Source organism: Ranitomeya imitator, chromosome 1 (assembly GCF_032444005.1).
Source record: "Ranitomeya imitator isolate aRanImi1 chromosome 1, aRanImi1.pri, whole genome shotgun sequence".
Lineage (NCBI taxonomy): Eukaryota > Metazoa > Chordata > Amphibia > Anura > Dendrobatidae > Ranitomeya > Ranitomeya imitator.
This window is the reverse complement of record NC_091282.1, coordinates 1198728808-1198800896: the sequence shown is the minus strand read 5'-3', so window position 1 is coordinate 1198800896 and position 72089 is coordinate 1198728808. Positions and strand designations below refer to the sequence as shown.

The 72089-nt window shown below is 47.2% G+C and overlaps 1 protein-coding gene across 2 annotated transcripts; it reads right to left on the bottom strand.

The window, feature by feature from the left end:
• Window positions 1–30343: 30343 nt before the first annotated feature.
• On the bottom strand, window positions 30344–59489 carry LETM1 (leucine zipper and EF-hand containing transmembrane protein 1). 2 transcript variants are annotated; one of them, XM_069744889.1, is made up of 14 exons: window positions 59273–59489; window positions 57771–57828; window positions 55911–56367; window positions 53952–54095; window positions 53701–53838; window positions 50857–51060; window positions 45920–46039; window positions 44964–45095; window positions 44338–44499; window positions 43336–43476; window positions 40416–40550; window positions 38169–38356; window positions 37459–37597; window positions 30344–34972 (listed from the first exon to the last, which is right to left on the bottom strand). In XM_069744889.1, exons 1-14 carry the CDS (start codon window positions 59361–59363, stop codon window positions 34820–34822), a joined length of 2262 nt encoding a protein of 753 aa, XP_069600990.1. In that variant the 5' UTR covers window positions 59364–59489; the 3' UTR covers window positions 30344–34819. The 2 variants fall into 2 exon arrangements, with proteins under 2 accessions (XP_069600990.1, XP_069600989.1); XM_069744888.1 differs by having other exon boundaries at window positions 37459–37615; window positions 59273–59483.
• Window positions 59490–72089: the final 12600 nt, after the last annotated feature.

Here is a 72089-nt window from a genome sequence, read left to right as displayed (position 1 = left end):
GTTGGAGCTCACTGATGCCAATGGTATGGAGACAGGTTGGAGTTCACTGGTCGCCAGGGTATGGAGACAGGTTGGAGTTCACTAATGGCCAGGGCATGGAGACAGGTTGGAGTTCACTGATGGCCAGGGTATGGAGACAGGTTGGAGCTCACTGATGGCCAGGGTATGGAGACAGATTGGAGTTCACTGATGGCCAGGGTAAGGAAACAGGTTGGAGATCACTGAACGTCAGGGTATGGGGACACATTGGAGTTCACTGATGGCCAGGGTATGGAGACGGGTTGGAGCTCACTGATGGCCAGGGTATGGAGACAGGTTGGAGTTCACTGATGGCTAGGGTATGGAGACAGGTTGGAGATCACTGATCGCCAGGGTATGGAGACACATTGGAGTTCACTGATGGCCAGGGTACGGAGACGGGTTGGAGCTCACTGATGGCCAGGGTATGGAGACAGGTTGGAGTTCACTGATGGCCAGGGTATGGAGACAGGTTGGAGTTCACTGATGGCCAGGGTATGGCGACAGGTTGGAGTTCACTATTGGCCAGGGTATGGAGACAGGTTGGAGTTCACTGATGGCCAGGGTATGGAGACATGTTAGAGTTCACTGATCGCCAGGGTATGGAGAAAGGTTGGAGTTCACTGATGGCCAGGGTATGGAGACACATTGGAGTTCACTGATGGCCAGGGTATGGAGACAGGTTGGAGTTCACTGATGGCCATGGTATGGAGACAGGTTGGAGATCACTGATGGCCAGGGTATGGAGACAGGTTGGAGCTCACTGATGGCCAGGGTATGGAGACAGGTTGGAGTTCACTGATGGCCAGGGTATGGAGACACATTGGAGTTCACTTATGGCCAGGGTATGGAGACGGGTTGGAGCTCACTGATGGCCAGGGTATGGAGACAGGTTGGAGTTCACTGATGGCCATGGTATGGAGACAGGTTGGAGATCACTGATGGCCAGGGTATGGAGACAGGTTGGAGCTCACTGATCGCCAGGGTATGGAGACAGGTTGGAGTTCACTGATGGCCAGGGTATGGAGACAGGTTGGAGTTCACTGTTGGCCAGGGTATGGAGACAGATTGGAGTTCACTGATGGCCAGGGTATGGAGAGACGTTGGAGTTCACTGATGGCCAGGGTATGGAGACGGGTTGGAGCTCACTGATGGCCAGGGTATGGAGACAGGTTGGAGTTCACTGATGGCCATGGTATGGAGACAGGTTGGAGATCACTGATGGCCAGGATATGGAGACAGGTTGGAGCTCACTGATGGCCAGGGTATGGAGACAGGTTGGAGTTCACTGATGGCCAGGGTATGGAGACAGTTTGGAGCTCACTGATGGCCAGAGCATGGAGACAGGTTGGAGTTCACTAATGGCCAGGGCATGCAGACAGGTTGGAGTTCACTGATGGCCAGGGTATGGACACAGGTTGGAGTTCACTGATGGCCAGGGTATGGAGACAGGTTGGAGTTCACTGATGGCCAGGGTATGGAGACAGGTTGGAGTTCACTGGTCGCCAGGGTATGGAGACAGGTTGGAGTTCACTGATGGCCAGGGTATGGAGACAGGTTGGAGTTCACTGATGGCCAGGGTATGGAGACGGGTTGGAGTTCACTGGTCGCCAGGGTATGGAGACAGGTTGGAGTTCACTGATGGCCAGGGTATGGAGACAGGTTGGAGTTCACTGATGGCCAGGGTATGGAGACAGGTTGGAGTTCACTGATGGCCAGGGTATGGAGACAGGTTGGAGTTCACTGATGGCCAGAGTATGGAGACGAGTTGGAGTTCACTTATGGCCAGGGAATGGAGACAGGTTAGATTTCACTGATGGCCATCGTATGGAGACAGGTTGGAGTTCACTGGTCGCCAGGGTATGGAGACAGGTTGGAGTTCACTAATGGCCAGGGCATGGAGACAGGTTGGAGTTCACTGATGGCCTGGGTATGGAGACAGGTTGGAGTTCACTGTTGGCCAGGGAATGGAGACAGGTTGGAGCTCACTGATGGCCAGGGTATGGAGACAGGTTGGAGTTCACTGATGGCCAGGGTATGGAGACAGGTTGGAGCTCACTGATGGCCACGGTAGGTAGACAGGTTGGAGTTCACTGGTCGCCAGGGTATGGAGACAGGTTGGAGCTCACTGATGGCCACGGTAGGGAGACAGGTTGGAGTTCACTGGTCGCCAGGGTATGGAGACAGGTTGGAGTTCACTAATGGCCAGGGCATGGAGACAGGTTGGAGTTCACTGATGGCCAGGGTATGGAGACAGGTTGGAGCTCACTGATGGCCAGGGTATGGAGACAGATTGGAGTTCACTGATGGCCAGGGTAAGGAAACAGGTTGGAGATCACTGAACGTCAGGGTATGGAGACACATTGGAGTTCACTGATGGCCAGGGTATGGAGACGGGTTGGAGCTCACTGATGGCCAGGGTATGGAGACAGGTTGGAGTTCACTGATGGCCAGGGTATGGAGACAGGTTGGAGATCACTGATCGCCAGGGTATGGAGACACATTGGAGTTCACTGATGGCCAGGGTACGGAGACGGGTTGGAGCTCACTGATGGCCAGGGTATGGAGACAGGTTGGAGTTCACTGATGGCCAGGGTATGGAGACAGGTTGGAGTTCACTGATGGCCAGGGTATGGCGACAGGTTGGAGTTCACTATTGGCCAGGGTATGGAGACAGGTTGGAGTTCACTGATGGCCAGGGTATGGAGACATGTTAGAGTTCACTGATCGCCAGGGTATGGAGAAAGGTTGGAGTTCACTGATGGCCAGGGTATGGAGACACATTGGAGTTCACTGATGGCCAGGGTATGGAGACAGGTTGGAGTTCACTGATGGCCATGGTATGGAGACAGGTTGGAGATCACTGATGGCCAGGGTATGGAGACAGGTTGGAGCTCACTGATGGCCAGGGTATGGAGACAGGTTGGAGTTCACTGATGGCCAGGGTATGGAGACACATTGGAGTTCACTTATGGCCAGGGTATGGAGACGGGTTGGAGCTCACTGATGGCCAGGGTATGGAGACAGGTTGGAGTTCACTGATGGCCATGGTATGGAGACAGGTTGGAGATCACTGATGGCCAGGGTATGGAGACAGGTTGGAGCTCACTGATCGCCAGGGTATGGAGACAGGTTGGAGTTCACTGATGGCCAGGGTATGGAGACAGGTTGGAGTTCACTGTTGGCCAGGGTATGGAGACAGATTGGAGTTCACTGATGGCCAGGGTATGGAGAGACGTTGGAGTTCACTGATGGCCAGGGTATGGAGACGGGTTGGAGCTCACTGATGGCCAGGGTATGGAGACAGGTTGGAGTTCACTGATGGCCATGTTATGGAGACAGGTTGGAGATCACTGATGGCCAGGATATGGAGACAGGTTGGAGCTCACTGATGGCCAGGGTATGGAGACAGGTTGGAGTTCACTGATGGCCAGGGTATGGAGACAGTTTGGAGCTCACTGATGGCCAGAGCATGGAGACAGGTTGGAGTTCACTAATGGCCAGGGCATGCAGACAGGTTGGAGTTCACTGATGGCCAGGGTATGGACACAGGTTGGAGTTCACTGATGGCCAGGGTATGGAGACAGGTTGGAGTTCACTGATGGCCAGGGTATGGAGACAGGTTGGAGTTCACTGGTCGCCAGGGTATGGAGACAGGTTGGAGTTCACTGATGGCCAGGGTATGGAGACAGGTTGGAGTTCACTGATGGCCAGGGTATGGAGACGGGTTGGAGTTCACTGGTCGCCAGGGTATGGAGACAGGTTGGAGTTCACTGATGGCCAGGGTATGGAGACAGGTTGGAGTTCACTGATGGCCAGGGTATGGAGACAGGTTGGAGTTCACTGATGGCCAGGGTATGGAGACAGGTTGGAGTTCACTGATGGCCAGAGTATGGAGACGAGTTGGAGTTCACTTATGGCCAGGGAATGGAGACAGGTTAGATTTCACTGATGGCCATCGTATGGAGACAGGTTGGAGTTCACTGGTCGCCAGGGTATGGAGACAGGTTGGAGTTCACTAATGGCCAGGGCATGGAGACAGGTTGGAGTTCACTGATGGCCTGGGTATGGAGACAGGTTGGAGTTCACTGTTGGCCAGGGAATGGAGACAGGTTGGAGCTCACTGATGGCCAGGGTATGGAGACAGGTTGGAGTTCACTGATGGCCAGGGTATGGAGACAGGTTGGAGCTCACTGATGGCCACGGTAGGGAGACAGGTTGGAGTTCACTGGTCGCCAGGGTATGGAGACAGGTTGGAATTCACTGATGGCCACGGTATGGAGACGGGTTGGAGCTCACTGATGGCCAGGGTATGGAGACAGGTTGGAGTTCACTGATGGCCATGGTATGGATACAGGTTGGAGATCACTGATGGCCAGGGTATAGAGACAGGTTGGAGCTCACTGATCGCCAGAGTATGGAGACAGGTTGGAGTTCACTGATGGCCAGGGTATGGAGACAGGTTGGAGTTCACTGTTGGCCAGGGTATGGAGACAGATTGGAGTTCACTGATGGCCAGGGTATGGAGACACGTTGGAGTTCACTGATGGCCAGGGTATGGAGACGGGTTAAAGCTCACTGATGGCCAGGGTATGGAGACAGGTTGGAGTTCACTGATGGCCATGGTATGGAGACAGGTTGGAGATCACTGATGGCCAGGGTATGGAGACAGGTTGGAGCTCACTGATGGCCAGGGTATGGAGACAGGTTGGAGTTCACTGATGGCCAGGGTATGAAGACAGGTTGGAGCTCACTGATCGCCAGGGTATGGAGACAGGTTGGAGTTCACTGATGGCCAGGGTATGGAGACAGGTTGGAGCTCACTGATGGCCAGGGTATGGAGACAGGTTGGAGTGCACTATTGGCCAGGGTATGGAGACAGGTTGGAGCTCACTGATGGCCAGGGTATGGAGACAGGTTGGAGTGCACTATTGGCCAGGGTATGGAGACAGGTTGGAGCTCACTGATGGCCAGGGTATGGAGACAGGTTGGAGTTCACTGATGGCCATGGTATGGAGACAGGTTGGAGATCACTGATGGCCAGGGTATGGAGACAGGTTGGAGTTCACTGATGGCCAGGGTATGGAGACAGGTTGGAGTTCACTGATGGCCAGGGCATGGAGACAGGTTGGAGCTCACTGATGGCCAGAGCATGGAGACAGGTTGGAGTTCACTGATGGCCAGGGCATGGAGACAGGTTGGAGCTCACTGATGGCCTGGGTATGGAGACAGGTTGGAGTTCACTGTTGGCCAGGGAATGGAGACAGGTTGGAGCTCACTGATGGCCATGGTATGGAGACAGGTTGGAGTTCACTGGTCGCCAGGGTATGGAGACAGGTTGGAGTTCACTAATGGCCAGGGCATGGAGACAGGTTGGAGTTCACTGATGGCCAGGGTATGGAGACAGGTTGGAGCTCACTGATGGCCAGGGTATGGAGACAGATTGGAGTTCACTGATGGCCAGGGTATGGAAACAGGTTGGAGATCACTGAACGTCAGGGTATGGAGACACATTGGAGTTCACTGATGGCCAGGGTATGGAGACGGGTTGGAGCTCACTGATCGCCAGGGTATGGAGACAGGTTGGAGTTCACTGATGGCCAGGGTATGGAGACAGGCTGGAGATCACTGATCGCCAGGGTATGGAGACACATTGGAGTTCACTGATGGCCAGGGTACGGAGACGGGTTGGAGCTCACTGATGGCCAGGGTATGGAGACAGGTTGGAGTTCACTGATAGCCAGGGTATGGAGACAGGTTGGAGTTCACTGATGGCCAGGGTATGGCGACAGGTTGGAGTTCACTATTGGCCAGGGTATGGAGACAGGTTGGAGTTCACTGATGGCCAGGGTATGGAGACATGTTAGAGTTCACTGATCGCCAGGGTATGGAGAAAGGTTGGAGTTCACTGATGGCCAGGGTATGGAGACAGGTTGGAGTTCACTGATGGCCAGGGTATGGAGACAGGTTGGAGTTCACTGATGGCCATGGTATGGAGACAGGTTGGAGATCACTGATGGCCAGGGTATGGAGACAGGTTGGAGCACACTGATGGCCAGGGTATGGAGACAGGTTGGAGTTCACTGATGGCCAGGGTATGGAGACACATTGGAGTTCACTTATGGCCAGGGTATGGAGACGGGTTGGAGCTCACTGATGGCCAGGGTATGGAGACAGGTTGGAGTTCACTGATGGCCATGGTATGGAGACAGGTTGGAGATCACTGATGGCCAGGGTATGGAGACAGGTTGGAGCTCACTGATCGCCAGGGTATGGAGACAGGTTGGAGTTCACTGATGGCCAGGGTATGGAGACAGGTTGGAGTTCACTGTTGGCCAGGGTATGGAGACAGATTGGAGTTCACTGATGGCCAGGGTATGGAGACACGTTGGAGTTCACTGATGGCCAGGGTATGGAGACGGGTTGGAGCTCACTGATGGCCAGGGTATGGAGACAGGTTGGAGTTCACTGATGGCCATGGTATGGAGACAGGTTGGAGATCACTGATGGCCAGGATATGGAGACAGGTTGGAGCTCACTGATGGCCAGGGTAAGGAGACAGGTTGGAGTTCACTGATGGCCAGGGTATGGAGACAGGTTGGAACTCACTGATCGCCAGGGTATGGAGACAGGTTGGAGTTCACTGATGGCCAAGGTATGGAGACAGATTGAAGTTCACTGATGCCCAGGGTATGGACACAGGTTGGAGTTCACTGTTGGCCAGGGTATGGAGACAGGTTGGAGCTCACTGATGGCCAGGGTATGGAGACAGGTTGGAGCTCACTAATGGCCAGGGCATGGAGACAGGTTGGAGTTCACTGATGGCCTGGGTATGGAGACAGGTTGGAGTTCACTGTTGGCCAGGGAATGGAGACAGGTTGGAGCTCACTGATGGCCAGGGTATGGAGACAGGTTGGAGTTCACTGATGGCCAGGGTATGGAGACAGGTTGGAGCTCACTGATGGCCACGGTAGGGAGACAGGTTGGAGTTCACTGGTCGCCAGGGTATGGAGACAGGTTGGAATTCACTGATGGCCAGGGTATGGAGACGGGTTGGAGCTCACTGATGGCCAGGGTATGGAGACAGGTTGGAGTTCACTGATGGCCATGGTATGGAGACAGGTTGGAGATCACTGATGGCCAGGGTATGGAGACAGGTTGGAGCTCACTGATCGCCAGGGTATGGAGACAGGTTGGAGTTCACTGATGGCCAGGGTATGGAGACAGGTTGGAGTTCACTGCTGGCCAGGGTATGCAGACAGATTGGAGTTCACTGATGGCCAGGGTATGGAGACACGTTGGAGTTCACTGATGGCCAGGGTATGGAGACGGGTTGGAGCTCACTGATGGCCAGGGTATGGAGACAGGTTGGAGTTCACTGATGGCCATGGTATGGAGACAGGTTGGAGATCACTGATGGCCAGGGTATGGAGACAGGTTGGAGCTCACTGATGGCCAGGGTATGGAGACAGGTTGGAGTTCACTGATGGCCAGGGTATGGAGACAGGTTGGAGCTCACTGATCGCCAGGGTATGGAGACAGGTTGGAGCTCACTGATCTCCAGGGTATGGAGACACGTTGGAGTGCACTATTGGCCAGGGTATGGAGACAGGTTGGAGCTCACTGATCGCCAGGGTATGGAGACAGGTTGGAGTTCACTGATGGCCAGGGTATGGAGACAGGTTGGAGTTCACTGTTGGCCAGGGTATGGAGACAGATTGGAGTTCACTGATGGCCAGGGTATGGAGACACGTTGGAGTTCACTGATGGCCAGGGTATGGAGACGGGTTGGAGCTCACTGATGGCCAGGGTATGGAGACAGGTTGGAGTTCACTGATGGCCATGGTATGGAGACAGGTTGGAGATCACTGATGGCCAGGATATGGAGACAGGTTGGAGCTCACTGATGGCCAGGGTATGGAGACAGGTTGGAGTTCACTGATGGCCAGGGTATGGAGACAGGTTGGAGCTCACTGATCGCCAGGGTATGGAGACAGGTTGGAGTTCACTGATGGCCAGGGTATGGAGACAGATTGAAGTTCACTGATGCCCAGGGTATGGACACAGGTTGGAGTTCACTGTTGGCCAGGGTATGGAGACAGGTTGGAGCTCACTGATGGCCAGGGTATGGAGACAGGTTGGAGCTCACTAATGGCCAGGGCATGGAGACAGGTTGGAGTTCAATGATGGCCTGGGTATGGAGACAGGTTGGAGTTCACTGTTGGCCAGGGAATGGAGACAGGTTGGAGCTCACTGATGGCCAGGGTATGGAGACAGGTTGGAGTTCACTGATGGCCAGGGTATGGAGACAGGTTGGAGCTCACTGATGGCCACGGTAGGGAGACAGGTTGGAGTTCACTGGTCGCCAGGGTATGGAGACAGGTTGGAATTCACTGATGGCCAGGGTATGGAGACGGGTTGGAGCTCACTTATGGCCAGGGTATGGAGACAGGTTGGAGTTCACTGATGGCCATGGTATGGAGACAGGTTGGAGATCACTGATGGCCAGGGTATGGAGACAGGTTGGAGCTCACTGATCGCCAGGGTATGGAGACAGGTTGGAGTTCACTGATGGCCAGGGTATGGAGACAGGTTGGAGTTCACTGTTGGCCAGGGTATGCAGACAGATTGGAGTTCACTGATGGCCAGGGTATGGAGACACGTTGGAGTTCACTGATGGCCAGGGTATGGAGACGGGTTGGAGCTCACTGATGGCCAGGGTATGGAGACAGGTTGGAGTTCACTGATGGCCATGGTATGGAGACAGGTTGGAGATCACTGATGGCCAGGGTATGGAGACAGGTTGGAGCTCACTGATGGCCAGGGTATGGAGACAGGTTGGAGTTCACTGATGGCCAGGGTATGGAGACAGGTTGGAGCTCACTGATCGCCAGGGTATGGAGACAGGTTGGAGCTCACTGATCTCCAGGGTATGGAGACAGGTTGGAGTGCACTATTGGCCAGGGTATGGAGACAGGTTGGAGTTTACTGATTGCCAGGGTATGGAGACAGGTTGGAGTTCACTAATGGCCATGGTATGGAGACAGGTTGGAGATCACTGATGGCCAGGATATGGAGACAGGTTGGAGCTCACTGATGGCCAGGGTATGGAGACAGGTTGGAGTTCACTGATGGCCAGGGTATGGAGACAGGTTGGAGCTCACTGATCGCCAGGGTATGGAGACAGGTTGGAGCTCACTGATCTCCAGGGTATGGAGACAGGTTGGAGTGCACTATTGGCCAGGGTATGGAGACAGGTTGGAGTTTACTGATTGCCAGGGTATGGAGACAGGTTGGAGTTCACTGATGGCCATGGTATGGAGACAGGTTGGAGATCACTGATGGCCAGGATATGGAGACAGGTTGGAGCTCACTGATGGCCAGGGTATGGAGACAGGTTGGAGTTCACTGATGGCCAGGGTATGGAGACAGGTTGGAGCTCACTGATCGCCAGGGTATGGAGACAGGTTGGAGTTCACTGATGGCCATGGTATGGAGACAGATTGAAGTTCACTGATGCCCAGGGTATGGACACAGGTTGGAGTTCACTGTTGGCCAGGGTATGGAGACAGGTTGGAGCTCACTGATGGCCAGGGTATGGAGACAGGTTGGAGCTCACTGATCGCCAGGGTATGGAGACAGTTTGGAGCTCACTGATCGCCAGGGTATGGAGACAGGTTGGAGTTCACTATTGGCCAGGGTATGGAGACAGGTTGGAGTTCACTGATGGCCAGGGTATGGAGACAGGTTGGAGTTCACTGATGGCCAGGGTATGGACACAGATTGGAGTTCACTGATGGCCATGGTATGGAGACAGGTTGGAGTTCACTGGTCGCCAGGGTATGGAGACAGGTTGGATTTCACTAATGGCCAGGGCATGGAGACAGGTTGGAGTTCACTGATGGCCAGGGTTTGGAGACAGGTTGGAGTTCACTGATGGCCAGGGTATGGACACAGGTTGGAGTTCACTGATGGCCAGGGTATGGAGACAGGTTGGAGTTCACTGATGGCCAGGGTATGGAGACAGGTTGGAGTTCACTGGTCGCCAGGGTATGGAGACAGGTTGGAGTTCACTGATGGCCAGGGTATGGAGACAGGTTGGAGTTCACTGATGGCCAGGGTATGGAGACGGGTTGGAGTTCACTGGTCGCCAGGGTATGGAGACAGGTTGGAGTTCACTGATGGCCAGGGTATGGAGACAGGTTGGAGTTTACTGATTGCCAGGGTATGGAGACAGGTTGGAGTTCACTGATGGCCATGGTATGGAGACAGGTTGGAGATCACTGATGGCCAGGATATGGAGACAGGTTGGAGCTCACTGATGGCCAGGGTATGGAGACAGGTTGGAGTTCACTGATGGCCAGGGTATGGAGACAGGTTGGAGCTCACTGATCGCCAGGGTATGGAGACAGGTTGGAGCTCACTGATCTCCAGGGTATGGAGACAGGTTGGAGTGCACTATTGGCCAGGGTATGGAGACAGGTTGGAGTTTACTGATTGCCAGGGTATGGAGACAGGTTGGAGTTCACTGATGGCCATGGTATGGAGACAGGTTGGAGATCACTGATGGCCAGGATATGGAGACAGGTTGGAGCTCACTGATGGCCAGGGTATGGAGACAGGTTGGAGTTCACTGATGGCCAGGGTATGGAGACAGGTTGGAGCTCACTGATCGCCAGGGTATGGAGACAGGTTGGAGTTCACTGATGGCCATGGTATGGAGACAGATTGAAGTTCACTGATGCCCAGGGTATGGACACAGGTTGGAGTTCACTGTTGGCCAGGGTATGGAGACAGGTTGGAGCTCACTGATGGCCAGGGTATGGAGACAGGTTGGAGCTCACTGATCGCCAGGGTATGGAGACAGTTTGGAGCTCACTGATCGCCAGGGTATGGAGACAGGTTGGAGTTCACTATTGGCCAGGGTATGGAGACAGGTTGGAGTTCACTGATGGCCAGGGTATGGAGACAGGTTGGAGTTCACTGATGGCCAGGGTATGGACACAGATTGGAGTTCACTGATGGCCATGGTATGGAGACAGGTTGGAGTTCACTGGTCGCCAGGGTATGGAGACAGGTTGGATTTCACTAATGGCCAGGGCATGGAGACAGGTTGGAGTTCACTGATGGCCAGGGTTTGGAGACAGGTTGGAGTTCACTGATGGCCAGGGTATGGACACAGGTTGGAGTTCACTGATGGCCAGGGTATGGAGACAGGTTGGAGTTCACTGATGGCCAGGGTATGGAGACAGGTTGGAGTTCACTGGTCGCCAGGGTATGGAGACAGGTTGGAGTTCACTGATGGCCAGGGTATGGAGACAGGTTGGAGTTCACTGATGGCCAGGGTATGGAGACGGGTTGGAGTTCACTGGTCGCCAGGGTATGGAGACAGGTTGGAGTTCACTGATGGCCAGGGTATGGAGACAGGTTGGAGTTCACTGATGGCCAGGGTATGGAGACAGGTTGGAGTTCACTGATGGCCAGGGTATGGAGACAGGTTGGAGTTCACTGATGGCCAGAGTATGGAGACGAGTTGGAGTTCACTTATGGCCAGGGAATGGAGACAGGTTAGAGTTCACTGATGGCCATCGTATGGAGACAGGTTGGAGTTCACTGGTCGCCAGGGTATGGAGACAGGTTGGAGTTCACTAATGGCCAGGGCATGGAGACAGGTTGGAGTTCACTGATGGCCTGGGTATGGAGACAGGTTGGAGTTCACTGTTGGTCAGGGAATGGAGACAGGTTGGAGCTCACTGATGGCCAGGGTATGGAGACAGGTTGGAGTTCACTGATGGCCAGGGTATGGAGACAGGTTGGAGCTCACTGATGGCCACGGTAGGGAGACAGGTTGGAGTTCACTGGTCGCCAGGGTATGGAGACAGGTTGGAGCTCACTGATGGCCACGGTAGGGAGACAGGTTGGAGTTCACTGGTCGCCAGGGTATGGAGACAGGTTGGAATTCACTGGTCGCCAGGTTATGGAGACAGGTTGGAATTCACTGATGGCCAGGTTATGGAGACAGGTTGGAGTTCACTGGTCGCCAGGGTATGGAGACAGGTTGGAGTTCACTGATGGCCAGGGTATGGAGACGGGTTGGAGCTCACTGATTTCCAGGGTATGGATATGGGTTGGAGCTCACTGATGGCCAGGGTATGGAGACAGGTTGGAGTTCCCTGATGGCCAGGGTATGGAGATGGGTTGGAGCTCAGTGATGGCCAGGGTATGGAGACAGGTTGGAGTTCACTGGCCAGGGTATGGAGACAGGTTTGAGCTCACTGATGGCCAGGGTATGGAGATGATGGGTGAGATATAGGACCACAGGTGCAACTGAAGGTGGCCAGATGCCTATTCAGCCAACAACTATTCCTCTCCAACCACACGCACGCTCGCCCCGACCGAGCATCCATATGTCCTAAAATGGGAGAAGAGGGTCTTTCACACTCAATTCAGAAGCCCATTATTTTTCTTGTAAGGGTATATTCACACTTTTCACAATTTGCACGCAAATTGGCAAAAATGCAGCAAAGCTCAAAATAGGCGGCATAATGTACCCAGGAAAAACATCGTGTGATACTCTAAGACAGGGGTTTTCTTTTTATCAGCATGCCGGTTCAGATTTCCCTCCATTTTTGCTCTGCGCATTCGTTTTTATTGGATGGAAAAATAAAATGTTTCCAAAACATCTGTAAATCATGAGACAATAAAAAACGGACACAGATAACAGCACTCAGATGATACACGGGTGGCGTCTGTGCACTCGCTGGTTTTTTTTTTTCACGAACCAATTGACTTGCATTGGTGAGATTGTCCCGTCATTTAGTTCAGAAACGGCAAGTCTCCAGGTATTTTGTTTTTTTTTACAGACACTGTAAAAAAAAATAAAGAAAAAATACAGACATCCTCCATATTTCAGAATATCTCTAAAAGGCACCAAGTTGACAACACAGTCACTATCTATATCTAAATCATAAGTTCCACCAGGAGCCTCTCAGTTATATGTCCATAATGATATGTTGTTTAAGATGATGATGGTCAAATAATGGTCCTCAGTAGAGTTGAGCGACCTTGACCTTTTTAGAGTCGAGCCGGGTTTTGCGAAACCCGACTATGTCCAAAGTCGGGTCGAGTGAAATCGGCCGATTATGACGTAAAGTCGGGATCGACCGAAACACGAAACCCAATGCAAGTCAATGGGGCAGCATAGTCGGCAGTGAGTGGGGGCCAGGAAAACACCTAGAGTGCCCATTTTAATGTCAAAACCATCCATTCTTCTTAATGAAGCTTGTCAAGCGTAATTTACCTTATAATAATTGGAAGGCATTTGAAATTGGGGGTCATTTGGCTAAAGTTGTGGGGGGTAGGGCTGGTTCAAGTAATTAGTGGGCCCAGGAAATCTGGACCACGTCACGGCAGTGGAGCAGGGAGAGGTAAGTATTTCAACTTTGCAAGTGCTGTGAACCTGAGCAAGCAGGGGGGGCCCACTCGTTGGCATTGGCACTGGCACAGGGCCCCTCAAAGTACAGCGGTGTGTTTGCACGGCGGGGGCGCCTCCCACCGGCAGCAACACTTTTGCGTACTATGAGAGGCCCTGTGCCAGTGACGTCGCCAACTAGTATTCCTCCCCCCACCTGATGAAGGAACCTGCACTTTCATCTGCACCTTCCTCTTTGTCCCCGTGTAAGGTGGTATGGTATGCGGGAAGAGCAACCTGACTTTCAGCAGGGTCACAATGTTGTTGTGTAGCGTGCACGGGGAATGTTGCGTTATGGGTCAATGTACCAGCAGACTCATCTATCACTGGCTGGGCAATGGGCACGATGAAGTGGAAACACAGATATAGGCCCAAAGAAGAAAGTGGGCTAAATGCAGTTCAAAATTGGTAACACAGGAATAACCAGGGGGCATTGCAGTGGAGGACAACTGGAATGAGAGGCTGACACAGAGAGTAGGCCCAAATCAGTAAGTAGTCGAAATGCAGTTCAAAATTGGCAACCGTAGTAAACAGGCGGCACAGCTTTGTTCAGTGGAGGAGAACAGCAAGGAGTGGCAGACACCGATAGTAGGCCCCAAACCAACTAGTACGCCAAATGCAGTTGTTCCATTTAACCACAATTTAATGAGAGCCTGAAGATAGAAGCTCAGGAAAGGCAACCTGGGGAACACCTTGGAGTGTAACACACCATCTCTCTCCACCCCATACCCATTTTGTATGGCCTAATGCAGTGTACTTTTCTACAACTACTAAACGAGAGTCGGAAGACCGAAGCAATGGCAAGGAAACCTGGGGAACACCTTAGAGTGTAACACACCCTCTCTCTACACCCCATACCCAATTTGAAGGTCTAATGCAGTGTAGTTTCCAAGAACTACTAAACGAGAGCCGGAAGATCGAAGCTCAGGAAAGGCAACCTGGGGAACACCTTGGAGTGTAACACACCCTCTCGCTACACCCCATACCCAATTTGAAGGCCTAATGCAGCGTAGTTTCCAACAACTACTAAACGAGAGCCGGAAGATCGAAGCTCAGGAAAGGCAACCTGGGGAACACCTTGGAGTGTAACAAACCCTCTCTCTACACCCCATACCCAATTTGTAGGCCTAATGCAGCGTAGTTTCCGACAACTACTAAACGAGAGCATGAAGATCGAAGCTCAGGAAAGGCAACCTGGGGAACACCTTGGAGTGTAACACACCCTCTCTCTACACCCCATACCCAATTTGTAGGCCTAATGCAGCGTAGTTTCCGACAACTACTAAACGAGAGCCGGAATATCGAAGCTCAGGAAAGGCAACCTGGGGAACACCTTGGAGTGTAACACACCCTCTCTCTACACCCCATACCCAATTTGAAGGCCTAATGCAGTGTAGTTTCCAAGAACTACTAAACGAGAGCCGGAAGATCGAAGCTCAGGAAAGGCAACCTGGGGAACACCTTGGAGTGGAACACACCATCTCTCTACACCCCATACCCAATTTGAAGGCCTAATGCAGCGTAGTTTCCAACAACTACTAAACGAGAGCCGGTAGATCGAAGCTCAGGAAAGGCAACCTGGGGAACACCTTGGAGTGTAACACAACGTCTCTCTACACCACGGAAGGGATGATTCTTAGGAAGGAAGGCTGTTGGAAATAAGCATTGCGCGTCCGAGGGTGATTAGATTCTTATTAGGTATATACTCACCCTCGGACGCGCCCTGCTTCTTTATTTGGAATGAATGTTTATTTGCAATGTGGTGTTGACTTTCTCTATTATTTTGGTAATTAATGATTTTATTATTTTCATTATTTTGCATCTTCTCGGCAATAATATAAAGAAGACGCGACAGGACAACACTCGGTGGATGCCATATGTGTGTTTTCAATTTAAAAAAACTTTCAGTTAACTACTTGCAGGAGAAAGTAATTGTAGCTGGTGGCCATTTTTAGTACTGTACCAGATTTTAGTTGTGTGTTTGTTTTTAATGTTAAAATGTCTGCATTTGATATCTCACCAGTATTTTCTTTTTTATAAGCAAAATACTTATTTTTATATTTTCTGATGTTGGTTCCAGGGGTACACGGCCAGCAGTGCCCTGGTCAGTGTAGTAGTAGTTGAAAGAATGGACCGCAGACAGGCATCGAAGGCCTAAAATAAAAACACATGGCTGTAGGCAATTTTAAATTGGTTCCAGGGGTACACGGACAGCAGTGGTGTGGTCAGTGGAGGCCTAGTGGAAGGAGTGACCGCAGACAGGCATCGAAGGCCTAAAATAATAACACATGGCTGTAGGCAATTTTAAATTGGTTCCAGGGGTACACGGGCAGCAGTGACCTGGTCAGTGTAGTAGTAGTTGAAAGAATGGACCGCAGACAGGCATCGAAGGCCTAAAATAAAAAAATTGGGCTGGCTGTAGGCAATTTTAAATTGGTTCCAGGGGTACACGGACAGCAGTGGTGTGGTCAGTGGAGGCCTAGTGGAAGGAGTGACCGCAGACAGGCATCGAAGGCCTAAAATAATAACACATGGCTGTAGGCAATTTTAAATTGGTTCCAGGGGTACACGGACAGCAGTGGTGTGGTCAGTGGAGGCCTAGTGGAAGGAGTGACCGCAGACAGGCATCGAAGGCCTAAAATAATAACACATGGCTGTAGGCAATTTTAAATTGGTTCCAGGGGTAGACGGGCAGCAGTGACCTGGTCAGTGTAGTAGTAGTTGAAAGAATGGACCGCAGACAGGCATCGAAGGCCTAAAATAAAAAAATTGGGCTGGCTGTAGGCAATTTTAAATTGGTTCCAGGGGTACACGGGCAGCAGTGACCTGGTCAGTGTAGTAGTAGTTGAAAGAATGGACCGCAGACAGGCATCGAAGGCCTAAAATAAAAAAATTGGGCTGGCTGTAGGCAATTTTAAATTGGTTCCAGGGGTACACGGGCAGCAGTGGTCTGGTCAGTGGAAGTCTAGTGGAAGGAGTGACCGCAGACAGGCTTCCAAGGCCTAACATAACAAACTTGGGCTGGCTGTAGGCACTTTTAAATTGGTTCCAGGGGTACACGGGCAGCAGTGACCTGGTCAGTGTAGTTGTAGTTGAAAGAATGGACCGCAGACAGGCATCGAAGGCCTAAAATAAAAAAATTGGGCTGGCTGTAGGCAATTTTAAATTGGTTCCAGGGGTACACGGGCAGCAGTGGTGTGGTCAGTGGAGGCCTAGTGGAAGGAGTGACCGCAGACAGGCATCGAAGGCCTAAAATAATAACACATGGCTGTAGGCAATTTTAAATTGGTTCCAGGGGTACACGGGCAGCAGTGACCTGGTCAGTGTAGTAGTAGTTGAAAGAATGGACCGCAGACAGGCATCGAAGGCCTAAAATAAAAAAATTGGGCTGGCTGTAGGCAATTTTAAATTGGTTCCAGGGGTACACGGGCAGCAGTGACCTGGTCAGTGTAGTAGTAGTTGAAAGAATGGACCGCAGACAGGCATCGAAGGCCTAAAATAAAAAAATTGGGCTGGCTGTAGGCAATTTTAAATTGGTTCCAGGGGTACACGGGCAGCAGTGACCTGGTCAGTGTAGTAGTAGTTGAAAGAATGGACCGCAGACAGGCATCGAAGGCCTAAAATAAAAAAATTGGGCTGGCTGTAGGCAATTTTAAATTGGTTCCAGGGGTACACGGGCAGCAGTGACCTGGTCAGTGTAGTAGTAGTTGAAAGAATGGACCGCAGACAGGCATCGAAGGCCTAAAATAAAAAAATTGGGCTGGCTGTAGGCAATTTTAAATTGGTTCCAGGGGTACACGGGCAGCAGTGGTGTGGTCAGTGGAGGCCTAGTGGAAGGAGTGACCGCAGACAGGCATCGAAGGCCTAAAATAATAACACATGGCTGTAGGCAATTTTAAATTGGTTCCAGGGGTAGACGGGCAGCAGTGACCTGGTCAGTGTAGTAGTAGTTGAAAGAATGGACCGCAGACAGGCATCGAAGGCCTAAAATAAAAAAATTGGGCTGGCTGTAGGCAATTTTAAATTGGTTCCAGGGGTACACGGGCAGCAGTGACCTGGTCAGTGTAGTAGTAGTTGAAAGAATGGACCGCAGACAGGCATCGAAGGCCTAAAATAAAAAAAATTGGGCTGGCTGTAGGCAATTTTAAATTGGTTCCAGGGGTACACGGGCAGCAGTGGTGTGGTCAGTGGAGGCCTAGTGGAAGGAGTGACCGCAGACAGGCATCGAAGGCCTAAAATAATAACACATGGCTGTAGGCAATTTTAAATTGGTTCCAGGGGTACACGGGCAGCAGTGACCTGGTCAGTGTAGTAGTAGTTGAAAGAATGGACCGCAGACAGGCATCGAAGGCCTAAAATAAAAAAATTGGGCTGGCTGTAGGCAATTTTAAATTGGTTCCAGGGGTACACGGACAGCAGTGGTGTGGTCAGTGGAGGCCTAGTGGAAGGAGTGACCGCAGACAGGCATCGAAGGCCTAAAATAATAACACATGGCTGTAGGCAATTTTAAATTGGTTCCAGGGGTACACGGACAGCAGTGGTGTGGTCAGTGGAGGCCTAGTGGAAGGAGTGACCGCAGACAGGCTTCCAAGGCCTAACATAACAAACTTGGGCTGGCTGTAGGCACTTTTAAATTGGTTCCAGGGGTACACGGGCAGCAGTGGTCTGGTCAGTGGAAGTCTAGTGGAAGGAGTGACCGCAGACAGGCTTCCAAGGCCTAACATAACAAACTTGGGCTGGCTGTAGGCACTTTTAAATTGGTTCCAGGGGTACACGGGCAGCAGTGGTCTGGTCAGTGGAAGTCTAGTGGAAGGAGTGACCGCAGACAGGCTTCCAAGGCCTAACATAACAAACTTGGGCTGGCTGTAGGCACTTTTAAATTGGTTCCAGGGGTACACGGGCAGCAGTGGTCTGGTCAGTGGAAGTCTAGTGGAAGGAGTGACCGCAGACAGGCTTCGAAGGCCTAACATAACAAAATTGGGCTGGCTGTAGGCACTTTAAATTGGTTCCAGGGGTACATGGGCAGCAGTGTATGGTCAGTGGAAGTCTAGTGGAAGGAGTGACGGCAGACAGTCTTCGAAGGCCTAACATAACAAAATTGGGCTGACTGTAGGCACTTTTAAATTGGTTCCAGGGTAACACGGCCAGCAGTGGCCTGGTCAGTGTAGTAGTTGTAGAAAGAAGGGACCGCAGACAGGCTTCGAAGGCCTAACATAACAAAAATGTCAAAACAATGGTATTGTCAGTGCCAGGCATTGAAGGATGTCAGCGCCTAGACTACACATTGGTGAAGCTGTGAGAGATAATTTTGCTAGTGGTAGAGCACTGTTTGAGCTGGGGGGGGGAACTGTCTTGTGGCCGGCGTTACAGGCACAGGGCCCCTCATATTACAACGGTGTGTCTGACGTTGGGTGCGCACCACCACCGCCAGAGACACTTTATTGTACTATGAGGGACCCAGTGGCAGTGCCGTCGACCAAAAGCGGCCACACCCACCTCTTCAGACAAACAGCACTCTCAAGGGTCCAAGCGCAAAGTGGCGATAGCACGGCCCCGTGTGGGGAGTTTGGCCATTTCGTGAGGTGGAAACATGTCGTATGCTGGACAATCAGGTGAAGAAAATTACGAGATTGGAAAAGTCATTCAGAATAGTCCACAGGCAAGACCTTTTCATAGGAAAGCTAGGTGTCAGCCGGGCAGGGTGGGGCAAAAGATTTTGAAATCCAGTTGTGGTTCATTTTAATGAAGGTTAGATCATCTACATTTTGGGTAGCCAGACGAGTCCTTTTTTCTGTTAGTATTGAACCTGCAGCACTGAATACTCTTTCTGATAGGACACTAGCTGCCGGGCAAGCAAGCTCCTGCAATGCATATTCTGCCAATTCTGGCCAGGTGTCTAATTTGGATGCCCAGTAATCAAATGGGAATGACGGTTGAGGGAGAACGTCGATAAGGGATGAAAAATAGTTTGTAACCATACTGGACAAATGTTGTCTCCTGTCACTTTGAATTGATGCTGCAGTACCTGTCCTGTCTGCGGTCATAGAAAAATCACTCCACAACCTGGTCAGAAAACCCCTCTGGCCAACGCCACTTCTGATTTCTGCCCCTCTAACACCTCTGGTCTGCTGGCCCCTGGAGCTCGTGTGAGAACGATCACGGGCGCTGTGTGCAGGGAATGCCAGAAGCAAACGGTCAACAAGAGTTGATTGTTTTGTTGCTAATATTAGTTCCAAGTTCTCATGTGGCATAATATTTTGCAATTTGCCTTTATAGCGAGGATCAAGGAGGCAGGCCAACCAGTAATCGTCATCGTTCATCATTTTTGTAATGCGTGTGTCCCTTTTGAGGATACGCAAGGCATAATCCGCCATGTGGGCCAAAGTTCCCGTTGTCAAATCTGCGGTTGTGCTTGGTTGAGGGGCAGTTGCAGGCAAATCTACGTCACTTGTGTCCCTCAAAAAACCAGAACCCGGCCTTGCCACGCCACCAATTTCCCGTGCCCCCGGGAAAGCTTCCTCATTAAAAATATACTCATCCCCATCATCCTCCTCATCCTCCACCTCCTCTTCGCCCGGTACCTCGTCATGTACACTGCCCTGACCAGACAATCGCTGACTGTCATCAAGGCTTTCCTCTTCCTCTGGTGCAGACGCCTGATCCTTTATGTGCGTCAAACTTTGCATCAGCAGACGCATTAGGGGGATGCTCATGCTTATTATGGCGTTGTCTGCACTAACCAGCCGTGTGCATTCCTCAAAACACTGAAGGACTTGACACATGTCTTGAATCTTCGACCACTGCACACCTGACAACTCCATGTCTGCCATCCTACTGCCTGCCCGTGTATGTGTATCCTCCCACAAAAACATAACAGCCCGCCTCTGTTCGCACAGTCTCTGAAGCATGTGCAGTGTTGAGTTCCACCTTGTTGCAACGTCTATGATTAGGCGATGCTGGGGAAGGTTCAAAGAACGCTGATAGGTCTGCATACGGCTGGAGTGTACAGGCGAACGGCGGATATGTGCGCAAAGTCCACGCACTTTGAGGAGCAGGTCGGATAACCCCGGATAACTTTTCAGGAAGCACTGCACCACCAGGTTTAAGGTGTGAGCCAGGCAAGGAATGTGTTTCAGTTGGGAAAGGGAGATGGCAGCCATGAAATTCCTTCCGTTATCACTCACTACCTTGCCTGCCTCAAGATCTACAGTGCCCAGCCACGACTGCGTTTCTTGCTGCAAGAACTCGGACAGAACTTCCGCGGTGTGTCTATTGTCGCCCAAACACTTCATAGCCAATACAGCCTGCTGACGTATGCCAGTAGCTGCCCCATAATGGGAGACCTGGTGTGCAACAGTGGCAGGTGCGGATGGAGTGTTTGTGCGACTGCGGTCTGTGGACGAGCTCTTGCTTCTGCAGGAGGACGAGGAGGAGGAGGAGGAGGAGGAGGGGGTGCGAACGGCTACAGACAACTGTTTACTAGACCGTGGGCTAGGCAGAACTGTCCCAAACTTGCTGTCCCCTGTGGACCCTGAATCCACCACATTTACCCAGTGTGCCGTGATGGACACGTAACGTCCCTGGCCATGCCTACTGGTCCATGCATCTGTTGTCAGGTGCACCTTTGTGCTCACAGATTGCCTGAGTGCATGGACGATGCGCTCTTTAACATGCTGGTGGAGGGCTGGGATGGCTTTTCTGGAAAAAAAGTGTCGACTGGGTAGCTCGTAGCGTGGTACAGCGTAGTCCATCAGGTCTTTGAAAGCTTCGCTTTCAACTAACCGGTAGGGCATCATCTCTAACGAGATTAGTCTAGCTATGTGGGCGTTCAAACCCTGTGTACGCGGATGCGAGGCTAAGTATTTCCTTTTTCTAACCATAGTCTCATGTAGGGTGAGCTGGACTGGAGAGCTGGAGATCGTGGAACTAGCGGGGGTGCCGGTGGACATGGCAGACTGAGAGACGGTGGGAGATGGTATTGTTGCCGCCGGTGCCCTAGATGCAGTGTTTCCTACTACGAAACTGGTGATTCCCTGACCCTGACTGCTTTGGCCTGGCAAAGATACCTGCACAGATACAGCAGGTGGTGCGCTAAATGGTGGTCCTACACTGCCGGAAGGGATGTTGCGTTGATGACTAGCTTCATTGGCCGAGGGTGCAACAACCTTAAGGGACGTTTGGTAGTTAGTCCAAGCTTTCAAATGCATGGTGGTTAAATGTCTATGCATGCAACTAGTATTGAGACTTTTCAGATTCTGACCTCTGCTTAAGGAAGTAGAACATTTTTGACAGATGACTTTGCGCTGATCAATTGGATGTTGTTTAAAAAAATGCCAGACTGCACTCTTTCTAGCATCGGATACCTTTTCAGGCATTGCAGACTGAGCTTTAACCGGATGGCCACGCTGTCCTCCACCAGGTTTTGGCTTTGCCACGCGTTTTGGGCAAGATACGGGCCCGGCAGATGGAACCTGTGGCGATGTTGATGCCTGCTGCGGCCCCTCCTCCTCCTCTGCTTCAGAACTGCTGCCGCCTGCACCCTGTTCCCCCAATGGCTGCCAATCGGGGTCAAGAACTGGGTCATCTAATAACTCTTCTTGTACCTCCTGCGCAACTTCGTCTGTGTCACCGTGTCGTTCGGTGGTATAGCGTTCGTGATGGGGCAACATAGTCTCATCAGGGTCTGATTCTTGATCAGCACCCTGCGAGGGCAATGTTGTGGTCTGAGTCAAAGGACCAGCATAGTAGTCTGGCTGTGGCTGTGCGTCAGTGCACTCCATGTCAGATTCAATTTGTAATGGGCATGGACTGTTAACTGCTTCACTTTCTAAGCCAGGGACGGTATGTGTAAAGAGCTCCATGGAGTAACCCGTTGTGTCGCCTGCTGCATTCTTCTCTGTTGTTGTTTTTGCTGAAGAGGACAAGGAAGTGACTTGTCCCTGACCGTGAACATCCACTAACGACGCGCTGCTTTTACTTTTACCAGTTTCACGAGATGAGGCAAAAGAGCTAGAGGCTGAGTCAGCAAGATAAGCCAAAACTTGCTCTTGCTGCTCCGGCTTTAAAAGCGGTTTTCCTAATCCCAGAAAAGGGAGCGTTCGAGGCCTTGTGTAGCCGGACGACGAACCTGGCTCCACAGCTCCAGACTTAGGTGCAATATTTTTTCCCCCACGACCACCTGATGCTCCACCACTACCACTACCCTCATTACCAGCTGACAATGAACGCCCCCGGCCACGACCTCTTCCACTAGACTTCCTCATTGATTTAAAAACGTAACCAAACTAACGTTATTTGTTGCAGTCACACAACTTACACGGTGAGCTATAACTTCAGTATGATTTAGCTACCCCTTTACAGGTTGGTGAGACCACAGCGAAAATCAGGCCCAATGTTACACACTCTTTTTTGGGTGGCTGCAAATTAGAGAGATGCCCCACACGCAGGACTGTCACTGAAGCACAAATGTTAATATTAATGTCACACTATTATTTTTTTTTTATTTTTATTTTTTTCAGGAACACTTTAGAAACCCCCCAAAAAAAAAAAAAAAGATTTTTGCAGGGAGAATTTAGAAAACAAATGTAACAAACTATATGCTTTCTATGGGCCACTGAGTGAGAGATGACGCACACAGGAATCAGGAGTGGCACACAAGCCCAGAGGCCAATATTTTTCTACCAATGATTGATGGAGTTATTTTCTCTGGTAGATTTTGGAACCCAAATCAAGGAAAAAAAATGTAGGCTTTCTATGGACCACAATTGGAGAGAGAGAGAGAGAGAGAGAGAGAGAGAGAGATGGCACACCCAGGAGTCAAGACTGGCACACAAGCAGAAAGGCCAATATTAATCTCCCACTGTTTTTTTTGTTTTTTGTTTTTTTTTTTTTTCAGGGAGACTTTAGAAAAAAAAATAATAAAAAAAATATGATTTTATCAGGAAGAATTTAGAAACCAAATAAAATAAAATGATTTTTTCAGGGAGAATTTATAAAACAAATAAAAACAAAAATAGGCGTTCTATGGCCCACTGACTGAGAAATGACGCACACAGGAGTCAGGAGTGGCACACAAACCCAGAGGCCAATATTTTTCTACCAATGATTGATGTAGTTATTTTCTCTGGTAGATTTTAGAACCCAAATCAAGGAAAAAAAATATAGGCTTTCTATGGACCACAATTGGAGAGAGAGAGAGAGAGAGAGAGAGAGAGAGAGAGAGAGAGATGGCACACCCAGGAGTCAAGACTGGCACACAAGCAGAAAGGCCAATATTAATCTCCCACTGTTTTTTTTGGTTGTTTTTTTTTTTTTTTTTTCAGGGAGACTTTAGAAAAAAAAATAATAAAAAAAATATTATTTTATCAGGAAGAATTTAGAAACCAAATAAAATAAAATGATTTTTTCAGGGAGAATTTATAAAACAAATAAAAACAAAAATAGGCGTTCTATGGCCCACTGACTGAGAAATGACGCACACAGGAGTCAGGAGTGGCACACAAACCCAGAGGCCAATATTTTTCTACCAATGATTGATGTAGTTATTTTCTCTGGTAGATTTTAGAACCCAAATCAAGGAAAAAAAATATAGGCTTTCTATGGACCACAATTGGAGAGAGAGAGAGAGAGAGAGAGAGAGAGAGAGAGAGATGGCACACCCAGGAGTCAAGACTGGCACACAAGCAGAAAGGCCAATATTAATCTCCCACTGTTTTTTTTTTTTTTTTTCAGGGAGACTTTAGAAAAAAAAATAATAAAAAAAATATGATTTTATCAGGAAGAATTTAGAAACCAAATAAAATAAAATGATTTTTTCAGGGAGAATTTAGAAAACAAATAAAACCAAAAATAGGCGTTCTATGGCCCACTGACTGAGAGATGACGCACCCAGGAGTCAAGACTGGCACACAAGCAGAAAGGCCAATATTAATCTCCCACTGTTTTTTTTTTTTTTTTTCAGGGAGACTTTAGAAAAAAAAATAATAAAAAAAATGTGATTTTATCAGGAAGAATTTAGAAACCAAATAAAATAAAATGATTTTTTCAGGGAGAATTTAGAAAACAAATAAAACCAAAAATAGGCGTTCTATGGCCCACTGACTGAGAGATGACGCACCCAGGAGTCAAGACTGGCACACAAGCAGAAAGGCCAATATTAATCTCCCACTGTTTTTTTTTTTTTTTTTCAGGGAGACTTGAGAAAAAAAAAAAATAAAAAAAATGTGATTTTATCAGGAAGAATTTAGAAACCAAATAAAATAAAATGATTTTTTCAGGGAGAATTTAGAAAACAAATAAAACCAAAAATAGGCGTTCTATGGCCCACTGACTGAGAGATGACGCACCCAGGAGTCAAGACTGGCACACAAGCAGAAAGGCCAATATTAATCTCCCACTGTTTTTTTTTTTTTTTTCAGGGAGACTTTAGAAAAAAAAATAATAAAAAAAATGTGATTTTATCAGGAAGAATTTAGAAACCAAATAAAATAAAATGATTTTTTCAGGGAGAATTTAGAAAACAAATAAAACCAAAAATAGGCGTTCTATGGCCCACTGACTGAGAGATGACGCACCCAGGAGTCAAGACTGGCACACAAGCAGAAAGGCCAATATTAATCTCCCACTGTTTTTTTTTTTTTTTTTCAGGGAGACTTTAGAAAAAAAAATAATAAAAAAAATATGATTTTATCAGGAAGAATTTAGAAACCAAATAAAATAAAATGATTTTTTCAGGGAGAATTTATAAAACAAATAAAAACAAAAATAGGCGTTCTATGGCCCACTGACTGAGAGATGACGCACACAGGAGTCAGGAGTGGCACACAAACCCAGAGGCCAATATTTTTCTACCAATGATTGATGTAGTTATTTTCTCTGGTAGATTTTAGAACCCAAATCAAGGAAAAAAAATATAGGCTTTCTATGGACCACAATTGGAGAGAGAGAGAGAGAGAGAGAGAGAGAGAGAGAGATGGCACACCCAGGAGTCAAGACTGGCACACAAGCAGAAAGGCCAATATTAATCTCCCACTGTTTTTTTTTTTTTTTTTCAGGGAGACTTTAGAAAAAAAAATAATAAAAAAAAAAAGATTTTATCAGGAAGAATTTAGAAACCAAATAAAATAAAATGATTTTTTCAGGGAGAATTTATAAAACAAATAAAACCAAAAATAGGCGTTCTATGGCCCACTGACTGAGAGAGAGAGAGAGAGAGATGGAACGCTTAGTACTGGCACACAAGCCCAAAGGGCAATATTAATCTCCCTTTTTTTTTCCAGGGAGAATTTCTAAAACCCAAAAAAAAAATAAAATAGGCTTTCTATGGCCCACTATTTGTGAGAGAGATGGGACGCTCAGGACTGGCACAGATGGCACGCTCAGGACTGGCACAGAAGCCCAGAGGCCAATATTAATCTCCCTTTTTTTCTGGGAGAATTTATAAAACCAAAAAAATATTTAAATAGGCTTTCTATGGCCCACTATTTGTGAGAGAGATGGCACGCTCAGGACTGGCACAGATGGCACGCTCACAACTGGCACACAAGCCCAGAGGCCAATATTAATCTCCCTTTTTTCAGGGAAAATTTATAAAACAAAACAAAAAAATAAATAGGCTTTCTATGGCACACTATTTGTGAGAGAGATGGCACGCTCAGGGCTGGCACAGATGGCACGCTCAGGACTGGCACACAAGCCCAGAGGCCAATATTAATCTCCCTTTTTTTCAGGGAGAAATTATAAAACCCCCAAAAAAAATAAAATAGGCTTTCTATGGCCCACTATTTGTGAGAGAGATGGGACGCTCAGGACTGGCACAGATGGCACGCTCAGGACTGGCACAGAAGCCCAGAGGCCAATATTAATCTCCCTTTTTTTCTGGGAGAATTTATAAAACCAAAAAAAAATTTAAATAGGCTTTCTATGGCCCACTATTTGTGAGAGAGATGGCACGCTCAGGACTGGCACAGATGGCACGCTCACAACTGGCACACAAGCCCAGAGGCCAATATTAATCTCCCTTTTTTCAGGGAAAATTTATAAAACAAAAAAAAAAATTAAATAGGCTTTCTATGGCCCACTATTTGTGAGAGAGATGGCACGCTCAGGGCTGGCACAGATGGCACGCTCAGGACTGGCACACAAGCCCAGAGGCCAATATTAATCTCCCTTTTTTTCAGGGAGAATTTATAAAACCAAAAAAAAAAATAAATAGGCTTTCTATGGCCCACTATTTGTGAGAGAGATGGCACGCTCAGGGCTGGCACAGATGGCACGCTCAGGACTGGCACACAAGCCCAGAGGCCAATATTAATCTCCCTTTTTTTCAGGGAGAATTTATAAAACCCCAAAAAAAATAAAATAGGCTTTCTATGGCCCACTATTTGTGAGAGAGATGGCACACTCAGGACTGGCACACAAGCCCAAAGGCCAATATTAATCTCCCACTGTATTTTTATCAGGGAGAATTTATACACCCCACAAAAAAAAATACAGAAAAATGAAAAGGCTTTCTATGGCCCACTATGTGAGAGAGATGGCACACACAGGGATGGCACTCTAGCAGAAATGCCAAATTGCCAATCTTAATCTCCCACCAAAAAAAAAAAAAAAAAAAAAAAACAGGGAATGTCCTACAATTACTATCTCCCTGCCTGCAGTAATCTCAGCCAGGTATGGCAGGCAGCTACTATCTCCCTGCCTGCAGTAATCTCAGCCAGGTATGGTAGGCAGCAATAAGGAGTGGACTGATGCACAAATGAAATAAAAAGTGTGGACAAACAAAAAAGATAGCTGTGCAGAAAGGAAGGAACAAGAGGATTTGTGCTTTGAAAAAAGCAGTTGGTTTGCACAGCGGCGTACACACAGCAATGCAGCTATCAGGGAGCCTTCTAGGGCAGCCCAATGAGCTACAGCGCTGAGGGGAAAAAAAAAAAAAAAAAAAACTTCCACTGTCCCTGCACACCGAGGGTGGTGTTGGACAGTGCAAATCGCTGCAGCACAAGCGGTTTGGTGGTTAATGGACCCTGCCTAACGCTATCCCTGCTTCTGACAAAGCGGCAGCAACCTCTCCCTAGGCTCAGATCAGCAGCAGTAAGATGGCGGTCGGCGGGAACGCCTCTTTATAGCCCCTGTGACGTCGCAGACAGCAAGCCAATCACTGCAATGCCCTTCTCTAAGATGGTGGGGACCAGGACCTATGTCATCACGCTGCCCACACTCTGCGTTTACCTTCATTGGCTGAGAAATGGCGCTTTTCGCGTCATTGAAACGCGACTTTGGCGCGAAAGTCGCGTACCGCATGGCCGACCCCGCACAGGGGTCGGATCGGGTTTCATGAAACCCCGACTTAGCCAAAAGTCGGCGACTTTTGAAAATGTTCGACCCGTTTCGCTCAACCCTAGTCCTCAGCAATGAACAAGTACAGGACAATGTGAACAGGTACAGTGCAGGATCTGCTGGTGTTTCAGTCTTGGAGCGCCATCTAGTGTTTGCTGTTGGTAGTACAAATAATACAAAAATAATAATTTGCATGAACTATAGGGTCTACAAGATGGAAGCACACCGTAAAATAATATTTGACTTATTCCAGGAATATTTTTTATATTTTTCTGCTTTTCAAAATAAAAAAGATAAAATGGAAATTTAAGGAACACTAAAATCTCACATCCAAGATATCACTCAATGAAATATTCCAGTTGTAAATCTTTATTCATTACATAGTGGAATGTGTTGAGAACAATAAACCCTAAAAATGATCAACGTAAATCACAACTAATATCCCACGGAATTGAAATGATGCTCAAAATCAAAGTGGAAAATGAAGTTACAGGCTGATCCACCTTCAGTGGAAATGCCTCATGACAAGGAAATGATGCTCAGTACGGTGTGTGGCCTCTACGTGCCTGTATAACCTCCCTACAACGCCTGGGCATGCTCCTGATGAGGAGGCGGATGGTCTCCTGAGGGATCTCCTCCCAGACCTGGAGTAAAGCACCTGCCAACTCCAGGACAGTCTGTGGTGCAACGTGACGTTGGTGGATGGTGCGAGACATGATGTCCCGAGACATGATGTCCCAGATGTGTTCAATTGGATTCAGGTCTGGGGAACGGGCGGGCCAGTCCATAGCTTCAATGCCTTCATCTTGCAGGAACAGCTGACACACTCCAGCCACATGAGGTCTGCCATTGTCCTGCATTAGGAGGAACTCAGGGCCAACCACACCAGCATATGGTCTCACAAGGGGTCTGAGGACCTCATCTCAGTACCTAATGGCAGTCAGGCTACCTCTGGTGAGCACATAGAGGGCTGTGCGGCCCTCCATAGAAATGCCACCCCACACCATTACTGACCCACTGCCAAACCGGTCATGCTGAAGGATGTTGCAGGCAGCAGATCACTCTCCAGTGTCTCCAGACTCTGTCACGTCTGTCACATGTGCTCAGTGTGAACCTGCTTTCATCTGTGAAGAGCACAGGGCGCCAGTGGTGAATTTGCCAATCCTGGTGTTCTGTGGCAAATGCCAAGCATCCTGCACGGTGTTGGGCTGTGAGCACAACCCCCATCTGTGGACGTTGGGCACTCAGACCATCCTCATGGAGTCAGTTCTAACTGTGCAGACACATGCACATTTGTGGCCTGCTGGAGGTCATTTTGCAGGGCTCTGGCAGTGCTCCTCCTGTTCCTTCTTGCACATAAGCCGAGGTAGCGGTCCTGCTGCTGGGTTGTTGCCCTCCTATGGCCCCCTCCACGTCTCCTGGTATCGCCTCCAGCCTCTGGACACTACGCTGACAGACAAAGCAAACCTTCTTGCCACAGCTCGCATTGATGTGCCATCCTGGATAAGCTGCACTATCTGAGCCACTTGTGTGGGTTGTAGAATCGGTTTCATGCTACCACGAGTGTGAAAGCACAACCAACATTCAAAAGTGACCAAAACATCAGCCAGGAAGCATTGGTACTGAGATGTGGTCTGTGGTCCCCACCTGCAGAACCACTGCTTTATTGAGTGTGTCTTGATAATTGCCAATAATTTCCATCTGTTGTCTATTCCATTTGCACAACAGGATGTGAAATTGATTGTCAATCAGTGTTGCTTCCTAAGTGGACAGTTTGACTTCACAGAAGTTTGATTTACTTGGAGTTAGATTCTGTTGTTTAAGTGTTCCCTTTATTTTTTTTGAGCAGTGTGTATATTTTTTTTATTTTAAACTACTCAAATGTTTAGTCCCCTTAAGGGAACGTGCACCTGTGATCGTATGATTGCTTACACTATATACTGCGATACTGTAACATTGCAGTATATTGTGAAAATCTCAGTATCCTATTGGTAAGAGTTGGGGGGGGGGGTTTCTATAGACCCCCGGCTGTCTTATTAACCCATCAATCATGTTGAGGGAGGAAGGATGGAAGTTCCTTTTCAGTGCTGCTGTCAGAAATTAAAATGGTTAACATCCACAGATGGAACTCACTGTTAAAAGAGACAGATGTTTGATGTAACAGAACCAGTATCTGCCGCGTGTGGAGGGAACTCCGCTCCTGATCCCCCCCACATGTGAGGGCCCCTTCCCAAGATATTAATACAACACCCACAGGATAGATCAAGATCAGTGGGGGGTCCGATGCTCAGGGACCCTCAATCAGCAACCGCTTACACACATTGATCAGTGCTGCACAGCGAAGCTCTGTTCAAGGTTTACATCCGTCTGCTGCAGCTAATCCCACCCGATTACGGGTGCCGGATCTCAGACCCCTGTGGATATGTCATCAATATCAAATGACCGGAAAAATCCCTTTAAATGTAAATATTAATACATTCAGCACATCAAAATAAAAGACATAAAAACATCAACAGATGAAAGGCAAAAACAAGTTTAATTTAAAGTCATACACCAAAGATTAAATCTCATTTTACAAAAAAAAAACAAAACAAAAAAAAATGTATGATCAGTGCAAATACAGTTTCCTGGTCGGTGGATGTTTGTGGAGTGAAGACTGATCAACGACTCATGCAGGACCCACAGGGTTGAGTGGCCCAGTGTCAATCAGAAGCACTCGCCCTCACCCCCTATGCCATTGGCCAATCATCGTACTTTCTAGCGAAGCTTTGGGGACCACACGAGCAGGCGGCTAATAGGCACAAGTGGTTTAAAGGGGATGTCACAATCATGTATGTGCCCCCGCGGGTATGTGCAGATGGGAGGTCATCAGCCCAGATCACCTCACAATCTGTAAGCAAACAGCGCTGGACAACCCCTTTAAATATATTTCACCCAATCCCCCACACCCCGTCTATGGTCACTGATCATTTTTTTGCCTTAATCTGGTCGGAAGTTAGGGTAGAGGGTGATAACAAGTGGGGGTCTTCGCACAAGACCCCCACCGATCTGGCATCTATCACCAACCCAGCGCATGGATAATAAAAGGTGTCTGGCCTAAACTACCAACTTTACGCAGTTAACCTTTGTGAAACTGGTGCATGATGGGAGTTGTAGATACTATATATATTTGATCTTTAAAAAATAAAAATAATAACTACATAACTGGCCTCATTGTAGAGTAAAAATCCTTACATTACTGCCAAAGAACATAGAAGAAAATGTTATTTATTGCAAGTGTATTGTGCAAAAATTAGTAGTATACAGTAAAGCAGATTTATTTTACAGAACTTCCATATCATCAGGACAAGTCTTTATTTATTGTTCCATCGCTTCAAAATTACAAAAAAGTAAATCTTCAATAAAATAAATTTTGTTTTGCATCTTTCAGCTTCTCCATGGCGACAAACAACAAGCAAACCTTGTGAAGTCAGACAAGTGTCTCCATGGCAACAGACTACAAAACAAACCTTGTGTAGTCAGATGGGAATAGAACTGCAGGGGGGGGGGTTTTCCCGACAAGATCACAAATTTGTCGATTTTCTTTTCGTAGATCGCATCACTGGTCCATGGGTCAATCTTAGTATTGCAGATCAGCTCTAATGATGACTATGGGGGCTGCGCTGCAATGTGGTTTTTGGAGAAAAGCCATGAAAAGCGAGAGCGCACGATCGAAAGCGAGAGCGCACGATCGAAAGCGAGAGAGCGCACGATCGAAAGCGAGAGAGCGCACGATCGAAAGCGAGAGAGCGCACGATCGAAAGCGAGAGAGCGCACGATCGAAAGCGAGAGAGCGCACGATCGAAAGCGAGAGAGCGCACGATCGAAAGCGAGAGAGCGCACGATCGAAAGCGAGAGAGCGCACGATCGAAAGCGAGAGAGCGCACGATCGAAAGCGAGAGAGCGAGCGCACGATCGAAAGCGAGAGAGCGAGCGCACACACACGATCGAAAGCGAGAGAGAGCGCAAGATCAAAAGCGAGAGCGAGCGCGAACGATCGAAAGAGTACGAGTGAGAATGCGAAAATGCAAAAATCGTACGAGAAAAGATCTAGGTTTCTTCATGTAGACATCTTTACAAGTATAGGGGTGGTTTACCTCCCCAAAAAGCCTATTGGCATAAAAGGCGGACAGCCCCGCATTTCTCTTGCAGCGACCACTGCAGGAGAAACCTGGTACTACATAACGCTCATTTAAATAGATGACCATATAATGGTTTGTCCCCTCTGTCTTTAAGCACAATCATCTAGATCGCCTCCAGATACACATAAAAGCCAAGATGTCTGCTTGGGGCCTCCGCGAGTTATTGATAAGAGAATCAGAAATATTAAGAAGTAAACAAACAAAATCAGCTCCACAATGCAGGACACCACTATGTACGCCAAGTCGTTAAAGGCATTGTCCCATAAATATTGGGTAGGACATGCTCAGATAAGGTGCTCACCGAGTGTCTTCAGTGTACTCAAAATATATGTTCGAGTCCCCGCGGCTGCATGTCTCGCCGCTGTTGGACAGCCACAACACGCCGAAGACTCTCGGTTAGCACCCAAGCATGCTCAGATAACACCTTAGAGCAGGGGTGTCAAACTGCATTCCTCGAGGGCTGCAAACAGGTCATGTTTTCAGGATTTCCTTGTACTGCACAGGTGATAATTTAATCACCAACTCATTATTTGTGTAGGTGATTAAATTATCACCTGTGCAGTACAAGGAAATCCTGAAGACATGACCTCTTTGCAGCCCTCGAGGGATGCAGTTTGACACCCCTGCCTTAGAGTATGCTTCAGATTTAGTGGTCTTTCTCGGGTAGAATTCACAGATTTTGGAATTTCTCTAAAATAAGAATATACACAGTGAACATTCGTCCGGACATTTCTACAGACATTGTTTTATTAGCAAAGCAGCAGTAAGAGAGACAGGAACCCCCCGGGACGAGCCGCCGTCCTCTCCGCCGCCTCCTCGCCCGTCACCCGCCATTTATCTTATTTACAATCATACACAGGAAGATTAGAGTCATCGCAGATCTAGATTATGATAATCAGTATAAAAACTATTGGACGATATCCACTCATGACTAGATGAAGATTTGTGTGCTGCCGTATTAAAATGCATAGAAATAATATTACAAAAAAATATAATATTACATTCCTGGCTTAAAACCCACAGAAAAAAAAAAAAAAAAGCACCGCAGGACCGGGCCTCAAATAAATAGGATTTTTCCTAGAATATGAATAAAGGCAATTCAGAAAAAAAAAAAAGATATCAATTTTCACAATAATACATTCTCTGCCCCACCGGGGAGGCAGCCGCAGAAAGTTAAATTACTAGGTTCAAAAATAAAAGATAAAGGCCAATATACAAGAAAAAAATTAAAGGGCATTTTCAATATAGCCGCTAGGTCATGACTGGTTGCTTAAAGCCCATAACCAACAGCAGCGATAATGAAGAGTCCCTTTAAAGGTTTAGGATTTGGAGAGCGCGCACAGAAAGCAGCTTTATTTACTTAAAGGGATTTCCAGAATTGAAAAAAAAGATGCCTGCTTCTACTAAAAACAGCGCCCCTCCTGTGCATGGGTTGTGTCTGGTATTGCAGTTTCAAGTGCATTGGCAATTGCTGCAATATTAAATACGTTTTGGGTGCCTTTTGCGATTACTTGGCCCCCCGTTAAGGCCCAGTCACTAGGTCTCATGTGACATCATGGGGGTCTAATAATCACAAGAGGTGCCCGGGATGTCGGGAATAAAGAGCTGGTCAATGAGCTTTGCGCAGCCCTGGTCTGGCTGCCATGGATCGGGGTAGTGCAAATGCTTTTTTGTTCATCTCTAGACACATCCTATGGATAGGGATAGTGCAATTTCTTTTTTTTTTAGAAAGCCACCATGCTTTTCTAATTCTGGACAACCCCCTTTTTAAAGGTTCTGCTACACTCCCAGAAACTAAACCAAAATGGATGGATTGTTTTGTAGGAAATGTATCTTCCAGCTGCTTCTGGCCATAATAAAAAGCCTGGTATCCCTTGAAGAAGTATTTTCTACTTACATAGGACTGAATCATGTGTAGAGAACCTCAACATATATGAAGTTGCACTTCTCTACTTCGGTCCCTATAGGCACTGCCATGGGTACCTACCAACAAAGGACTATGAACAGTCTTTACTTTTTTCCTAATGGCACTGCCATGGGTACCTACCAACATCTTTTAGCTTTCCCTATGGGCACTGCCATGGGTACCTACCAACAAAGGACTATGAACAGTCTTTACTTTTTGCCTAATGGCACTGCCATGGGTACCTACCAACGTCCTTTAGTTTTCCCTATGGTCACCCACCATACAGCACAAGGCCATTACTTACATATTCCATAACGTAAAGACTATACAGATGCCAACATTTATCTACAGCTTCTACAAGTCATACACATCTCTCCATTTTGCTACATCCTCTATAGGTCCCAACATGTCAAGTGACTAAATATTCACCTGGGAATGGCCAAAAATAGCATAAAGTGTCACTTTTTGTGCAAACGGTGTCCTTTTTAGAGCCAAAGAACTAGGACACATGCATTATAAAAAAAAAAACCCTCAATGGGTGCAGATGGAAGGTATCTGATAGGCTTATGGCACATCCAAGGGAGACCAGGTTGTTTAATATGGAAAGGAGAATGAAGCCCAAAGTCTACAATCCCATAAATTAAGAAAAAAAAATAGATATAATTGTGCAATATATGTGAAAAAAATAATAGCACTGGATATTCTATTGACTAAAGTGGTACAAAGCCTGCTGCTCCTGGAATGGTGCTCACTGTACACTAAGCCTTTATTTCACTCCATACGACAGTGCACGCGAATATCTCACTTGGCAATGAAATCACCCGAAAAAAAGCATTAGAAACACGGTAGCAGCGGTATGGGTAAATTACGAGATGTGCGTGTACATAGAATATGGATCGGTGAGGTCTAGTTCTGCACTTCTGCCACGTGCTCCTTTTCGGCTTTTTCTTTCGCTTTCTCTTTGACAACCAGTTTTTCCTCCTTCTGCAGAAGCTCCATGATCTCAGCAACTTGGCTGGTGGAGATGTCGATGTCCTCCTTGTCAATTAGTTCCACGACCTGAAAGGAGACAGAGGGGAAATGTGGAAAAAGTCATAAAAATGGCAATTTTCACACTGGGAACAAGGCCCCATGCTAGACTCCTACTTCCTGTCCTGTGCATTAGAGTTTAGCAGTTTCATTACCATCACAGGATTACTAGGACAGGTAACACCTCAATATTCAGTAGATAACACGACCCTGTACTCACTATAGGTGATGTCACAGCTCAACCCCTCCTCCTCCTGTACAGTGACATAACACAGGATTCTCCATTCACAATAGGTGATGTCACAGCTCACCTCCTCCAGCTCCTGTACAATGACTGATAACACCTCTATATACAGTAGATAACACAGGATCCACCATACACAATAGGTGATGTCACAGCTCACCTCCTGCTGTACAATGACTGATAACACCTCTATATATAGTAGATAACAGGATCCACCATTCACAATAGGTGATGTCACAGCTCACCTCCTCCAGCTCCTGTACAATGACTGATAACACCTCTATAGACAGTAGATAACAGGATCCACCATTCACAATAGGTGATGTCACAGCTCACCTCCTCCAGCTCCTGTACAATGACTGATAACACCTCTATATACAGTAGATAATACAGGATCCACCATTCACAATAGGTGATATCACAGCTCACCTCCTCCTCCTGTACAATGACTGATAACACCTCTATATACAGTAGATAACAGGATCCACCATACACAATAGGTGATGTCACAGCTCACCTCCTCCTCCTGTACAATGACCGATAGCACCTCTATATACAGTAGATAACACAGGATCCACCATACACAATAGGTGATGTCACAGCTCACCTCCTCCCCCAATCTTTATATCCTTAGACCAGTTAGTAATGCTGTAGAAAATAATTCATAAACATCATTTCCCATATGTCAAAATTACACCTGAATCGTTTTCAAAACGTCAATTTATTTTGTTAGGATGTTAGAAGCCTTAAAAGTTTTGCAGCAATTTCTCATTTTTTTCAGCAAATTTACAAAACCTGTTTCCTTTTGGGTCCTATTCAGATTTCAAACGACTTTGAGGGGCCAATATATTGGAAACTCCCCAAAAGTGATACCATTTTAAAAACTGCACCCCTCAAATTCTTCAAAACTGTTGTCCGGAATTTTTTCAAACCCTTCAGGCGTTACACAGGAACTAATGCAAAGTAGAATGAAAAAAAAAAAAAAAACACACAACACATCTAAATGTTGATTTAGCCCCAATTTTTCACTTTTGCAAGAGGTACCATCAAAAAGTAGACTCCTAGCAAGTGTGGCTTAAAGATGTCGCATTCGCAGAGTTCCTAAGGCGCCTAAAGGGCAGAAACCCCCCACAAGTGACCCCATTTGGATACTACACCCCTCAAGGATTTTATCTAGGGGTACAGTGACCATTTTGAACCCACAGGTATTACACAGAATTTGATAACATTAGGTCGCGATACTGAATATGTTGTCATATCGTCAGTTTTTTTTTTTGCAACTTTTGAAAAAAGCCTAAGCCCAAGCCTAAACCTAATCCTAACCCCAATCCTAAGCCTAACAGCTAAGAACGAAAGAAAAAAAAAATTCTAAAATAAAAAAAATAAAAAAATGAAATCAGACTAGGGCGATGATGACAGGGGTGCACAGTGAATCACAGCCGAAGTGCTGCCATATTTACTAAATTATTGGGCTTTTGATCACTGTGATCAAAAGTAATAAACCAATAGAAAAAAAAATTGGGCAGTTGCTGGGTGCCGATCGTCAGATCTCAGGTAAAAGGGCAGAACACCGCGCATGCGCCTGCCATTTTGCTGCATGAGGAGAAGGGGGCGAGGGAATGGCGTCAACGGTACGTCACCATTTCTTAGTGTTTTTTAGGATCTCAACAACATCCATGAGTAAGATCGCCAAGTGAGAAATCCCTACTCTTACATCATCGGCTGCCATCAGTGAGGTCATTAATGGTCGCCTGAGAAAGGTTCTGCCACTGAAGGCACTTGGACAAATGATCAAGATCCGCTGCTGGCAGCTCCCTGTGCAAATAACGGCCAATGACGTCCCAGATGAGCTCGATGGGAGACAAGTCCGGAGACGCTGCAGGCCATGGGAGCATATGTAGGCCATCCATCTAGCAACCTGTGACCTGTTGTGTCACCACCGATCCACAGGGAGTGGTGGCTGAGCATGAACACCTACACTTCATTCATTTTTAATGTGTCGAACCTGAACATCGTACGTCAGTATCACTGCAGGTCCCGTAGAGAATAAATGGAGCCCCAGTGTTCATGCTCAACCACTGAACCATTTACATGGCGCTCTTCAGAGCCCCGGTGTTCGGGACCGGTGAGGGTCTCAGTGGTAGGGACGTCATCACTTATCCTATGGATATAGGGTAGAAATTCAAAACTATGTAAAACGTCTTTAATAGAAGCAGCAGGTGTAAAATAAACTCTACCTTCTACTAACGCAAGGACTGGGGACACCACGTACCTTAGCCACGTCATCTAGGTCGATTTTCCCGTCCCGGTTTTCATCCAAAGCCTCGGCTAATTTCAGCAGTTTTTGCTCCGGGATCTTCTGGATGTGCCTCATGATGTTAATGAGCTCATTAATGCTGACGAGATTCTCCCTAAAGGCGAAATACAATCTGTGTACAGCAAACGGTTATAGCCATTAAAATAAGGGAAACGAGGGAGCAAAAAATAAAAGAGGGGGAAAAAAGGGAAGCAGGGAGAGGCGATTAAGCCGGGGACCTCTGATGATTGCAGCTCACAAAAGATCTGGAAGTGATTGTATGATCACGAACACGATGGACATGAAACGGGACACAAGACTACAGGAGAACACAGGAGGATAAAATACAAGACACAAAAACAAACAAAACACACACAAGACGGCACACTCCTGCCACGGTAAAACACTATAGATTAATTATGATGCAGTTGGGGCAAAACATTATCACACTTAAAAGCATATTTTTCATTTGCGTTTTTTTCTTCCCCATATTCAATTAGTAAAATGGTGAAGGAAACAATTCAGCCGTGGTTTTTAGGGTTCCATTTTTACGGCGTTCATTGCGCGATAAAAAAAAGGATTTTGTAACCCGAGTCTCCAGCTAACAAAAGTTTGAAAAAAAACTTCAAAACTTTTTTTTTTTATTATTACAAAAATCTCTCAAGACAGAAGACTCATGCACTTACCCAACTGGAGGAGAAGCAGCACTCCCTTCATCCAGCACTTTCTCCTCGTTCTCCAGCTCAGATATGATTTTGTCCATCTGCCCGATCATGCGGTTCACCCTCTTTGTCAGCCGCTTGCTGGCCTTCGACTCCTCCACCACCATCTCTTGTCCAGACTTTGAAAGCTCCTTCTTTATTTCCTGCAAATCCTGCAACATTGCTACAACTTAATACCTAGGTGTGGAGCAGATGAGGTTTATAACCCTAGATGATTGACAGGTAACATCTTCGGCACCGCTCACCTCGGATGCAGAAGTGAGCAGCACCGGGTAAACCCCTTATACCACGTTCAGGTGGTCCTCATCAGACACTGCAGTGGCCTAAAAAAAAGTCACTGCACAGTGCAGCAGCTACACGAGAGACTGTGCGACTATGGGAGTGGGGAACCGGCTGTCAGACACAGCCAGACTCCTCCTATAAAAGACAGAGATGGTTTATTACCATCTCTGCCTTCTTATTCACTCTATACGAAGCGCTGAACGAGATCTTCTTCCTCCAGACCCGGTGGTCACGTTATCGCTGGTTATAAAGGAGAGAGCAGGAGCTGCTGGGTCCTAGGAGATCAAGTCACCTCTGCTATGCAGGCAAAAGGCTGAATTATCCCTGTAACTAGCCTACTATACCAGCCCCAGTTACATGGGACATCAGACTTTAAAAAAAATAAAATAAATAAATAAATTAACCCCTTCACGATATGCGCCGGCAGTGAGCCCACATCAAAGTCGCGACATGTCAGCTGTTTTGAACAGCTGACATGTGCGCGCAATAGCGGCGGGTGGAATCGCGATTCACCCGCCGCTATTAACAAGTTAAATGCCGCTGTCAAACGCTGACAGTGGCATTTAACTACCGCTTCCGGCCATCGGGCCGGAAATGTGCGCATCGCTGACCCTCGTCACATGACTGAGGGTAAGCGATGCGTCAGCATAGTAACGAGATGTTTCCTTGAGACCTCTATGGTTGCTGATGCCGGACTGCTGTGAGCGCCACCCTGTGGTTGGCGCTCATAGCAAGCCTGTAATTCTACTACATAGGGGCGATCTGAGGATAGCTCCTATGTAGCAGAGCCGATCAGGCTATGCCAGCTTCTAGTCTCCCATGGAGGCTATTGAAGCATGGCAAAAGTTAAAAAAAATAAAAAAATAAAAATAAAAAAAATATGAAAAAAGTTGAAAAATATATAAAAGTTTAAATCACCCCCCTTTCGACCCATTCAAAATAAAACAATCAAAAAAAAAAAAAATCAAACCTACACATATTTGATATCGCCACGTTCAGAATCGCCCGATCTCTCAATTAAAAAAAAAGGATTAACCTGATCACTAAATGGTGTAGCGAGAAAAAAAATTCAAAACGCCAGAATTACTTTTTTTGGTCGCCACAACATTCCATTAAAATGCAATAACAGGCGATCAAAAGAACGTATCTGCACAAAATGGTATCATTAAAAACGCCAGCTCGGCACGCAAAAAAATAAGCCCTCACCCAACCCCAGATCACGAAAAATGGAGACTCTACGGGTATCGGAAAATGGCGCAATTTTTTTTTTTTTTTTTAGTAAAGTTTGGAATTTTTTTTCACCACTTAGATAAAAAAAATAACCTAGACATGTTAGGTGTCTATGAACTCGTAATGACCTGGAGAATCATAATGGCAGGTCAGTTTTAGCATTTAGTGAACCTAGCAAAAAAGCCAAACAAAAAACAAGTGTGGGATTGAACTTTTCTTTGCAGTTTCACCACACTTGGAATTTTTTTTTCCGTTTTCTAGTACAAGACATGGTAACACCAATGATGTCGTTCAAAAGTACAACTCGTCCCGCAAAAAATAAGCCCTCACATGACCATATTAATGGAATATTGAAAAAGTTATGGCTCTGGGAAGGAGGGGAGCGAAAAATGAAAAAGCAAAAACTAAAAAGGGCTGCGTCTTGAAGGGGTTAAAAATGTTGAAATGCGCCCCTCCTCAAAAGGTTTTTTTTATGAGACAATGTGTGAAATAAGTGAAAAGCATAATAAAATTAATAAATAAAAGGCCCATGTCGGAAAAAATAAGTGTCTATATGAAAATAACAAAAATTACACCCCATGTATCGTAAAAAAAAAAAATGAAAAAAATTTGAAAAGTGCCTGGTTAGGAGCGGTGTTAAATGGCCAGGTCCTGATGTGGTTAAGTTTAAGACGAATACAAGTTTGTCCCCTTTCTCACCTCACAGTACTCCTGGACGTCATCCTTCAGCTCAGACAGCTCCTCCTTCTCCTTGGTCAGCAGCTTCTTCTGCTCTATGAGTTGGGTGCAGGCGTCGCTCAGAACGTCAATTTCCTCTTTCGTTATTTCTTCACCCTGAACAATAAAGTCAATGTAAGAATTGTCCCGCTGCCCGACACAATCATGGAATTTAGGTTGCTAAATGCACAATGATGGGAAGATCTGGCGGCCACAGCAAGAGTCAGTGCGATATTTCCTCATAGCACCATTTCTTATAAAGTTCAACACCTTCAAAATCGGGTGATTTTTTATTAAGAGTTCTGGCTCCTACAGACCAGTGAGACGCTCCTAATCAACTCGTTACCTGCATTATAGACACCTGTCTTACACAGTCACTTTTATAAAAGACTCCTGTCCACAGACTCAGTCAGTCAGACTTTAACCTCTACAACATGGGCAAGACCAAAGAGCTTTATAAGGATGTCAGGGACAAGATCAAAGACCTGCACAAAGCTGGAATGGGCTACAAAACCATAAGTAAGACGCTGGGTGAGAAGGAGACAACTGTTGGAGCAATAGTAAGAAAATGGAAGAAATACAAAATGACTATCAAACGACATCGATCTGGGGCACCATGCAAAATCTCACCTCGTGGGGTTTCCTTGATCATGAGGAAGGTGAGAGATCAGCCTAAAACTACACGGGGGGAACTTGTTAATGATCTCAAGGCAGCTGGGACCACAGTCACCAAGAAAACCATTACGAACACATTATGCCTAAAGGTTTAAAATCCTGCAGTGCCCACAAGGTGCAGGCCCATCTCAAGTTTGCCAATGAACACCTGGATGATTCTAGTGATCGGGAGAAGGTGCGGTGGTCAGATGAGACAAAAATAGAGGCTTTTGGCATTAACTCAACTCGCCGTGTTTGGAGGAAGAGAAATGCTCACTACAGCAGATTTAGGATTTCTAGATTGAGAAAGTTTGCAGACCAGCTTTCCATGATGGGAATGTGCATCGCAGAGACGCTCCACCCAGCAAAGACTCCTAACCGTTTCCTTCATGGTTCAGTGGCTTCTGGTGCCCCTTGATGATTCAGGTAGGCCATTGAAGTGGGAATAGAGTAGACCATCTGTACTCAAAGCGGACGGTTCCTGAGAAGGTAGGACCAGTGGGAGAACGCGAGGAAGATGGCTCTCAATTACAGAAAGGTCATCTGCGGGTGGGATTCCTCCAGACACCCTGAGTGGTTTGATGGTTAACCACCAATAACCATCTCAAGAGACTGACATTGGTTGTCACCACCTGCCATTGGAGAGGAAATTTGAAACTGTCAAAGTAGAGCAAGGGCTGCCAACCACCAAAGGTCTCTTCGGACTTAAAAGGGAAGATGAATGTGATTATACAAAGAGTCCACCGACTTGTTCCAAAGCCACAGGATGGAATACTCCAAGGGGGGAAGTGTAAAACTGGGCAAAGTGTACCGCCTCAAAGACGGAGGACATCCTGCAGAAACTGATGGAGCAAGTGGTCTCCATAAAATACATACTTTGGCTCACAGAAGGGACAGCTTGTTTGGGGTTAGGAAACCCCGACCCACCCTGGTGTCAAAGGTCATATGCCTTGAAATTCCAGGCACATTAGACATTACTTCAGTTGGTTGAAGATCTAACCGTAGAAATGCAAGGAATCCAAGGCAATTTGGAGACTGGACTTTTCCCTAGACGAGGTATTCTTCAAAAGAGAGGAGGAATGACTGCCACCCCTCCCGTACAGAGGAGCATTGAGAAGCGAAAACCTTGGTGAAGACACTGAAAGCTGTCACCAACCAAACAGAAGTGCTACAAACTAGAAATCAAAATAACCGACTGAAAAGCAAAGAAATTGCTAGTGACACCGGCAATGGAGATGTGAAGGCACCAGTCATGTTTTTCTATCCAACAGGAATTCTCCTAGCTCCAGTGATGTGACCAGAGATGGCAGGGTTTCCATGCAAAATCTCCAAACCCACAAAAATCTGCCGAGTCTCTTCAAATCCAAAATGGGTTTGCCCAATCCGTCCTTCTTGGGAAACGGTAAACAGGTTAGTATACCTGGAAACGTTACGTATTTGGAACACGGACAGTGACAACTTGTAATTGCAGTGAAGGACTTCACGGCCTAGGGGCAGATGTCCTGGGAAAGTTTTGGCTTGAACTACAGCTTTGTGGAGTTAAAGGGTAGAGAGGACTTCTTGTTGAAAGGAGCAAAACCTCTCGGAGTGCCTAGATGGTAGATAGCATTAATGGTTCTGGGGAAGCAGAGTACTTCTACCCCTAACTAGCATTTGCAATTATGTCGTCTAGGTATTTACCAAAAAGTTTGTGCCCTGCCAAAGAGCTAAGTAAGGGAGAGTTTTTGGAAGCCAGATCAGCAGACCACAATCTGAGCAACATGAAGTTTCAAGCAACCACAGGACTGGCTGCATGTTGTGCCAACTCAAGAGAAGCATCCCAAAGGAATTTAGAGGTGTACAGCAATTGCCCACCAGGCAGCGCCAATACTATTATTTCTACCTAGTGTGGAGCCTCCTAGTGGTGGGGCGCACACCCATGGCCCTGCGTCCCCCAATGCTATTAATTAGAAACGCAGATTATATCTAGATGCTGGACATATGTAGACGAAACTAACAATCCTGGCAAACAGGCAGTGTGAACGTTTCCCTGCCTAACGTTAACATGTCCATTAAATGACTTCACATAGTTGGACTTGTAGGGTTTAAAGGGAACCTGACAGCTGATCCGTGCTCCGATCACGCAGACAGTGTCTGATACATGCCGCCCACAGATCAGGCATCGTGTGTTCACCATCAGGATCCCTTTACATTAAGAAATCACTAACAGAAGATGTGCACAGAAGGAAGCATAAAGCAGGGTACAAACCTTGATCCCCTCCAGCACGGGCGCAGCGTCCCTCAATACCTCCGCTTGGTCGGCAGCTTGTGCTGGAGACATTTCCAGCCCTTCTGCTGGGCTGATCTTCACTTCAGCAGAAACAGATTCCAGCTCCGGAGCGGCCTCCGCCTAATAAGATATAAAGGTGTCTATGTGAGAGATAAGCCGGCTCAGTGGCTAAGTTACCACAGCCTGAAACAAATCTGGGTTTTGGGAGTTTTTTTTTTTTTTTGAGAATTCGGGTTTCCATTTTCTAAATATTAGTGAAAGCTTTGCTGACAGGTCTGTATTAGCACCTACATGAAGTCACTCTGGAGCGTCTGCTGGGAATGTACGCGAGGTTTGCTCAACAATACGGTATGTAAAATGAGCGTACACTTTCATGAAGCGTCTCGGGATGCATGGAGCAGGCTCAGGAGGCTGATGTCGCTCCACACAGGCTGTATAATGCAAACAGCACCTGCCCATGACAGCAGCAACTGAGAACAGCTCGGATTGCTGCTGTTTAACCCCCTAAATGTTGCCGTCAATCAATGAGAGCGGCATTTAAGTCACGCCATCTCCTTGATCCGGGCAACAGTCATCCAAGTCATGTCATCTCTATACTCCTGTGAAATCCAGCCAGAAAATGAAGAATTCTTTTACACAGAAAAAACAATACTGCCACAACTATAAAGTCCATCAATATATAAAACACATGTAACCAATAAAAATCCCCCTTTTTTTTTTTAAAGAAAATTAGCTGAGCAGACAGCGTCCCCTCATGCAGGACCCCCTTAGTGATCAGTTGCAAATCTGGGAAAATTTAGAAAAGAAAAAAAAAAAAAAAAAAAGTGTTCAGTTTTCCTGCGGTGCGTGTCCCCCAGTTTAAGACCCTACAATAGTCACAATGTCAGGCTGCATTTCCACCAGTCACGCGCACCGGTCGGCACGTCATTGCGCTGCAGCTATTCCAGATTTTCTCAATCCAATAAGAAAGCCTGGCTTTACCTTAGCTGCCGTCTGTAAGCTTTCCTTGGCAACCTCAGCCAACCTCTCCATCTCCTTCTCCTTCTTAATCGCCTCCTCCTCCTGGAGCGTGGCCTCCAGCTTTGTCTTGTTGTCCACCTTGTCGCCCTCCACTGCCGCCACCTTCACCTGGGCTTCTTTGGCCTGAAAAGCAGGGGACAAAAGTTCTGTTATTACAGAGCCTGGATCAGCGCAGGTACATCATATGTCCACCAGTTACGTGAACGCTGCAGCCAATCAAGCTACAAGTGACTGCTGAGGCCTACGATGGCCTGCAGCGGTCACGAGATGATGGACGTGACATCATCGATTACATCGCAATGGCGAGGGTAGGTGTGAGAATCAGTTGCAATAATAAACCATATTTTACACTTTTTTTTGAAAAATCTTTCAAAAATTCCGGCATTAAATAAAACTGAGAAATATTCTGAATTACCAAATGGGCAAAGAGAAGTTAATAGAAGGAAACGCCGGATTAAAGGCGTGATATTCATAGGTTTGTTTTTTTTTATTTTATATAGAGACCTATGCTTTCCAATACTGTGCTGAGTGTGTGTCATGTGCGCGGATCATACGTCGGCCGACCCCCGGGGGGACGGTGTACATACCATGCTTTCGGGTAAAGTCTGGAGGGTTGTTTTGAGCTGATCAGCTGGTGACAATGTGTCGGGGAGATACAAAGCCCGGGACAAAAGCAGCAATGATGTGGGAATTTCCTGATTCAAGTGCAGCTCCAGCCACTGACGGGAGAGAGAAAAAGACACATAAAACTTCCCCTTTTATAAAACATCTACTTCGGCCAAATACATCCTTAACTATTAAACACCTGGAGAAAATGTAATGGGTTACCCAACCATTGAAGAAGGGAAAAAAATATGTACAAAAAAAAAAAAAAAAAAGAGAAAAAGAAAATCATTCTCCAATTTCTCTCCCACCCACCTTGATACAGCAAAAAAAAAAAAAAAAAAAAAAGCATTGGCGGCTGCTGTCTCTTTAGGAGGCAATAATCAAGAGTTTCTGATCGGGCAGAAAACTGAAAAGGATTTTTTTTTTTTTTTTTTAAACATTTGTTGCCATTTTTTACTTAAAAAAAAAAATATCCCTTTATATGGGGTTGTCCATGTTTGGGATGAAAGTCTGCAGTCAGTATGCGACAGCAGACTGATGAATTGCGATACTGTGCGGTGCGCACGCCGTTACGTTTTTTTCGGTATTCCCGATGTAAGCGATTTGCACATGCCGACTAGACTTACAAGTCTTTAGCGAAGCCGAATACGTCTAGTTGGCGTGTGACCGTAAGTAGGCAAATCGCCTGCATCAGGAGAAATCTGCAGTTACATAGGGACTGAGAAGTTGTCCCGAGTCCAGACAACCCCTTTAAAGCATCACCCATCCAATTACACTACCGTTCATGCCCCACTTCCCCCCGGCATGTCGCACCTATTAAGCGAAAACTAAGAATAAGGACTTTCCAATTTTTTTGTGTATTTCTTTTTTGCGCCCCGAGGGTCCTCGGTTGTACTGCTGCCCCCCAATGAACAAGGCTTTGGCAGCAGTCTCTGACCTGTTTCAGCTGCTCTCGTAACCGTTCCTCCGTGACGCCGAGCGCTCGCATTCCTCTGGCCCGGCACGCGGCCTGCAATTCCTTAACATTCAGCGAGTCCACCCCTTCCTCTGCGATCAGCTGCCATGGAAAAGAACACAAAGCAACGTAACTACAAGCGTTTCACGCACGGACCGAGGTTTCTATTCTTCTTCAGATACGGGAATTTGCAGTTTCAGAAAACCACTGCCCCCCCTCCTCCGAGTTCAAGTTTGTTTAAAAAGAAAATGCGCTTCACTCACCCTCCCTGGGTCCAGCATCTAGTCTCTTTCACTGCTCCCAGTGATTGTATGCAGCGGTGAGGTCACGATGCAACCAACAACTGAACTCACCAAATTGGCAACAGGGCCAGCTACAAGCGATCAACACTTTGTTTCTTGTATGTTTTGTATGCCGTCAACACTGCAGGCAACATCACACACTGGGAGCCGCAGTGAAAACTCAGAGCTGGACCCAAGGAGGGTGAGTAAAGCACGTTTTAGTATTATTTGGAGTTCTCTCAAATCTGGAAAGTACTTTTAAACATCCATATGAAAGCTACAATTTCATGCAAACTATCACAGTTCCTTTATATTGATATATAAAAGAAATAAAACTTTTTTTTTCCCTATTTAAAATTGTCCTTTTACGCCAAGATCACTTGAAATTACAGCTGGTAGCCCCAGTGGTCTTACTTTTATGATCAGGTGGTAAATGTGGTTCTTGGGTGGTGTCTAAAAAACAAAAGGTTTCTAATGCTAGAGAAAAAAAAAAAAAAGACTGGGGAAGATGGACTCTTAAATGCCCCAAAATTATGGTGTAAAATGTCCCGGAAAAAAAAAAAGATCATTAATGATTTGTGCCCCATCTAGATACGAAAACCTAAAGGGAGAACACCGAACATATGGCCCAAAATGAAGAAATGTAGAATAGTGAAGGGATAAAAATACCTTAAAAAAATACAGGGATTCAAGGACAACGTTCTGAAACGCGCGTCGGGGTGGGCGCCGCACTTGAATTAGAGACAATAATTAATACACAGGATAAAATTATATAAATAACCAAAACCGGACCACAAGGTGGAAATACACCGTTTCATATATGTCTTATAATAGATAAGGATATAGGTGTAACCGTGAATTATAGGATTCATCAGAACAAGACTGGATGACATGTATGCTCCTTCGTCAGGGGGTTGAAGGTCACATTCCGAAACGCACGTCGGGGGTGCGCGCGCCGCACTTGGACCACCCAGGTAATTTCCTGTTGCCTGTCTATACACTTTGCATTACTCTCATTGTGGACATTCGCCTGCCTTGTTCTGCCCATGTGTATGCACATATTACTACCCCCCCAGTGTTTCAATCCTCTACTCACATTGTTTTTTTCATTTAGGTCACACAGAGGCTCTTTACACAGCAAATGTTTGAATGTATCTATACTATACTAGTTTTAGGTGGATCTCCACAATGATTTATACACTAGCACATATTATTGGTTTGCAGTATGTAATGCCCATCTTTACACTTTAGGTTGTTTTTTTTTTTTTTTTAGCAACTATTTATTCACATACTTTATCCAATTTTGTAGTAGTCTGTCTTAGCCGATTCTCTAGCTGACACTCATCCTTATTTGTGGGACACACCACCCTCCCCCTCATGTTTCCAGGCAATGAACATACAGGTCATCCTGTCTTGATCTTGATATTTCCATTTAGTGGTCCGCTTTTTTTTTTTATATACAATTTTATCCTGTGTATTAATTATTGTCTTTTATTCAAGTTAAGCACACACCCCGACGCGCGTTTCGGAACGTTGTCCAACATGAAGGACACGTTCTGAAAGGTGGACACTTTTTTGCATGTTGTGCTGCCATATACCATTCTTTTCTAATTAAACGTGTTTTTATCTCTTCACTATTTGCTCTACATTTCTTCCTTTTGGGCCATATGTTCGGTGTTTTGGCTTTCAGTGTTTTTCCGAATGGTTCACCATTCATTATTGCATTTGTGGCTATTGTTATCGATTTATGTTAAACTAGATGGTACCACGATTCTAACGCATCGGGTATTCTAGAATATGTACATAGTTTATTTATGAAGATTTTAGAATAATACATTGATTAATACAGGATTTGGCCAGCCGCGACCAATTAGCGAAGCGTGGTTCAACTCCTGCGCCAATTCGCGGGCGGACTGCGCCTGTCGCTGATTGTTCCCGGCCGGCCACGTAGTATATAGCACAGCCCACGCAGTACATAGCAATGTGGGCATGATATCCCTGTTAAAAAAAAATAATTTTTAAATAAAAAATAGTTATATACTCACCTTCCGTTGGCCCCCGGATCCAAGAAGCGTTTACCGACGCTCCTCGCGCGCTCCGGTCTCAAGAGTGCATTGCGGTCTCGCGAGATGATGACGTAGCGGTCTCGCGAGACCGATACATCATCTCGCGAGATCGCAATGCGTGGAGCGGTCACCGGCGCATCGCGAGGAGTGGGAAAGGCCTGTTGTGGATCCGACGGACAGTGAGTATAACACGATTTTTTATTTATTTTTTATTATTATTATTTTTAACATTAGATCTTTTTACTATTGATGCTGCACAGGCAGCATCAATAGAAAAAACTTGGTCACACAGGGTTAATAGCAGCGTTAATTGAGTGCGTTACACCACGGCCCGTTAGCGCTGCCATTAACCCTGTGTGAGTGCTGACTGGAGGGGAATATGGAGCGGGCACTGACTGCGGGGAGGAAGGAGCGGCCATGTTGCCGCCGGACTGTGCCCGCTGCTGATTGGTCGTGGCAATGGTCGTGGGCGTTTTGCCATGACCAATCAGCAACTTGGATTTGCATGACAGACAGAGGCCGCGACCAATGAATATCCGTGACAGACAGACAGACAGACAGACAGACGGAAGTGACCCTTAGACAATTATATAGTAGATTCTTGTTTTGCGTCTCATTTAACCCCTTCATGACCGGGGAATTTTTCGTTTTTCCGTGTTCGTTTTTCGCTCCCCTCCTTCCCAGAGCCATAACTTTTTTATTTTTCCGTCAATTTGGCCATGTGAGGGCTTATTTTTTGCGGGACAAGTTGTACTTTTGAACGATATCATTGGTTTTAGCATGTCGTGTACTAGAAAACGGGAAAAAAATTCCAAGTGCGGTAAAATTGCAAAAAAAGTGCAATCCCACATTGGTTATAATAATAATAATAATAATAATTTTATTTATATAGCGCCAACATATTCCGCAGCGCTTTACAAATTATAGAGGGGACTTGTACAGACAATAGACATTACAGCATAACAGAAATACAGTTCAAAACAGATACCAGGAGGAGTGAGGGCCCTGCTCGCAAGCTTACAAACTATGGGGAAAAGGGGAGACACGAGAGGTGGATGGTAACAATTGCTTTAGTTATTCGGACCAGCTATAGTGTAAGGCTCAGGTGTTCATGTAAAGCTGCATGAACCAGTTACCTGCCTAAGTATGTAACAGTACAGACACAGAGGGCTAATACTGCATAAAGTGTATGAGAACATGATGCGAGGAACCTTTTTTTTTTTTTTTTTTTTTTATTATAAATAGGCCACACAGGGATCGTTAGGTTAATGCATTGAGGCGGTAGGCCAGTCTGAACAAATGAGTTTTTAGGGCACGCTTAAAACCGTGGGTTGGTTTTTTGTTTGGCTTTTTTGCTAGGTTCACTAAATGCTAAAACTGACCTGCCATTATGATTCTCCAGGTCATTATGAGTTCATAGACACCAAACATGACTAGGTTATATTTTATCTAAGTGGTGAAAAAAAATTCCAAACTTTGCTAAAAAAAAAAAAAAAAAAAAAATTGCGCCATTTTCCGATACTCGTAGCGTCTCCATTTTTCATCATCTGGGGTCGGTTGAGGGCTTATTTTTTGCGTGCCGAGATGACGTTTTTAATGATAGCATTTCGGTGCAGATACGTTCTTTTGATCGCCCGTTATTGCATTTTAATGCAATGTCGCGGCGACCAAAAAAACGTAATTCTGGCGTTTCGAGTTTTTTTCCCGCTACGCTGTTTAGCGATCAGGTTAATACTTTTTTTTAATTGATAGATCGGGCGATTCTGAGCGCGGCGATACCAAATATGGGTAGATTTGATATTTTTTTTATTGATTTATTTTGATTGGGGCGAAAGGGGGGTGATTTAAACTTTTATGTTTTTTTTATTTTTTTCACATTTTTTTTTTTTTACTTTTGCCATGCTTCAATAGCCTCCATGAGAGGCTGGAAGCAGGCACAACCCGATTGGCTCTGCTACATAGCAGCGATCTGCTGATCGCTGCTATGTAGCAGAATTGCACGTGTGCTGTGAGTGCCGACCACAGGGTGGCGCTCACAGCTGCTGGGGATCAGTAACCATAGAGGTCTCAAGGACCTCTATGGTTACCATTCACAAGCATCGCCGACCCCGATCATGTGACGGGGGTCGGCGATGACGTCATTTCCGGCCACCCGGCCAGAAGCGGTAGTTAAATGCCGCTGTCTGCGTTTGACAGCGGCATTTAACTAGTTAATAGGTGCGGGCAGATCGCGATTCTGCCCGCGCCTATTACAGGCACATGTCAGCTGTTCAAAACAGCTGACATGTCCCGGCTTTGGTGCGGGCTCACCGCCGGAGCCCTGCATCAAAGCAGGGGAGCCGGCATCGGACGGTATAGTACGTCCGATGCCGGTAAGGGGTTAAGGTCTAATTTATGCATTTTTTGTTTTTTTTTATCACTTTGTGGTTGGCTTAGGGGGTTTGCAGATATTTTGGGCCGATTCATCAATTGACTTTCTAAAAAAATAAGTTGCATTTTTTACAAGCCAGCAAACTCCTATGTGGCGGGATCCTCCGAGAAGGATGTTGAGCCGGTGACGCGCGTCACTCACCTTGTCATCTGCTTTAATAGTCCGCAGCTTCATGGTCAGCTGAAAGCGGAGGAAGTTATTGGTCCCTATGGACTGCAGCTCCAGGAGTTTACACAGAGCCACCAGCTGCGGCCGCATCATGTTATCGAGGGTCAGCTCGTCCTCAAACAGCTTGGAGAAGCGCACGATCTCTTCATTACTGGGCCTCTCGCCGGAGCTCCGGATCTAGAAGTACCAGGATAGATGTTACCTTAAACTGCGGCGCTCTCGGGTGCTGGGCTGTAAGGAGGGAAAAGGACGTTGGGGGGGGACGGGGAGGGGACAGCCCCGTGGGTCACACATCACACTCCTACAGGCGTGGCTTTCTCATAGGAGAGATTGTGAGGACATGCACGCTCGGCAAAATCGAGGGTGCACGTGTATTGGGGCGGGGAGATCAGGAGAGGTAGCCGTCTGCCGAACTAAAAGTCATAAGAAGCGGGTATTAACCAGCTCCATGGAGGTAAAAGACCGAGTGGGTGTAAGGAGTGGGCAGAAGAGCAGAGACCGCTCCACACAAGGCCTCTAACAGCAGCGACTGGAGCTAGCTAGCCATGACATCACTTAAATGCCCCCGTCAGCCTCACAGGTAAAAGACCCCTAGAGAAACTTGCATAAAAAGGGTTGACGACTAATTCTTCTGCTCTCAGGGGAGATAAGCTGCTGGCAGGGGTATATGGCAGCTGCTTTCTCCTCTCTGGCCTTTCAGGATACATGCATGCATGTGTGGGATCAGCAGAAATGGCAATTGGCTGACGGCTATCTAATGCACATGACAAGCTGAGGGATAGTAAGTACTTACAGACCTATGTATAAGACGGGACTCCTAGTTACACTCTGGGCCAAAGGTCAGAATAAAGTGAAAAATGTAAAAAAAAAAAAAGTTTTAAAACATTAATAAAAATAATAGGTAACTGCTTTTTTCCCCAAATAAAAAAAAAAACATTTGGAGTTTCTACATCTGTCAAAATCATTTAACCCATTACATGGTGTCAAGAAAAAAAAAAAAAAAACAACAATCCAAAGATCAAAAGGTGATATAGAACTCCTAAATGGTACCAATAAAAACAACAGTTTGTCATCTAAAAAACAAGACCTCACACCGCTCCATCAACATAACAAAAAAGTGAAGCTTCTGAAAAGAATAAAAAACAAAAAACAAAACATGAATGGTTAATAAGATCCTGCTACATAAGGTGTTGTCTGAAGAGGCAGAATCTTTTCCTGGAAATAATTTCTAATCTTAAGGACAAAGGACATTGAGCGATAAGTCGGCTGCTGGCGGCTCTTCATTCTCCGCGCAGTTCTGTGACCTCTGGTGCACGGCCCGGCGAGTAGCTGAGAGTCCCATCTTATACATGGGTCTGTACATGCTTACTTTCCCTCAGCTTATTATGTTGGTCCCCACATACATGCACAGTTTGTCTGAGCATGCATGTATTCTGAATGGGCAGAGAGGAGAGAGTGACAAACTGAAGAAAAGTTCCTGTATCCCTCTTTCCAATTCATAGGATGTTGTGGGGCAGTAATGGGCTGCGATTGCTAAGGATGAGTGTTATCCTGAGGAAAAGTTCCAGTGTCCGCTGTCCTATTCTTTGAATGGTATGAAGGGGAAAAGAGGGCGGCAGTGATTTGTATGAGGGACAACCCCTTTACAGCCTCCAAGGAATGGGAAAGGAACTTTTCCTCAGGTTATCAACCCCCCTTACCAATCATAGCATGCTGCTGTCATCCCTCCGCCTGCACAGCCTATAATGAACCTGGAAGAGGGATACAGGAACCTTTCCTCAGGTTATCAACTCCCCTTACCAATCAGGTCGCCACTTTCCCCGCAGAGCAACCCATGAATCCAGTAGAGGGATACAAGAACTTTTCCTCAGGCTGTGACTGGCAAGAAGGACGATAACCTCAAGAAAAGTTCCTGTATTCCTCTGATTCATAGGAGGCTGTGTGACAGTAACAGGCTGCGATTGCTAAGGAGGGTGAGATGTTATCCCGAAAAAAAGTTCCTGTATCCGCTTTCCCATTCTTTGGAGGCTATAAAAGGGTAATAAGCTGCAATTTGAATGAGGGGTGAGCGATTTGTTGCCTCGAAAGACCAGGAAACAGGAACTTTTCCTCAGGTTTTCAACTCTCCTTACCAATCACAAACTTCTACGGTCAGCCCTTCCCCTGCACAGAATCCTGTGAATCTGGTAGAGGGATACAGGAACTTTTCCTCTGATTACCCCTCTTATCAATCACAGCCTGTTGCGGTCATCACTCCCCCTAGACAATTTGGTAGAGGAATACAGGAACTTTTCATCGAGTTATCAACCCCCCATACCAAATCACAGCATGTTACCATCTCCAACCTCGCCCAACCGTGAGCAGCCAGAGACCTCTGGTGAGAAGATGGCTCTAGCGAGATATTGGGACATCTCTTCATGTTATCCTTTAACCAATTAAAGACTTTGCGGTCTCCGGGGGAGGGGACAAGAGGCTATACAGGAACTTTAGACCTTTGCTGGAATCAGTATTTTAGTCCCAGACATTATATTTCTATGTGTAGTTAAAATGTTACACCTTGATGCGAGATTTCGTGGAGGCACCCATGGTTGCAGAATGCTGGGTAGCGTTTCCACAATGTGCCGTGTCTGCTTTCCCCCCCAATATAAATGCCCCTGTGTAATATAGTTTGTGCTAGAATCCACAATCGCTGCTTATTTCTACAGAACAAACGTGATTCCAAAGAATGAAAAATATTACAGGGGGGCGAATTCTGCAGCAAAAACTCAATGTTGGAAGAAACCAGAAGGACGAGTGCATTACCGGGGGGCCTCATACCTTCTGAAAAAAGTTGGAAAATTCCACAGTCACGTTCCCTTTGGCGGCCTTGTTCCTTAGCGCCATCTCCTCAATGGTATCTTGCAAGAATTTTGCTAACTCCAGCTTCACCCTCAGCTCCTTCTTTAGCCTCTCCTCCTGGGGTACAAGAAAAACAGCAAATATCACACGGAGGAATATCCTACATCTATTTTTGGGAAGACTCATCTCTAAATCCCGGAGCGGTGCGGTCCTCCGGCTCAGATACTCACCTTCTTTGAAGTGGTCTCAAAAGTGGAAGGCAGCATATTTGGAAACAGCTTCAATACGACCGGGAGCAGGAACTCCATGAATGGGACGATGATGAAGACGAGGAAGGGGACCAGCCGGAAGAGGTCAGCGCAAATCCTCAGGAACTGGAAGAGACGCGGGATAAAAGAGGTGAAGGATCAGAGTCACGAGCGGCGCAACAACACACAACCATCTGTGCCAAGGCGGTGATACCACGGACTGAAAACGGAAGCCAGACACCTCTGTACGGCAAATCGGCCCTATCTGAGTTACACATTTCAGTATCCGATTCGTGCTGCCCATGGGTCACGTCTGCTACGCCATCAGGCGATGCCAGGGGACGTCTGCCGTGCCATCAGGTGCTGCCGGGGGACGTCTGCCGCGCCATCAGGTGCTGCCGGGGGTTGTCAGCCGTGCTGCAATGTATTCACATCCCAAGTAATCGGGTCATTGTTCAAATATGTCTCTGTAAGCTCCAACGCGGCAAAGTGATGTGTCACTTACTGGGCTGCTGGCTGTAGTTTTGATAAAATCACAGTTTTCGCTGCTGCAGATCTGGCAGAGCTCCAATGCTGATCCCTGTATAACCCCGCCCACACCGCTGATTGACAGCTATGTACACTGTGCATAGGCAGAAGACTGCCAATCAGTAGTGGTGGCGCCCTCCCCAGTAATCAGCTGTTATGGCAAAGTGAACGAACCACTGAGGGATCACATGGAAGCGAATACCTATACATCATCCATTGTAGTCAGTGGTCACTGCAGCTATTCCAGTTACTGCATGGGCCAGCTGGGTCTGGGCTCCGGCTCATGAGACCGCTCCTTAAAGGGGTTTCCACAACTAAGATATCAATGACCCATTATTAAAATTGTTCATCAATACCTGATCCAAGCCCCGACACACTGACCAATCAGCTGTTACCAGGACCTGCAGAGACTGTACAGAGATGGGATGCACTGTGTAGTGACCGTCCGCAGCTCAGCTCCCATTCACTTTAATAGGAGCAGAGTTGCGGTACCCAGGAATGACCACTGGGGCGCTCCTGATCCGCACACCATGAGACCTAAAAACAACTGACCGATGCAGACGCCAGGTGTCCATACATCAATGTCCTAGTCCAGGACGACTTTACAATGATCCCTGCAAAGGAGCAGAAAACTGTCCGGTAAGCGGACACTAAGACGCCAGAAGCTGCGCCCGCGCCAAGTCAGCCATCATTGGCCGGTCTTCCCATGGCTCGGACACAGTCAGGATAATAAATGGGTTTCCAGGCTGTATCATCACATCACCATTACAATTTACAGCCCCTCTTTACTCACTGGGCCAGTGTGATGTAACGGAGCCGAGGCTGCTGTAATCACAGGACTTTAGTATGCAGCATAGTCTCTACAAGGGCGCGGGTAGGAAACTGGCTGCAGCGCAAGGTCACCAGGGTGCCGGGAGCGTCACAGGGACAGGGGATGCAAGGGTTAAACACAGTTCCATTCTTTAAGTAACAGAAAACCTGTTTAAGTGTCTTTTCGCTGGAATTTTGGAGTGAAAAGTTTTTGGGGAGGATTGAAAGTTTCAGCTCAAAAACTAAAGGTGAACATGCTCCAAGTAACAATTTTTTGCACAGATCTGCTCCAAAAACGCTCTGAAAACGAATAATTTATATGGGAAATCCACTTTGGGGATCATATGAGGAGTTTGAACATCCTGGGGGGGGGGATTGCTGGCAGCGGGGCGGCCTGGCAGCCCGTCCTGAGGATTGCTAGGAACAATTAGTGAGTTACTCCCGGGTGACTCAGCCGCCTGTGTGCAGACATGTCGCAGGGAAGGAAACAGACGAGCCGGGACGCGGGTAAATCAATCTCCACCGCACATGTAAGAGCTCGTTTTACAGATCCAATATGGCGGCCGTTCCCAGCGCAGCAGTCGCCCACTGTCCCCTTCTTACCTGTCTCCGTTCCCTTCGGGATAAGTTACTCCCGTTGAGGATGTTCCACAACATCCGGGCTGCGATTTTGGTGTCGATCCAGAGAAGCCGGAAGCCGTGATAATAGTGCTTCAGCTCGTCCACCACCCTCTGCCCGATGGACTTCTTCACCGTCTCCACCTCCGTGTTGGGGCTGTACACCGGGCCGCCTTCTTCCAGCTTCTTATTTTTGTCCTTCAAAGACTTTAAGGATTTTTCTACCACGGAGTCGTCGAATAAGGGCCTGGAAGAGTGCAAGCCTCGGAGCGAGGCGTAGTGGGGTCCCGGACCGCCGGACGCACCTGTCCATGCCGGGGATGAAGCGCGGACTCTGTAGTAGGTTCTTCCGGGTCCATTAGTCCGTGAGAAGCCGCTGTCCCCATCTCTTAGGGAAATGTAAACCGGACGGGCGGCAGTGCAGCTCCGAAAGTGAGACGTCCTGGTGAGAAAGAAAAGATGGAGAAGTAACGGACAAAGAGACAAAACCAGGAATATTCCCTCATTCATTAAAGGGGCGGCTGCCGGGAGTATCCCAAAATCAGCAACCCGAGATATCCCGAGAAGTCTGATTGAGGAAAATGTAAAACTAGAGATCCCGTACAGGAAATGTAAAAATAATTAGGTTTTTTTTGTTTGTTTTGGAATGCCGTACTTTCCCCCCCCAAAAAAAAAGACAGAATAAAAATTGATCTAAACTTTGTATGTGCTCCAAAACGGTACCAATAAAAACGTCACCTCGACCTGCAGAAAACGAGCCCTCACTCAGATCCGTTGGCAGAAAAATAAAAAGTTACCAGGTTTAAAAAAATGGCAAAAAAAAAAAAAAAAATGTTCACGCTTTTAATTATTTTAGGCCAATAATAAATAAATAATACAGGATAAAATGGAAAAAAAAAATAACCAAAAGTTTTGGTTCTTTGACCAAAGAAAGGGAGGAAAAAATAACAATGCAAAAATGAATAATCATCTGGCCAGGAAGGGGTTGTAAGAAAAAGTTTGGCTAAAAGCAGAAAATATTACAAAAGAAAAATAAAAAAAAATAAGCTAAACTGTCCCCCTGGGGAGCTCCGGCTTTGATGAGATCTTCAGTCTTCTGACCGCTGATGTCTGTGATTGGCTGCAGTGGTCAAATGACAAGACATCGTGCTACTTGAAGGGTTAAAGTCCTGTCCTAGCCATCTGACCACTGCAGACAATCACAGGTTTCAGGTGACTAAAGAATGGGATGCTACCAGTTTTTCTCTCGGCGGAGACCCCAGGAGCGGTGGAGATCTGAGTCGGGTGAGTCTATATATAACATTATCTGAAAACTTTTACAACTAAGGGGGCCGCGGTTTGGAAGTCCACACTAACTCTGCACAATTTATGGGGTCTTTCTTATAAAAAATCCACAGAACCAGCACAACACCCCCAGAGGAAGGATCGTAACCTATCAGGGCCCCTCTTCAGTCAGGTGGGAATATCTGGGTGCCATCTGATGGGCACTGTGGCGGACCCCCAGAGCAGACCCACCACTTTGCTGCATAGCTGTGGCTGGCCATACACTATACATGTCTGCTGGATAAATCCAGAAACATCCCGTACATATGTATGCTCGGCTCAGCGGAGCGTGCAGGCGTTCTCAGTAGAGGAGGAATAAGCTGCTGCCAGAGTCCTCTGCCGGCCGCTTTTGTCTCTGACAACTAAACGATCAGTGAGTTGAATCCTCATCTCCTCTGACATCTGGATTTGGGGGGAACGGCACATAAACCATTAGGTGGGGCCAGAATCGGTGAGTACAAGGTCTACAACAAGGAGTCGTATACACCGGCAGACATCCGCGGAGGGAGATAAAACACTCACCGATGATTTATCAGCCGTAAGGAAGTGCAGCCGAGACAAACGCGATCCGAGAAAAGACCTGGACAAGAAAAAAAAGGAGACGGATTAGCAATCAGGCACTTACTGCGCGAGAACGAGCTCTGCTACATCTCTGCAGGAGCGGCGCCTCCCTCGTCAGTGGGCGGTGTCCAGTACTGCAGCTCAGCAGCGCTCGTATGAGACATGGACCAACAGGAGCGAGGATGACAAAGAAAAGGCAAGTCCCCTCCTGGAAGACGCAGGGCAGGAGAAGACCCCCATCATCGGACCACCAGCCCAAACGGATAAGTCCTCTCGCTTCGGTCCTGCAGTCACCAGTCATCCCAGTCTGGCTCTAACCAGTTACTGGGAGGCCAGAGACATCGCACAGCTCATGTTATAGCAGAGCGGAACCAGTTTCCACCAGTAAGTAGATGCGGCTCCTGTATAACCTGGCCGCAGCCTCCTGCACCAAATCCAAAGTAATCCCCCGGCTAATCTTAAAGGGGGCTGTAACAAGACGGCAAAAGGACAGGCGGTCTCTGATCCCCGGGGGTCCTAACCACGCACGCACTAGGACAGGCGGTCTCTGATCCCCGGGGGTCCTAACCACGCACGCACTAGGACAGGCGGTCTCTGATCCCCGGGGGTCCTAACCACGCACGCACTAGGACAGGCGGTCTCTGATCCCCGGGGGTCCTAACCACGCACGCACTAGGACAGGCGGTCTCTGATCCCCGGGGGTCCTAACCACGCACGCACTAGGACAGGCGGTCTCTGATCCCCGGGGGTCCTAACCACGCACGCACTAGGACAGGCGGTCTCTGATCCCCGGGGGTCCTAACCACGCACGCACTAGGACAGGCGGTCTCTGATCCCCGGGGGTCCTAACCACGCACGCACTAGGACAGGCGGTCTCTGATCCCTGGGGGTCCTAACCACGCACGCACGCACTAACACCTGTCAGCAGCCCACTGCTTCACTCATCAAGGGACCACTTTAAAGGGAATCTTCAGAGGCTTCAGATCTACCCTAGCTCTTCAGCCTCATTTGCATATCATTGATTTCTCACGTAGAGGACTCGTCTTTGATAAAGCTACATGCACCTATAACAGTTTAGGGGGTGAACCCCTAACTACAGCGGAGGATTAGAGGAGTCACCCACGTTTCAGGACACTTATTTATCTTCTTATGTATTTGGGGCTGTACATCACTTTTGCAGTAAACACTTTGCTCCCTTTGACCTTTTTTAGCCGCTGATTGCAAAAGGAGTCAACTAAGAATGTGTCAGCGAGCTCGGAGTGACGGTCTGATCGGACAATATAGAACTTATCAAAGAACAAAAAGCCTAATTCTAGTGCTCTCTGGAGGTGGACAATCCCTTTAACCATAGAAAAAGCCACATGGCATCTGTATGAGCCCGGCCCGTGTGTGACGCCGTGTGTGACGCTGTGTGTGACGCCGTGTGTGACGCTGCGGCTCCCAGGCCTCCTCCTCCTCCTCACCTCTGCCGGTGTGTCCCCGCTTCCACAGCGGCGGGGTGCGGGCTCCCCAGCAGGACTTGGGCACGCAGCCTCTCACCAGCAGGGCGGCCATGCTGTCAGGGCGGGCGGACACTGATCAGTCCCGGGGATGAGTCCTGGATGAATGTTGCCCCATGTCCCGCTGCCACAAAACAGAATCCTCCCCACCTCAAGCTCCTCACTGAGCATGCGCAGACACAATTGCCGGTTAACGAGGCGGAGCTCGCGCGATGACGTAATGGCAAGTGATAGCGTCTGGCGCGTGCTGCAGAGGCCATTTTGGATTTGGCACGTGATCGTGCTCTGGCTGCGATGACGCAATTGCTCGCAAACGATACGAGCGGCCATTTTGGTAGTGGGCAGAGCCGGGCGCTGTGACATTGCGGATGATTGATGTATGAGGGGAAGGGTCACGGGATCTCACCCATGAGGCACCGCGCTGAGGGCACTTTTCTTCTCATTTTTTCCTATCTCTTGTGTTTGCAGACTGTTTCCCTTCTTCCATCACCGTCATTGTTCAGTATTCGGTCAGTATTTTACATCAGTATTTGTAAGCCAAAGCCAGGAGCGGGTGATAAATGCAGAAGTGGTGCATATGTTTCTATTAGACTTTTCCTCTTAATTGTTCCACTCCTGGTTTTGGCTACAAATACTGATGTAAAATACTGACCAAATACTGACCGTGTGAATATCTTAACCCCTTTACCCCCAAGGGTGGTTTGCACGTTAATGACCAGGCCAATTTTTACAATTCTGACCACTGTCCCTTTATGAGGTTTTAACTCCGAAACGCTTCAACGGATCCCGGTGATTCTGACATTGTTTTCTCGTGACATATTGTACTTCATGATAGTGGTAAAAATTCTTTGATATTACTTGCGTTTGTTTGTGAAAAAAACGGAAATTTGGCGAAAATTATGAAAATTTCGCAATTTTCCAACTTTGAATTTTTATGCAATTAAATCACAGGGATATGTCACACAAAATACTTAATAAGTAACATTTCCCACATGTCTACTTTACATCAGCACAATTTTGGAACCAAAATTTTTTTTTGTTAGGGAGTTATAAGGGTTAAAAGTTGACCAGCAATTTCTAGTTTTTACAACACCATTTTTTCTTAGGGACCACGTCTCATTTGAAGTCATTTTGAGGGGTCTATATGATAGAAAATACCCAAGTGTGACACCATTCTAAAAACTGCACCCCTCAAGGTGTTCAAAACCACATTCAAGAAGTTTATTAACCCTTCAGGTGCTTCACAGGAAGTTTTAGAATGTTTAAATAAAAATAAACATTTAACTTTTTTTCACAAAAAATTTACTTCAGCTCCAATTTGTTTTATTTTACCAAGAGTAACAGGATAAAATGGATGCCAAAAGTTGTTGTACAATTTGTCCTGAGTACGCCGATACCCCATATGGGGGGGTAAATCATTGTTTGGGTGCATGACAGACACAAGTGACACCATTTTGGAAAGTAGACCCCCTAAGGAACTTGAAGACACAAAAGAGAATAGTAAAACCAAAAACACTCAGTTTGAAAAAAATGTTGCAGTAATCCGCAAGTGCTAGTAAAAGATGTAAAAAACAGGGTATTTGGTTGATACGTTTTTTGCAAAAAATGTATACTAAGCTGCTCTACCAATCTTCACGGTATACCCTTATCAGAGCAGTCCTAACTAATGTATGCAATCCCTATCTGATGTATTTAAAAACCTGATCATCTGTATATTACCTGTGTGAACAGGGTTCAGAGAGGAAAAATCCATGTGTGCATACAGAGTAGAACAGCTTTTGTGCAGATAGCCCAAGAGGAGTGGTGGGTAGCTCCCCAGTCTTGTAGACACAAGAGAACAATTATGGAAACATGAACACATGGGCTACTTGCACAGTGAACAAGTCTGTAGGATCATGTTCACACACCACCAAGAAACCTGAAGACACAAAAGAGAATAGTAAAACCAAAAACACTCAGTTTTTTTGTGCATGTGCAAGTAGCCCATGTGTTCATGTTTCCATAATTGTTCTCTTGTGTCTACAAGACTGGGGAGCTACCCACCACTCCTCTTGGGCTATCTGCACAAAAGCTGTTCTACTCTGTATGCACACATGGATTTTTCCTCTCTGAACCCTGTTCACACAGGTAATATACAGATGATCAGGTTTTTAAATACATCAGATAGGGATTGCATACATTAGTTAGGACTGCTCTGATAAGGGTATACCGTGAAGATTGGTAGAGCAGCTTAGTATACATTTTTTGCAAAAAACGTATCAACCAAATACCCTGTTTTTTACATCTTTTACTAGCACTTGCGGATTACTGCAACATTTTTTTCAAACTGAGTGTTTTTGGTTTTACTATTCTCTTTTGTGTCTTCAGGTTTCTTGGTGGTGTGTGAACATGATCCTACAGACTTGTTCACTGTGCAAGTAGCCCATGTGTTCATGTTTCCATAATTGTTCTCTTGTGTCTACAAGACTGGGGAGCTACCCACCACTCCTCTTGGGCTATCTGCACAAAAGCTGTTCTACTCTGTATGCACACATGGATTTTTCCTCTCTGAACCCTGTTCACACAGGTAATATACAGATGATCAGGTTTTTAAATACATCAGATAGGGATTGCATACATTAGTTAGGACTGCTCTGATAAGGGTATACCGTGAAGATTGGTAGAGCAGCTTAGTATACATTTTTTGCAAAAAACGTATCAACCAAATACCCTGTTTTTTACATCTTTTACTAGCACTTGCGGATTTCTGCAACATTTTTTTCAAACTGAGTGTTTTTGGTTTTACTATTCTCTTTTGTGTCTTCAGGTTTCTTGGTGGTGTGTTAACATGATCCTACAGACTTGTTCACTGTGCAAGTAGCCCATGTGTTCATGTTTCCCCTAAGGAACTTATCTAGATGTGTTTTGAGCGCTTTGACCCACCAAGGACTTCACAGAAGTTTATAATGCAGAGCCGTAAAAATAAAACAAAAATTTTTTACCACAAAAATTATATTTTAGCCCCCAGTTTTGTATTTTCCCGAGGGTAACAGGAGAAATTGGACCCCAAAATTTTTTGTACAATTTGTGCTGAGTACACTGATACCCCATATGTGGGGGGTAACCACTGCTTGGTCGCATGGCAGAGCTCGGAAGGGAAGGAGCGCCATTCGGAATGCAGACTTAGATGGAATGGTCTGCAGGCGTCACATTGCGTTTGCAGAGCCCCTAATGTACCTAAACAGTACAAACCCCCCACAAGTGACCCCATATTGGAAACTAGACCCCCCCCAGGGAACTCATCTAGATGTGTTGTGAGAACTTTGAACCCCTAAGTGTTTCACTACAGTTTATAACGCAGAGCCGTGAAAATAAAAAATATTTTTTTCCCACAAAAATTATTTTTTAGCCCCCAGTTTTGTATTTTCCCAAGGGTAACAGGAGAAATTGGACCCAAAAAGATGTTGTCCTATTTGTCCTGAGTACGCTGATACCCCATATGTGGGGGTAAACCACTGTTTGGGCACACGGGAGAGCTCGGAAGGGAAGAAGCACTGTTTTACTTTTTCAACGCAGAATTGGCTGGAATTGAGATCGGCCGCCATGTCGCGTTTGGAGAGCCCCTGATGTGCCTAAACTGTGGAAACTGTTGTGAATTCTGTTATCGAACTCCCTCCTGTGGTCATGAATGGTACTTCGGCGAGTTCTGTCCATGGACTCCCTCTGGTGGCTGTGAGTGGAGCTGCTCCTTCTGAGATTCCTTCCACAGGTGACGTAGTTTATTCTTTGGCTGGCTGTTCTATTTAACTCCACTCAGATCGTTACTCCATGCCAGCTGTCAATGTTCTTGTACTGGTTCAGTTCGCTCTTGGATCTTTCTGGTGACCTGTCTACTCCAGCAGAACCTAAGTCCCTGCTAGTAAATATTTGTTTCCTTGTCCAGCTGGCTATCATGACCTTGCTTTGCTAGCTGGAAGCTCTGGGATGCAGAGTGGCACCTCCGCACCGTGAGTCGGTACGGAGGTCTTTTTGCACACTCTGCGTGGTCTTTTTGTAGGGTTTTGTGCTGACCGCAAAGATACCTTTCCTATCCTCAGTCTGTTTAGTAAGTCTGGCCTCCCTTTGCTGAAACCTGTTTCATTTCTGTGTTTGTGACTTTCATCTTAACTCACAGTCAATATATGTGGGGGGCTGCCTTTTCCTTTGGGGAATTTCTCTGAGGCAAGGTAGGCTTTATTTTCTATCTGTAGGGCTAGCTAGCTCTTAGGCTGTGAAGAGGCGTCTAGGTCGTGTTAGGTACGCTCCACAGCTATTTCTAGTTGTGTGATAGGATTAGGGGTTGTGGTCAGCAGAGCTCCCACTTCCCAGAGCTTGTCCTGTGTGAGTTTAACCATCAGGTTGTTCCCGGTGCTCCTAACCACCAGGTCCATAATAGTACAGCTGGCCCAAAAGTGTTAATGCATCTCAATAGAGGGATAAGAGAAGTTCTGAGACCATTTTTTTTTCTTTGCAGTGTGTTTTGTCTCTCTTTTCCCCTTTACCTTTGGGTGGTTCAGGACACAGGTGTAGATATGGACATTCAAGGTCTGTCCTCTTGTGTGGATCATCTCACTGCAAGGGTACAAAGCATTCAAGATTTTGTAGTTCAGAATCCGATGTTAGAACCTAGAATTCCAATTCCTGATTTGTTTTCTGGGGATAGATCTAAGTTTTTGAATTTCAAAAATAATTGTAAACTGTTTCTTGCTTTGAAACCCCGCTCCTCTGGTGACCCCGTTCAACAAGTGAAAATTATTATTTCTTTTTTGCGTGGCGACCCTCAAGACTGGGCATTTTCCCTTGCGCCAGGAGATCCTGCATTGCGTGATGTTGATGCATTTTTTCTGGCGCTTGGATTGCTTTATGATGAACCAAATTCAGTGGATCAGGCAGAGAAAATCTTGCTGGCTTTGTGTTAGGGTCAGGATGAAGCGGAGGTATATTGTCAGAAGTTTAGAAAGTGGTCTGTGCTTACCCAGTGGAATGAGTGTGCCCTGGCGGCAATTTTCAGAAAGGGTCTTTCGGAAACCCTTAAGGATACTATGGTGGGATTTCCCCCGCCTGCTGGTCTGAATGAGTCTATGTCCTTGGCCATTCAGATCGATCGGCGTTTGGGTGAGCGCAAAGCTGTGCACCATTTGGCGGTACTCTCTGAGCACAGGCCTGAGCCCATGCAATGCGATAGGACTTTGACCAGAGCTGAACGGCAGGAACACAGACGTCAGAATGGGCTGTGTTTTTACTGTGGTGACTCCACTCATGCTATTTCCAATTGTCCTAAGCGCACTAAGCGGTTCGCTAGGTCTGCCACCATTGGTACTGTACAGTCTAAATTTCTTTTGTCCGTTACTCTGATTTGCTCTTTGTCGTCCTATTCTGTTATGGCATTTGTGGATTCAGGCGCTGCCCTGAATTTGATGGACTTAGAGTTTGCCAGGCGCTGTGGTTTTTTCTTGGAGCCCTTGCAGTATCCTATTCCATTGAGAGGAATTGATGCTACGCCTTTAGCCAAGAATAAGCCTCAGTACTGGACTCATTTGACCATGTGCATGGCTCCTGCACATCGGGAGGATATTCGCTTTTTGGTGTTGCATAATCTGCATGATGTGGTCGTTTTGGGGTTGCCATGGCTACAGGCCCATAATCCAGTATTGGATTGGAAATCTATGTCTGTGTCCGGCTGGGGTTGTCAGGGGGTACATGGTGATGTTCCATTGCTGTCAATTTCGCCTTCCACTCCTTCTGAAGTCCCTGAGTTTTTGTCAGATTACCGGGATGTATTTGAAGAGCCCAAATCCGGTGCCTTACCTCCTCATAGGGATTGCGATTGTGCTATTAATTTGATTCCTGGTAGTAAGTTTCCTAAGGGCCGACTGTTTAATTTATCTGTGCCAGAGCACGCCGCTATGCGGAGTTATATAAAGGAATCCTTGGAGAAAGGTCATATTCGCCCGTCGTCATCACCGTTGGGAGCAGGGTTATTTTTTGTGGCCAAGAAGGATGGCTCTTTGAGACCTTGTATTGATTACCGCCTTCTTAATAAGATCACAGTCAAATTTCAGTACCCTTTGCCGCTGCTGTCTGATTTGTTTGCTCGGATTAAGGGGGCTAGTTGGTTCACCAAGATAGATCTTCGAGGGGCGTATAATCTTGTGCGAATTAAACAGGGCGATGAATGGAAAACAGCATTTAATACGCCCGAGGGCCATTTTGAGTACCTGGTTATGCCATTCGGGCTTTCTAATGCTCCATCTGTGTTTCAGTCCTTTATGCATGACATCTTCCGAAAGTACCTGGTGTAACGTGGCTAAAGGATGTCTAATCGATGGGAGATATGTCCCTTATAGATGGCTTGCTACTGTGATGTAACCATAGCTACCTATATGTGTTTCAGGACCTGTGGTGATGTCACAACCACATGTCTGGTCATGTGATGGGTTCTGGGTGTGGTTAGACATATAAAAGAAAGCCTAATGCTTAACACAGGTAGATATGTGTGGAGGTGAAACCCTCCTGAGTGTGTTACGGCTTCAGGACTGAGCCGGATGAACTGGACACTTGTTTTTTCTTTGCCTGAACCAAAGGCTATTTGCTTTCTGTTGTTTTGTCATATGGTTTATGGCGTAATAAACCCAGTGAACTTTAAAGGAACCTGCCTCCTGAGTGTCAGCCGTCGCAGCTGAGTGAGTGGAACCCCTACAATTGGTGGTAGACATGCGAGCAGCGTTCCCAGCGGAGAAGTGAGTTTATTTTTTGAATGTCCTGGGTCAAGGCTGTTTCAAGCCAGCAAGCATTGCCGGAGAAAATGGAGGACTTGCTGAAACACTTGGTCCAGCAGGAGCAAAGGCAGCAAGAGACCAACAGGCTGTTGATGCAGCAGATACAACAGAGCCAGCAGCAGATGCAGCTTCTGGCAACCGCCATCCAGGGCAAGGCGAGCGCCCCAACCCCAGGTTTGGCTGATGACACCCACGTCCGAAAGACGGTAAGACGCACATTGCAGAAAATGACTCCCGGGGATGATGTTGAGGCCTTCCTGACGGTGTTTGAGAGGGTCGCTGAGAGGGAAAAACTTCCGCCAGAACAGTGGGCAGAGGTACTTGCGCCATACCTGACAGGAGTACCCCAGAAGGCGTACTATGATTTGACCTTGCAGGATGCCAAAGAGTATCACAAATTGAAAGCCGAGATTCTCGCACGTTTGGGGGTGACACTGACTGTCAGGGCACAGCGAGTTCACTCCTGGGGCTATCACCGGGACAAACCACCTCGTTCCCAAATGTTTGATCTGTTGCACCTGGTCCAGAAATGGCTGCAGCCAGAGTCATCTACGCCTGCTCACATGGTAGAACGGGTGATGATGGATCGGTTTGTCCATTCCCTCCCGAGGCCTATACAGACTTGGGTTGCCCAGGGTGATCCCCAGAATGCCGACGAGCTGATCGGACTGGTTGAGAGATACCAAGGGTTGGAAGGCTCCTTCAGGAGGCAGCCCATGCCATACTGGGGGTCCCAGAAGGAAGCTGAGCCCCAAAAAGGGGTGGCGCGTCCAAGGTCACCAAGGGCGGGGGAGGTGGTGCCCAAGGTCCCTACGGGTGATATTGTTTGTTGGAGGTGCCACAAGCCAGGACATATAGCTGCCCGATGTTCCCAAACCACTGAGCAGATGGACTGTAGCATGGGACGCCGTTGTTCATACTATGCGTATCCAGCCTGCAGTGTGAACTCTCCGCCCAACGAGGGACCTCAAGCGTGTCCCGTAAAGGTGAACGGTCGAGCAGTAACGGCACTGTTAGACTCGGGGAGCCTAGTGACCCTGGTGAGGGCCACTTTTCCTCTCCACCTGCTCCCGGGAAAGAAGGTCGGAGTGCGGTGCATACATGGTGATGCAAAGGACTACCCTGTGGCCAGTGTGAACATTGAAACGACATGTGGCACGGAGTCCCACATAGTCGGCGTCGTTCAGGACTTGTTGCACCCTATAATTATTGGCCGGGATTTCTGTTTGTTTTGGGATTTGTGGGGGAAAGGTTCTGAGCTCCCTAGCAAGAGTAGGGAACCAGTGAACCCTGGAAGGGTGGTGCCACACCCAGAGTCAGACAGGTTTCCTTTTTGTGTCCTGGCTGGAGATGAGGAGGAAGTGTCCCCTGCATCTGACATTCTGGAGTTAGAGGTATCCGGTGAAAATTTTGGGACTGCCCAACATAGGGACCCCACTCTGAGGGAAGCCTTTAATAATGTCACAGTTATTGACGGGGTGGTACAGGAGCCGGGGGCAGACACAAGATTTCCCCATTTTCTAATGAGCAGGGAGTTGTTGTACCGGGTCACGAAAATAAGGGAGGAGTTGGTAGAGCAGTTGGTAGTGCCGGGTCCATATAGACGGAAGGTGTTGGACATGGCCCATTCACACATCTTGGGTGGACACCTAGGGGTGGAAAAAACGCAGGAACGGGTTGTGCAGAGGTTCTATTGGCCTGGGTGCCACCGGGAAATAGTGAACTATTGCAGGTCCTGCCCTACATGTCAGCTAACTGCTCCCACTCCTCATTTCCGAAACCCCCTTGTGTCACTGCCCATTATTGAGGTGCCATTCGAGAGAATTGCCATGGACTTGGTCGGTCCCTTAGTTAAATCAGCCCGGGGCCATCAGTATATTTTAGTCATCCTGGACTATGCCACACGCTATCCTGAGGCAATTCCCTTGAGAAATTCTTCTTCAAAGAGTATAGCTCGCGAGTTGGTCCATGTCTTTTCCCGGACAGGTCTGCCGAAGGAGATCCTGACTGACCAGGGGACACCTTTCATGAGCAAGGTGATGAGGGAACTATGCAAAGCCCTGAAAATCTCCCAGTTGAGGACCTCGGTGTACCATCCCCAGTCAGATGGCCTTGTTGAGAGATTTAACAAGACACTGAAGAGCATGCTGAGAGAAGCTATAGAAAAAGACGGTAGAGACTGGGATTGTCTCTTACCCTATTTGATGTTTTCCATTCGTGAAGTTCCACAGGCCTCCACAGGTTTCTCACCGTTTGAGCTTCTGTATGGCCGACATCCACGAGGACTCCTGGATATAGCCAAGGAAACCTGGGAAGCCGAAGTCACGCCCCACAGAAGCGTCATTGAGCATGTGGCCCTGATGCAGCAGAGGATTGCAAAGGTGATGCCTATCGTGAAAGAACACCTTCTCCAAGCACAAGAAGCTCAGGCCAGGGTCTACAACCGGTCTGCAAGAGTGAGGCAATTCAATCCGGGAGACCGAGTTCTTGTGTTAGTTCCGACAGTGGAAAGCAAGTTCTTGGCCAAATGGCAAGGGCCATATGAGGTTGTCGAGAAACTTGGTGAAGTAAACTATAAAATTCACCAACCAGGAAGACGGAAACCATTCCAAGTATACCATGTCAACCTTATCAAGCCGTGGCAAGATAGAGAGCCGACAGTAACTCCATCGTTGTTAAGCAACCCAGAAGATGAGGTTGGAGCGGTTACTATAGCGGAGACGCTATCGGAGTCCCAGAAACAGCAATGCCGGGAGTTACTCCAGAAAAACAGGGACCTGTTTTCCGAGTTGCCTGGGTACACGAAGGTCATAGAGCATGAGGTCCTGACAGAGCCCCATGTGCGCGTGAACGTGAAGCCCTATAGAATTACTGAGGCCCGTCGAGAAATAGTCTCCAAGGAAGTGGAGCGTATGTTGAAGCTTGGAGTCATTGAGGAATCCAAGAGCGGTTGGTCGAGCCCAATTGTCCTGGTCCCAAAACCTGATGGGGAGTGGAGATTTTGCAACGACTATAGGAAGTTGAATGAGGTCTCTAAGTTCGACGCATATCCCATGCCCCACGTTGATGAGCTCATCGAAAGGCTTGGGCCCGCCAGGTACATAACCACCTTGGATTTGACGAAGGGGTATTGGCAGATCCCCATGGCACAGGAAGCCAAGGAGAAGACGGCGTTTTCTACACCAGATGGGTGCTTCCAGTATGTCTGGATGCCATTTGGCCTACAGGGAGCTCCGGCCACCTTCCAAAGGGCTATGGATAGAGTCCTTGCACCCCACAAGGCATACGCTGCTGCGTACCTAGATGATATCGTCATCTTTAGCCCGGACTGGGAGAGTCATCTGGAGAAAGTCCAAGCGGTGTTTGATGCTATAAGAGAGGCCGGATTTACAATAAACCCGAAGAAGTGTGCATTGGGTAAAGAAGAAGCTAAGTACCTTGGATACATAGTGGGTCATGGAGAAATAAAACCCCAAATCAGTAAAGTGGAGGCAATTCAAACATGGCCAAAACCAGTTTCCAAGAAGCAAGTTAAAGCCTTCCTGGGAATCGTGGGATATTACAGGAGGTTCATCCCAAACTTCGCCACAATGGCGGCGCCTCTGACTGACCCTGCTAAAAGGGACAAAATCAGTAATGGTTAAGTGGTCCGAAGAAACAGATTCAGCCTTCCAAGAAATGAAAGAGGCTTTATGTAAGCAACCCGTTCTGATGGCCCCAAACTTCAAGAAAGAGTTTATTCTTCAAACAGATGCCTCAGATGTTGGGGTGGGAGCAGTCCTTTCCCAAGAACTACATGGAGAGGAGCATCCTGTTCTCTATCTGAGTAGGAAGCTGTCCTCGTCTGAAAAGAACTACTCAGTCGTTGAAAAGGAGTGCTTGGCCATAAAATGGGCAGTCGACACATTACGGTACTATTTGCTGGGACGTAAATTTAGACTGATATCCGACCATGCCCCACTTAGGTGGATGAGGGAAACGAAGGGTAGAAATGCTAGGGTCACCCGTTGGTTCTTAGCCCTGCAGGACTTCTGTTTCCATGTGGAACATAGGGCCGGAAAGCTGCACGGTAATGCTGATGCCCTGTCAAGAATCCCTTGTCTAGTGGGAGAAAGTGCCAAGCCCCACGGCTTTAGGCAGAGGGGGGAGGTATGTAACGTGGCTAAAGGATGTCTAATCGATGGGAGATATGTCCCTTATAGATGGCTTGCTACTGTGATGTAACCATAGCTACCTATATGTGTTTCAGGACCTGTGGTGATGTCACAACCACATGTCTGGTCATGTGATGGGTTCTGGGTGTGGTTAGACATATAAAAGAAAGCCTAATGCTTAACACAGGTAGATATGTGTGGAGGTGAAACCCTCCTGAGTGTGTTACGGCTTCAGGACTGAGCCGGATGAACTGGACACTTGTTTTTTCTTTGCCTGAACCAAAGGCTATTTGCTTTCTGTTGTTTTGTCATATGGTTTATGGCGTAATAAACCCAGTGAACTTTAAAGGAACCTGCCTCCTGAGTGTCAGCCGTCGCAGCTGAGTGAGTGGAACCCCTACACTGGATAGATTCATGATTGTATATTTGGATGATATTTTGGTCTTTTCGGATGATTGGGAGTCTCATGTGAAGCAGGTCAGAATGGTGTTCCAGGTCCTTCGTGCGAATTCCTTGTTTGTGAAGGGGTCGAAATGTCTCTTTGGGGTTCAGAAGGTTTCATTTTTGGGTTTCATTTTTTTCCCCTTCTACTATCGAGATGGACCCTGTTAAAGTTCAGGCCATTTATGATTGGACTCAGCCGACATCTGTGAAGAGCCTGCAGAAGTTCCTGGGCTTTGCTAATTTTTACCGTCGCTTCATCGCTAATTTTTCTAGTTTTGCTAAACCGTTGACTGATTTGACCAAGAAAGGTGCTGATGTGGTCAATTGGTCCTCTGCGGCTGTAGAGGCTTTTCAGGAGTTGAAGCGTCGTTTTTCTTCTGCCCCTGTGTTATGCCAGCCAGATGTTTCGCTCCCGTTTCAGGTCGAGGTTGATGCTTCTGAGATTGGAGCAGGGGCTGTTTTGTCGCAAAGAAGTTCTGATGGCTTGGTGATGAAACCATGTGCCTTCTTTTCTAGAAAATTCTCGCCTGCTGAGCGCAATTATGATGTTGGCAATCGAGAGTTGTTGGCCATGAAGTGGGCATTCGAGGAGTGGCGACAATGGCTTGAAGGAGCCAAGCATCGCGTGGTGGTCTTGACGGATCACAAGAAATTGACTTATCTCGAGTCTGCCAAACGGTTGAATCCTAGACAGGCTCGATGGTAGCTGTTTTTCTCCCATTTTGATTTTGTGGTTTCGTACCTTCCGGGCTCTAAGAATGTGAAGGCTGATGCCCTGTCAAGGAGTTTTGTGCCTGACTCTCCGGGTGTTCCTGAGCCGGCGGGTATTCTCAAAGAGGGGGTAATTTTGTCTGCCATCTCCCCTGATTTACGGCACGTGCTGCAGAAGTTTCAGACTGATAGACCTGACCGTTGTCCAGCGGAGAAACTGTTTGTCCCTGATAGATGGACTAGTAGAGTTATCTCTGAGGTTCATTGTTCGGTGTTGGCGGGTCATCCTGGAATCTTTGGTACCAGAGATTTGGTGGCTAGATCCTTTTGGTGGCCTTCTTTGTCACGGGATGTGCGTTCTTTTGTGCAGTCCTGTGGGACTTGTGCTCGGGCTAAGCCCTGCTGTTCTCGTGCCAGTGGGTTGCTTTTGCCCTTGCCAGTCCCGAAGAGGCCCTGGATGCATATTTCCATGGATTTTATTTCAGATCTCCCTGTCTCTCAAAGGATGTCGGTCATTTGGGTGGTTTGTGATCGCTTCTCTAAGTTGGTCCATTTGGTACCCTTGTCTAAATTGCCTTCCTCCTCTGATTTGGTGCCATTGTTTTTCCAGCATGTGGTTCGTTTGCATGGCATTCCGGAGAACATCGTCTCGGACAGAGGTTCCCAGTTTGTTTC

Excerpts from the sequence above, each read along its gene's own strand:
- LETM1 (XM_069744888.1), bottom strand. The coding sequence starts at position 59,363 with ATGGCCGCCCTGCTGGTGAGAGGCTGCGTGCCCAAGTCCTGCTGGGGA. Across the intron at positions 53,839-53,951 it reads TTGAGACCACTTCAAAGAAG|GAGGAGAGGCTAAAGAAGGA; the intron begins GTGAGTATCTGA and ends CTTGTACCCCAG. Across the intron at positions 38,357-40,415 it reads ACGTCCAGGAGTACTGTGAG|GATTTGCAGGAAATAAAGAA; the intron begins GTGAGAAAGGGG and ends GCAATGTTGCAG.